At 37.7% G+C, this 72,089-nt stretch overlaps 4 protein-coding genes and 1 pseudogene across 4 annotated transcripts; 3 read left to right on the forward strand and 2 right to left on the reverse strand.

The window, feature by feature from the left end:
* Window positions 1-7,023: 7,023 nt before the first annotated feature.
* LOC147489730 (uncharacterized) lies at window positions 7,024-9,911 on the reverse strand. Its single transcript, XM_086574716.1, has 5 exons — window positions 9,404-9,911; window positions 9,034-9,123; window positions 8,440-8,531; window positions 7,797-8,285; window positions 7,024-7,719 (listed from the first exon to the last, which is right to left on the reverse strand). Exons 1-5 carry the CDS (start codon window positions 9,909-9,911, stop codon window positions 7,024-7,026), a joined length of 1,875 nt encoding a protein of 624 aa, XP_086430842.1.
* A 15,774-nt stretch (window positions 9,912-25,685) lies between these two features.
* ACX4 (acyl-CoA oxidase 4) lies at window positions 25,686-29,821 on the forward strand. Its single transcript, XM_086569732.1, is given in 14 exon segments — window positions 25,686-25,834; window positions 25,910-26,014; window positions 26,087-26,193; window positions 26,440-26,517; window positions 26,598-26,721; window positions 26,834-26,907; window positions 27,009-27,068; window positions 27,168-27,277; window positions 28,077-28,204; window positions 28,207-28,235; window positions 28,581-28,657; window positions 28,733-28,904; window positions 28,978-29,070; window positions 29,352-29,821. Coding segments are annotated over 14 exon segments (1,317 nt in total). The 5' UTR covers window positions 25,686-25,806; the 3' UTR covers window positions 29,484-29,821.
* A 1,208-nt stretch (window positions 29,822-31,029) lies between these two features.
* LOC147489732 (protein ZW2-like) lies at window positions 31,030-31,554 on the reverse strand. The gene has a single exon (XM_086574717.1). The coding sequence runs from the start codon at window positions 31,552-31,554 to the stop codon at window positions 31,030-31,032; it is 525 nt and encodes a 174-aa protein (XP_086430843.1).
* A 13,587-nt stretch (window positions 31,555-45,141) lies between these two features.
* LOC147489733 (uncharacterized) lies at window positions 45,142-49,712 on the forward strand (annotated as a pseudogene).
* Window positions 49,713-55,682: 5,970 nt separating this feature from the next.
* On the forward strand, window positions 55,683-56,312 carry LOC147489734 (uncharacterized). Its single transcript, XM_086574718.1, has one exon. It carries the CDS (start codon window positions 55,683-55,685, stop codon window positions 56,310-56,312), a length of 630 nt encoding a protein of 209 aa, XP_086430844.1.
* Window positions 56,313-72,089: the final 15,777 nt, after the last annotated feature.

Genomic DNA, 72,089 nt, shown 5'->3' on the forward strand with positions numbered 1-72,089 from the left:
TTCCTCTCCCTACTCTACCTCCTTCTGGTGATCCTCTTTCAGTTGGTCCTTGATGATGCTGCTGCTGCACTAGAGCTTCTTGATGCTATTGCTGCTGCATTGGGGCTTCTTGATGCTGTTGCTGCTGCATTGGGGCTTCTTGATGCTGCTGCTGCACTGGGGCTTCAATTGGTCCTTGATGCTGCTACTGTTGCAGTGGGGCTTCTTGATGCTGTTGTTGCTGCTGCACTGGGGCCTCAGTTGGTTCTTCTTGTCCAGGGACACATTTTCTTTTCTTTTTGCCATATATCCCCTTCTGTCTTTGATCACATGTTATAAAGTTGTGACCTGGTTCTCCATACTTTGTGCACTTCCTTCTTGTTTTAGGTGGTTCATCATCCCCGCTAATTCTTTGTTTTCTTGGCCTTCCTACCTTATTAGCCACCTCAGGAGGTAGTACCAACTCTTGTGGGTCATCCTGTGAATAAAGATAAGGGTAGATAATTACTATCCTATACAATCAAGATAGATAATATCACATACATTACTTACTATTTCTTCCCAATCCTCAATGTTCTCCAGTGGAAAAAGATAGTTTGCATAAGTTCTCCTAAATGCCTCAACATTAAAATATGGACTGCAATACCTGTCATAAAATATAGAGTTAAAACATATACAACAGAAATTAATGTACACATAAGTAAATATTTGAAAATGATACAATTTACCTTGATCACTTTTCCACTATCTTCTTTCTTATGACAGCAACTGCATGTGCACAAGGAATTCCTAACATTTTCCACTTTATGCATGAGCATTCAAACTTCCCAAGATCAACATTATACCTCTTCCCACACTTGTTGTTGATTGCTAAATATTCAGTATCTTAAACACCTTTAATCTCATACCAATGGTGCCTTAACTCCCTCTTTTTAATCATGAAATACACATTTGGGACTACATCTCCTTCAACTAGCTCCATGGATAACTCTCTTCTCTAATAAACCAAATTCAACAAGTCTAGGTTGTACCTGTCTATAAAGTGAACCAATAGTTTATCTCTGATTTTGAGTATCCAGTTATTGAAGGACTCACTAAAATTATTGGTCAGTTCATCACACTTTGAGATCCAATCAAAGTGTGCCCTAGCCCAACTACTCCTTGGCTCTCTATCCAACTAATCCAAAGCTTTTGGGTCATTTTTGTTAATGATACCCAATATCCTTGTAAGTTCTTGCTTCTTGTATGCCCCTACAGCTCCCCAGACTAGATTTTCCCACAATTTACCACTATAAATCTTTTTAAAGTTCTTGTACATATGTCTGAAGCAATATCTGCATAAAAAAATATGCATAAGTATCTTAAATAAGTGTGTATAATTCAGCATGTGTAGAAGCATAACAAAATGTATAGGGTGTACCTGTGATTGGAATTTGGAAAATAATGAACTACATCATGTATCAACCCCTTCTGTCTATCACTCATGAAGCTAACCTTATCCTTATGCTTGTCTAGATGAGGCTTCAAGTGGCATAACAATTGCATCCATATATCCTTGTTCTCCCCTTAACAAACATATACATCAAGATGGAATATTCCATTCATGGCATCAAGTCCTATAGTTGTTAAGCAACATCCACCATACTTATCTTTGAGAAAACAACCATCAAGCCCAACTATGGGTCTACATCCATTCAACCACCCATCTATTGATGACTTGAATACAACAGCAACACCAATGAAAGACTTAGTTCCATCACTCACAAAATGCTTGGCAATGCTACCTGGGTTTCTCTTAAGTATCTGCCTACACAGCTCAGGGACTAGTCTATAACCTTCTTCATAATTTCCATGTATTGCTTCAAGCATCAGCCATCTACTCTTCCAAGCATTCCAGTATGATATGCTCACTCCATATTTATTAAACACCTCTTTTACTATATCAATTGGTTTGAAATCTGGATGATCTCTCATCTAATCTATAAATACTTTAGCAACCCAAGGTGCTTTAGCCTGTGTGTTCTTGTTCTTCTCATCAGCTTCACATCTATGTACATCATGACATTTTCTAAGAATGGAGTTGTGCATGTCTTTTTTGGTTATACTAGCAGATACAGTCCACTTATATGATGACTATTTACATACTAGAAACACCCTGAACTTGTCATTTCTAACTTGTCTGAAACTAAACCTATGTTTAATTGCCATTGTCACAAAAAACTCCCTGCAAGCCTCAACAGTAGGCCAGCTCATCTTGGGCTTCAACTCACATAACCCAAACTTCTCAACTACTGGGTCTGCCACCTTTGCCACCTCCTCTTCCTCATAGATGTTTCTTGATAGCCCCATAACATTGGCCAACACAAAACCGTGTAACTCTTCTTATAAATTATGTACTTCTTCATCCACCACCATTAGATCTATGTCATCATCTGAGTAATCACTATCTGTTGGATTGTATTCATCATCATCAAATTCACTTTCAACACTGTCATAGCCTGCATCCATCCAACTACCAAAAATTGGGCCAAAGGTTTTATCATACTTATGCTTATCCCCTTCATCATCACTTCCAGCATTCAACTCATCATTCAAACCACCATTCAACTCACCATTCAAACCACCATTCAACTCACCATTCAACTTAGCATTATCAGATTCATAAACCATATTCTCAGCATTCTCAGCATCATTTAATCCCTCACTAACATGTTCTAGTTCATCAAGATATTCATGAATATTCTGAGTACAGAAATCCTGATCCATGGGTGGTAACTGAGACTCCACCATATTCTTAGATCCCTCAACATCTTCTGCCACTTCATCATCAGAAATTTCCAACACCAATAGCTCTCCATTAGGACCTAAAACTGGTTTAGTAACCAGTATGTGGAGCCTTGCAGACCTTCTTAAAGGTGACTTTTGGGAGTATTTGGGCCTTTTACTTTTGGGATAGTATTTGGGCCTTTTGTCCAATACTAGTAGGGTTAACTGATGTTTGAGAAGGTTGGGGAGTTTCTGTGAATCTTGGGGATCTCCTAACACTCTGGCTAATTTGTACACTTTTGTTCTTTGGAGTTGTGGGTACTGGTGAAGGAATATTTTGGGGGGACTTGATTGGAGGAGGAATCTTCTGTGGGGGGACTTGACTGCTGGAGATATTTTTTTGGAGGACTTAACTGGAGGATGAATCTTCTAGGGGGACTTGACTACTAGAGACATTGGTTTGGAGGACTTAACTGGTGGACCATTATTTTTGGAGGACTTAAATGGTAGAGCAATTTTTGTTGGGGACTTAACTGGAGCAGCAGTGGAGGGAATTACAGGAGCTCTAGTGGGTTTTTTACTTGTTGGAATTGGGAAAACAAATATGTGGTATTTTTTGTCTTTCTCAGGTTTAAGCTAATCCCACAGATACATAAGGTCCTTATCCTATGTTATCCTACATATATATCCTTGAATGATACTTGCAATCTGGAAGCCAACTCCTTCACCAACTAATTTTTGGACATCCCTTTTCGAATCTATCAAACAGAACTCATCCCCATCAACTTTCACATACTTCGCATACCACCTTTGTAATCATTACTATTAATCTTTCCAAGGATAGTTGTCTCCCAATTTCCACCATAATGTATCACAAAAGGCTTCTTACCTAACAAAGGACGGGCCATAATACTGGACATAACAACATCATACAATTAGAAAAGGGATAGGGACATCAAATATCAAAACAAAGGACCCCAAAACAAACACTTCATGTACTATTCGACATGCATTCAATATCAAACACTTTAATAAAATATCATAACAAATTAAAAATTGGTTTTTAATCCTAGTGCACAATAAAATATTAGTTTTTAGACTCACAAAAATTTAAAAGATTAGTTTTTAGTCCATCTACATGCAAGAAACATGCAACAGAATCAATCACAATTCGTGTTGAACCCTAAAATTATGTGGTGTGAGTGCGAATGAAAAGAACTAACTAAACAAATTCATATAAAAACCATCACCAAACATATTCATGTATGCAAACTCATATTCAACTCATATAAAAATGGGTAAAAATCAAAGCTTTATACTTACAATGCACAACAAAAGGGTTCACGGTCTGCAACAATTAAGAAAGGGGAGAAATCTCGAGAGCAAACTCGTCTATCAGTAGAAATAGCTAGTGTAGATCACATCAACACCACCTGAACTAACCAAAAAAACTTCCCTCATGTTTTGGAATGAATGTTTTGGTTTTGACAAAAACCCACGATGAGATGTTAGTTTTGAGAGTAAAAAGTTTCAGTTTTGACAAAAATTAGGAGAGCTTAGCTTGAGAGAGAAAGAGAGTTAGGTTTCATACAACGCGATCAGGTGGAGTGAGAGAGAAAAATGGTGGGAATTTTCCCTCCTTGTTCACCAACTCCTCGAGATGTGCACAACAACAAATTGACGGTCCGATTTTTTAGTTCTCTATTACCACACCCTATATCACATCGCATAAACGAATAATCGTCATCATAAAAACACGTGACATGCACATGGAGGGGTATTCTGGCCATTTTGAAATAACAAGCAGCTTGACCAAGGTCAACTATATTGACTCACAGTCAAGGAAAAAAGTAGGACCAAAGCCTAATAAATTTGAAAAGTAGGACTAAAGCCTAATTTCGCTATTAATAGTAGGACCAAAGTCTAAATAACCCTAATTTAAATTATTTAAGAATATGAGAATTCATTTATGTACATGGACATAAGGGGCCAAAAAGTATGCTTAATTTCTAGGCGGTAAATGGGCTCTAGTACACCTGCATTCACAAACATAAACTTCATCTCCAAATCGATACCAGTGTATGTGCTTCACCTGAAACAAATTTTAACAGAATGTAATTGTGTAAACCTTTTGCTTCAAATAAGGATGCAAGGAAAGGATTGAAGGCATGTTTTGAAGGGTCTTAGATATACAAGCCAACAAGGTCCTATGCTTCATAAGTACATGAGTTTTTGCACCACTATTATTATAGATATGTCTAATATTGTTTAATACTATTTATTCTCAAAAACCTAAGAGGGAAAGTCAGGAAATTGACTGAGGTAGGGGACAACAACTCAATAGAAGCGCACCTCAGATACAAAGATTGTACCGCATATCATAAGTGGTTGCCACAAAGTTGTGGGCCAAACTTGTTGTATAGTACCTCTTGAAATTGAATTTCACTTGAATGACGTATCTCATTCGAATATAATCTACATTGTATACTTTGTACTCTTTGTATTGCAAACTACCCTGCAAGACATTTTCAATATAGGATGTGTATAAGAATGAGTCATATGTACCACACTACCATGTTATATATGCATAACAAAATAGTATAGTACTTTGGGACCTCGTTACTCCTTGGGCTTTCCAAGGGGAATCTGGTGCTGTTGCACAAACTCCTTTTGTGCTGCAAGAGATATCAAATGAGAAACCAACTTATCTTCATTCTCAAATAACATTAAACTATTCAGACCAAATTTCACATATATTAATCATTTCAGGATAGTAGACTGCTATAATCTATTTATGCACTTCGACACTCAATCATCTAACAAAAAATCAAAATTTTGAACAGAAAAAAAAAAAAAAGGATCATGATTCCAAGAGATTTTTATACAACAATTGTTAACCTACTAAGTAGCAGGACACCTAAAATGGTGCAAGTCCTGAGAAACCTCCAATAAATCTGTATATGTTGATGACAATTTATATATTTTGTTCCACATAGAAAGTCATTTTCTATATTTATATCAAGTATTAGCCATACTATAGGTAGTTTTTGATAATCATATAGAAATTTTGAATATATTTACGATGGGAAGAAGACAATAACCTCTCAGAGACATGCATCATTGTGTTTTAGAGTTAAATGAGGAGAACACGTTAGTGTAGACCACATTCCTTGTGAAAGTTCCAAAGTAACCTGGTTGGTTTCCCTTCTTGACTAATACTTTGGTTGTATGTCTAGATACGCCTCTTGAGAGTGCCACATAGAGTTGGCCATGACTGAATACATGATCTGGTAAGTAAACACCAACGTGAGGCAGTGTTTGCCCCTGAGCTTTATGTATGGTCAAAGCGAAACACAAACAAATGGGAAACTGCTTTCTTATCATATTGAATGGAAGCTTCAAATCCTCATTAGGTTTCAGGGGTATATGGTGCAAGAAAGCAGGTGCACCTTTAAAACCACCCGTAGCAATCTCTGCATGAATCAAGTTTGGTAGAAAAGACCGGCATATTAACCTTGTTCCGTTGCATAGTCCGTTTTTGGGATCAATGTTTCTAAGAAGCATTATTGGTGATCCTATCTTCAAAGTCAATATGTGAGGAGGCATGCCACTTGGATTAATAGAATTAAGGAACTCCTGTTGGTATAGATGGTGTTCAGCATTCTCGACATGATCAAATGAGTAGTACGTGACTTCATCTCCTTGAAAATATTGAATGACATGTTCATTTATACGATCAGCAACATCATTGGTCGGAGTAATGAGAGCCCGCTGGACTACATAATTTATATTGCCTGCATTCTGTTGTAAGTCTGGGAACACACTGTCTATTAGCTGAGTTAGAGAGTGATCGTCCACCCATGGTATGATCATGTCATCAGGTATCTTTACCATGTCTCCATTGATACATGTCTCAGCCCCGTCCCCTATACGAAGTAAAAAATTGGAAAATGAAGCATCTTCCAATGCACGCATATTCACTCTAAGACGGATGACTTTTACATGGTTCCATAAAATTGATTTTGTTACACATGCATCTATAGTCTGTGCTATTGTACCCTTATTTACAATAGGTACTGTCTGGCGAAAGTCACCACCCATTACCAAAACTTTACCATTGAAAGGTAGCTCAACATCCATGATATCTCTCAAGGTTCTATCCAAAGCCTCAAATGCGTGTCGATGGGTCATTGTAGTTTCATCCCAGATGATAATTGAGGATTATCGCAACAATTTAGCTAAGGGAGAATGCTTACTTATATTACAAGTGGGTCCTGATCATAGTTTTATAGGTATTTTAAACCTTGAGTGTGCTGTACGACCTCCTGGAAACATCGTGGCAGCAATACCAGGGCTGGATGTAGCAATTGCTATGCAACCCCTATTCCTTAAATAGGCTAAGATTGACCGGTACAAAAATGTTTTCCTAGTGCCTCCTGGTCCATCAATAAAATAAACAGAGCTTTTGTTACGTTCAACTGATTGCATAATAATATTAAAAGCAAAGCGTTGATCAACATTCAAGCTTTGAATGGATGCCAAGTCTTCAGGTGGTATAGGTACTCGGCGTTCCTTCATAATTATGCTGAAGTATGAAGAGCATTGACTGCATGTTTCTGATATGCACGACAAATCAAAATCAGAAATAGATTTGTTGTATTGGGATAACAATGAATTCAACTCTGTGAGCAAACGATTTGTCTTGTGAGTGGAGCAAGTTGTAGAAGAGAAATCATCGGTCATATATTCGTGGAACTCGTCCCATAAAGCACGGACACCCATTGGCTGGCAATGTACTAAAATGGTAACAAAGCATCGTCTCAGTGCTGAAGGCATACGAATAGTAGCTGCCTCCAACAATGACTCCCTTATTGTATTATCACTTTCAAGTATACCCAATCTCTTAGCAGCTTCTTTAAACGTTGAGCACTCGTAACAGTGAACGGTCTTTAAGTCATTGAAAGAGGTTGGCCCCTAACATGGTCAAGGAGCAATTTTAAGTAAAATCATTCTCCTTCGGAAGATGACACAGTATGTAACCTACCAATCACCTTGTTAAGTCCTCGTCTTTTCTCCCAGCATCTTTGAGAATTATTCCATGTATAGTGCTCTGGAAATTCACGATACAAATACTGCCTTGCATCGATGTCCAATGCATTCTTCCTGAAAAACTTAGTTAACATCGTGCGTGAGGTCTTTTCATGTGATAGTAGCTCAAGTAGATCTTGACCCTCAGAGTAAAGGACTTGGTGCATGTTTTCAAGATGAACTTGAAGGGCATAAACTGATGGATAAATTTTATTGCGTGGAAACTTGAATATTCTCCAAAGCGCTTCATGAGGTGTAACCCAATATGCATATATAAATTGCTTTATCTCATCTCGATCATCATGTGATGTGGAATTTACCTCCATAGATATCCGGTCGGATCCTTTGTACACATACTTGTACATATACTTCACGCACTTGATTGTTGAGCATATTTCAACATTGATGTGACAATCATATTTCCTCAGGAGCCAAGGATTATAGGGGATAACCTAACGATTGTCAATAGATAATCCCTTGGAAATAGTCAGCACCCGACCATTACGCTTTCTTCTATATGTAGGGTAAGAGTCGTTTCCTTGTATCGTGACTTCAGCAAAATCCTTTTGGATTTTTTTTCTTGCAAAAACCGTCTTTCATGCAAACATCATCTGTTTTAAGGTAGCCACAGGGTCCATGAATCATATGTCGCTTGACTAAATCATATAAGGCAGGCTCTGAATCCGGATCTGGAATTTCTGCTCAAACAACACCGTCATAGTCATCAGGACTGCCAAACTTATCATCATTATCAAGGATCAAGAGTATATGCACATGTGGGAGACCTCTTTTTTGGAACTCAATGACGTGAACATGTGCTACTACTTTACCCAAGATGTTTTTTGTGAAGAGATCATTCTTGAGTTATTCAAATTTTGCATGAAACGCACGGACTACAACTTCTGGACGATCTTGCGATGTCTGGCCCTGATATAAGTTTTCTCTAATTTCATCCCAGTTGGGGTTGCAAGTCATTGTAATAAAGATATCAGGGTTTCCAAAAAATTTAACCAAGACCATTGCATCATAGTACCTTTTGTGCATATCGCGAGGACTTCCTATATAACTTGACGACAATATTATTCTACGACCAACATTGCCTATAGGTCACGGAAAAGATAAATTACAGATATAGTAAGATGTAAAAAAAGAAAAAGAAAATGAAATAAATAAATTATACCAGTCGGGTTTGTTGCAAACCTGTATCAGTGACCCCAACAGCAAGAGAATCATGTAAACCTTGGTATAGTTCAGCCCTAATCTTATCTTGGTTGTTGCGTATAAAACGAACTGTTGAGTTGCTATTTTAACATAATTGTCAACTGTGTACTACTTCAAAAGTCTACCGCCACGGAGCAACAATGACAGATGGTTATCTCGAATCTGTACGTGTCAAAGATGAATTTAATATATGTAAGCATGAACTTAATATATATAAACATAGTGTATAACATTATTAAAAAAATTATATAAAAGTCGGCATATACATGTAGCATGTAAGAATAAAAAGCTCGGCAGGTGATTCTACATGCACTATCAGAAAATACGTGCAAATCCCAGCCAAAGTTACCATATGGATGCAGTAAAGGATATTGTAATGGGTCATAATAGCCTACAGTAGTGTTCGGGATGTTGAATATATCACCAGATCTTGCTTCAACAATAATGTCTCTTTCATTCATGTCAATTGGCTCTTCACCTCCGACTAAGATAGTCGTAACCTCTGAGAATTCTGGTAGTGAATATTGATGGAGATTGGGTGGTTGTTCTTTGATGTGAAGACGAATATTGTTAAGAATGTCATGGTGAGAGACCTCACGAAAAATATGTACAAATCTGTTGTTTGAGTCTAAGACCTTTTTCAGGATAGCAAAAACTTGCCTATCAAGTATCTTGCTCTCAGCTAGACGGTACTCCAATTCATGGTCAGTGTCATAAATATACATTTGCAAATAACGTGGCCGGTTACCAGGTCGTGGTAGGAGACCACCAATCTGATGATATATGGCACCTCGGGCACGATATGTGTACACACCATTTCGACCATTTGCCAAATCATCATCAATATGAACTCCCATAGAAGTAAAAGAGAAAACATGGTTATATGAACGAATATTCTCTCTAAAATGAATACACTCAGCTGATTGTGAGGTGTATAGATATGCTAATTTGGGTGGAGGTTCTAGCAAAGGGAGTCTGACCTGCCCGTTAAGACAACAAAGACTACTTGTCTCAGAAGGAAATAATTTCGCTCCACAGTGAGGACATGTTTTGAAATTTCAGAGTCATAAGGGTTCAATATAAGGGTTGTCTTCAAAGCCTCGTGCACTATTGTGGTACAAACGTAATGGCGTCCTTCTCGGTCTAACACCATTGGATGAAAATTTATTATCACCTTGTATAGCTGCCAGTTATCTCACAAAAGATCAAATAAATTTAAGTAAGAAGCCGGTATATTGAGTAGAGAAAATTCCAAGAGAATTGAACATGTCGTTGTAGTTGTACCTGTAGCATGAATTCCATCCATAAACGCATGCCCAAAATGAAAAAGGTCATTATCAACACAAACATCGTTTATTTCAATATTCGGATTTCTCACACCTCCACCAGCTTTAAAAAAACACAGTAATATCAATAATGATTTAATAACAACTGCTACCCAAGTATATATGCAACCCCATTTGACAATAATGATATAATAAATTAATAAACAAACAAACAAAATAAATTATACTTGTAAAACATTACATACCAATATTTACCCAAAATGTGTGACCATTGACATCGAGTGTGATTGGCAAATAATTACCAATGAATCTACTAAATTCTAACTCAATATGTTGCTTTAGTAGAGAGAACAAATACTTTGCATCTATGTCATACCCAACAACAGTGACACCTGAAGTAAAAAATTTAACATACATAAGTGACAAAAGCTAACAATACAGAACTAAATATATCAAAGTCTAAATAGATATTTACATGAATGATAAATGTAACAATGTATAATCAAATATATATATATACAATAGAAATCAAGTAATTAATTACCTGAAGGTTGTGAACTTTGAGTGTCAGCTTGGATAGATTCTTCTTGGGGCTGAATTTGGCTCGATTCTTCAACATTAAATATAGGAAAATCTTAAATATAGTAAAATCTAAATAGACAATTATATGAATGCAAACGGTATTTATAAATAATCAAAACCTAAGTAATAAATTACATGAATGCTGCGAAACCTGACTATCTTGGGAATGTAATTGGCTCGGTCCTTTGATGTTGGTAGGTCCTTCCTGTGGGGTACCATGATCGTGTTGAACTCGGTCATCAGTCGAAGCATTCTTTCGACGTCTATAGTATTCATGATACCATTCTCGTTCAACGGATCGTTGTTCATCAGTCATTCAGCATCTTCTCTCTCGCTGACGCAGACGTTCGCGTTCTCTATGCACGGAAAGTTGTTCTTCAGTCATGTTTTGTCGACGGGTTTTTTGTCTCAGTCGTTGTTGCTCTCGACAATCATTAATCGTGTTAAGTACCAATGAATTTTCTTGGGTAGAGTTCTTCATATATTCAGAGCGCAATTGAATTAAACTATGTCCAGAATAACACGCACAACTCGATCATTAAATAATATAAGAATTTAAAAAATATTGTTAGCAAAAGGAAGAGGTACCTCTCTGGCAAAATGGCAAAGTAGAAAATATCAAAAGAGATATCGTCGTGCAATGAGTTTTTAGTGATGTATGTACATCAGTACATAAATGATCCGCCAAACACACACGCCCAAGAGTAAGTTTATTATTAAGCAACAATGAAAGCTACGTATATATATATCTATATAGTTGTAGCTGGATTCCACTCAACAAACAAATCCCACATAACCAGTTACTTCTTAGCCCATCTTCCAATAATTCAAAATTTATTCAAGTCCAGTTCTCACCGAAATTGCATACACTGAGAGAGGGAGACCAAAGAAGAAGAACTTCGCCACATCAGCACATCAGGGAGAAAATAATTGAGAAATTTATCATTAGGCGAAGAGCTTGAGAAGAGAGAATGGGGAGATGAAGAGAGAGTCCGAGAGCAGAGAGAAAATTCGAGAGTTTTGGAGAAAATACTCTTAGGTAGGCAAAAGACTAAAATGCCCCTGTGACGTACGTGAAAAATACTGTCGACCCCCAGATTTTTTTAATATAGTAAGATACCTTTCTAGAGGAATACTAGAAAGCCCATCAGCCACGTGATGGGATCAAGCTACTAAAAGATAAAAAATGTTAACGTATCACTTTTTCAGCCAATCTCTTTACCATAATCGAAAATTCTCCTCTCCACCAAATTTTAGCCTTTTTTTTCACATTCTTTGTTTAATTGTGTTAAAAGGGAAATTGCAAAGGACCAATATATCTGTTCTTCTTACTATGGAATCTTCAAAATCAGAGATTTGATAGCCATAGATCAGCACAAAGAAAAGATTGTGAGTGGATAACACAAATTAAGAGATTATTGGGGGTTTTAAAATAATTTGTTGAAACCAAATTAGAGATGAAGAGGAAATAGATATGGAATTCATGCAACATTTTCACACACGCTTACATGGAACTATGGAAAACTTTTTAGATTTTTTTTTTTTTTTTTTTTACTAACTGGGCGTCTGGGCCAGCTTTCGAACACCTCGACTAATCCCGGGCCCCGGTTGAAAATTCTATCGAGTACTACCCTTTGCCTTGAGAAGAATCGAATTAGTGACTATTGGGGAGCAAACCCAAGACCAGACCAGTTGTGCTACCCCTTCCAAGATTAAAGACTTTTTAGAATTGCTTAAGCATTGGTTTTTGAATATCAAACATGAAGTAAAATTATCAACTAACATCCCAAGTAAAAATGATTTGCAATTGAAAATTAATTTTTAATAGAAAGAAGAATACTGTATCTGCTAAAATTATCACCTCTGAACTCCTATCTCTGTTCCTCTCACTTCTCTCTTTTCTTTCCTTTCTCCCTCTCTTTCTCTCTCTTCTCTCTCTTCCCTATATACTTCTCAACTTCCATCCCTTCTCTAACCGCTCCCATCTTCTCTAACCACTTTCCCATCACCCATGATCTCCATTCGTGTCCCACGTCTATGAATTAACCACCTGTCTCCCAAGTTATAGTGTCCTGGCTATTATGCTCCAACTCTTTCTTTCCCTATTCAGCATCTCGATTGGGCATAGACACTCCGCTGATCCCCATGTCTTTTTGGACTCCGCGGTCATTCTATGTTTTGCAGACTGTATCCTGTGCTCATTCTCCTTCTTCTATTGTGCCGCCCCGGCCCATAACACCTGTCGTCTTAGTGGTCATGAATTAGACTGATACAAATGCCCCCTCTCGGTCCACAGACCCTTAGTTCGGGGTCTGAGATATCCTCCTCCGCTAACCGCGGTGCACGGGTTCGGGTATTACGCCCCGGCCCATAGTGAGGTGGAAGCCACATTGGTCAACGTTGGGCCCCTTTCCTTATGGACACGTGTCCTTCTGGCTCTGTTTGAGTATTCTACGCTCCTCGCGTGTCTTGCACGCTTCCAACCATCATGATGGCTTGCAGAACCCGATGCCTCGTTTTTTACCCCTCCATGTGTCACACATTAGCAGCCCCCCCCCCCCCTTCTGATTCTTCGGTTTTTGAACTCTGGGAATTACTTTACTACCCCTGGCGCTTTGAAACCCATTCAAAACCCTTCCCTTTCTCTCCCACCCCATTTTGTTTCCTCATTCACTCTTCTCTTTTCAACTTCCCTCTTCCTTCGTTCTCCTTTGGGTTGGGTTTCTCTACTTCTCTCCTTCCTCACGGTGATTCTCCACTGCTTTCAAACCAGGTTCGGTTCTCGCTATTTCCCTTGCCCGCTGCTACCTCGTGAACAAGGGTTGTTTCCTCTTCCTTATCCTTTTCGAATCTTTGTTGTACACTTTAGCTTTGTTATTCGCTAGTGTCATGGGGTTCTCCCAATTGTGCATTTTAGATCTTTCATCTTTTAAACTCTGCAATTAGTGTTGTTTGCACTATGTCGGCTTCTGAGTCGGCAAGCTCATCCGCCGCCAGATCCCCCAAATCTAGGTCTCCCTCCTCTAAGTCCAGTAGCCCCATTGCTGAGCGATCTGAGTCCACGACCTCTGAATCGGACAGCCATATCGCTATCCCCTCCACCTCTGGCAAACCGTTCAAACTCCCTCCGCCCCCTTCCCATTACCGCCAACCCCACCTAGCTGCGATTAAGGCGGCTTACGATATCCCTGACGATGTGACTTTAGAGCACGTGCCCGGGGTTACTCACTTCCCTCACCTGGTCAAACCTCGGCCGGGAACTCTTGTCGCTACGGTAGGCCAGATGGTGGCTGGTCTGCATTTTCCTTTGTCCTTATTAGACGTAGAAGTTTGCAACCATTTCAACATATCGCCATGTCAGGGTATTGGCAATTTTGGCATGTTATGTATGCCGCTAACTTCTATAACAAAACCAACTCCCCCAAAATCCAACTCCGCGATATGATTGCCCACTACTATATAAAAAAGAGTACCAAATTCGGGAGTATAGGCTACCAATCATTCTGTAGCCGTCCGCAAAAGAAGACCTTTGTTCTCAACATCACTTCTTCCGACAAAGTGTGGCACCACTATCCACTGTATGTGTCTGGGAGCTTCCTGTCCGCTGATATACATACCAAAGTTTCTCTAAGACATTTACATTTTCTCCCGAGCGGTAAGTGTAGTCAGACCGCCTAAGTTTCTTCTACACATTCTCATCGATAACCCCACGTTACTTTCTTGGGCACAGGTTGGAGACCAGACTCACACTCCCAGCTATACTCCAGCGTCACCTCAGCCATCTTCCAGCAACTCCGCGACCTAGGGAACGAGTAGTGTGATGTTCTAGGCATAGACTCGGAGAAAGGCACCCCTCTTCCTCTGGATCCGTCTCTCAAAGATTTTGGTGAGTACCAAGGCCCCTTCTACCGTCTGCCTCCTCCCAAGGAAAGGTTGCCCAAAGCTCCCCAAAACCAGGAGGAGGGGCTATACCAAGAAGATTTCTCACTCCAAAGCTGCTGCCAAAAGGGCTGCAGCCGCCAAACCACCTCCCCCCACCGCTGAGATTTCTCTGAGCCGCACCCACGGTGCCCAAGCCCCTTACTCTTCCCTCGCCGATTGGGAGGACAATTTTGAAGCTACAGGTTCTCCACTACAACCCCCAGATATGGATGCCACCAAGTTAAAACTGTGGGACAATGATGAAGAAGAGGGAAACACTGATGCTGCGGCCAAGAGCCCACCCGCTAAGAAGTGCAAAACCATGGGAACTTCCGCTGCCCCTTCTGCCCTAGCCCCAATATTATCGCGGCCCGTGGCTTCTATACATCGCCCAGGCAAAGAACTCGTCCCTGTTGGACCTGAAGTCTGGTGTCCTGAATTCAGGGCTAGGGATCATGTGGTCACCACCCGAGACTCAGCTCTGGACAACGTTGTGGTGGCTGCCACCCTATTCTTCAATCCCCATCTTCCCTGTGACCAAGCCTACGGCGACTCTGGGACCTTTGCTGCCCACTGCGCTACCATCTATACTGGCTGGGAGAAGGTATGCCTCTGTCCCCTATTGCCTTGGTATTTTTTATGGATAACATCCTTAATCGTCTCATTTATGTTCAGCTAAGCTTGGATGTAGGCTATGTCATCTGTGGTCTGACCAACACCTTGGACACACTAGAGGTGGTAAAGCAGGAGATCAATGGGCCAGAAGGCTGGAAAGCACGATACGCGCGACTGAAGAAAGACCGCGATGATGCACGTATCGCGAATCTCAAATCCCAAACTGCACCAAGCCGCGGAAGAGACTTTCCAACAACAGCTGACTGAGCTACGGGCCAAGATGGAGAGCGAGAAAGTAGCCCACGAGGAGGCAGCCCAATCCCAGCTTGAGTAATCGCTGAAAGTGGCATCTGATCGTTTCCGCGCATTGGCTGAAAAGAAGATAAACAGAGAACTACAACGTCATCTTGAAGATCTCGCCGCTGCTGGGAGGCTTCTCCCCTTGCCCTCCTTTGCCACCATTCCTGTTGTTGGTCCTTCAGCTGCCTCCTCGCCGCCACCTAAAGGTGATCCCCATGCTGTCTCAGAGGCCGATGACGCGGTAGTGGTCCTATCTGAGGACTCTCCTCAAAAGGAAATGGCTGAAGCTCCTAGCTCGCAGGATGCGGCTGATGAGCAGTAGTTTGCAGAATGCTTTCTGTGTATTTTGGTGGGCCATATTTTGCTCTTAAACACTTTGTATGCATACTATATGTCCCGTATTTCTGGGTGTTCCTAGCGGGCTATCACTTGTGTTTTGGAATTTTGATCAACCGGTTTGCGGTATTTTGTTATCTCCCTGGCCAGGGGTTTTATTATATTGCATAACCGTTCTCCCCCCTCCACTGCAATTGCCCTATCTTAAACTCTTGATTATGAAGATGCTTAGGGGGCAGCTTAGTTTTCCCCCAAGTTGGATTCTGACATCGTTGTCCATGAAGGGCTCACCCCTATCTCGATGTGCTCTTGATTAAGGGCAACTCAGTTTGCCCCCAAGTAAGATTTGGACCTCGTTGTCCACGAAGGGCTTACCCCCCCCCCCCCCCCACCCACTATCTCTGATGTGCTCTCGATTGAGGGCAACTCAGTTTGCCCTCAAGTTAGATTTGGACCTCGTTGTCCGCTGGCGGCTCACCCGCCTTAGGCGATCCAGCCTTGAAACTATCTGGGGGCAGCTGAGTTTGCCCCAAGTTTGATTTGGACCTCCTCGTCCTTGGTCATTTTCCCTGCACACTTGCAATTAACAAAGCAATTCAACAGGTGGATAAAGTGGTACTCTATTCATTGATAAATTATGTAACACAAACATCATCATAAAATGTCACTACATCACAAAAGCCGCTGCCTCTGTCCTTGATTCTAGTATTGTACATGTTATCACTCATAGAAACTTTTCAACATCCTGATGTTCCAAGGCCTCGCAATGTCTTTTCCCTGTGGTGTCTGCAGCCGATACGTTCCTGCACTCCCCTTTTCTACCACGGTATAGGGCCCTTCCCAGTTAGGCCCTAACTTTCCGTCCACCTCTTTTCTAGTTGTTGGTGTCACTCGCCTCAGAACGCGATCTCCCACCTAAAACTGTCGCGGATTCACTCTCCTGTCGTACTGTCTTTGCAATCTCTTGTGATATTCCTCTAGTCTGATGCGAGCTGTGTCTCTCCTCTCCTCCGTGAGATTCAAATCTGCGGCCAAGATAATCTCATTAACCCCCCTCTTCCACTGCTCTGGTCGGCGTTGTGGCCGTCACCATCTCTAATGGAATCACCGCTTCTACCCCATACGCCATGGCAAACGGTGACTCATGAGTGGAGGTTCACGGAGTGGTTCGATATGCCCACAACACATGATTTAACTCGTCCGCCCAATCCCCCTTCTTATCCTCCAGTTTTTTCTTCAGATTATCCATAATTGTCTTGTTGGAAGATTCTGCATATTCCCTTCTGGGTTATAAAGAGCCGCGAATCCTTGTTTCACTTTGAACGCCTGGAGGAAATCTCGCACCTTCCCACCTATAAACTGAGTCCCATTATCGGCAATTATGGTGTGTGGCAACCCGAACCGGCATATTATATTCTCCCACAGGAATTTCTTCACTTGTTCCTCCTTGATCTGTTGGAGCGCCACACCTTTTACCCACTTGGTAAAATAATCAGTCGCTGCTAGCATATACCTTCGTTTGTCGCTGGCCATCGGTAGCGGTCCTACAATATCCAGTGCCCACATCGTGAACGGACAAGGACTACACACCTTATACAAGGGCTCAGCTGGCGCATGTATCAGTGGCACGAATCTTTGGCATTTCTCACACCTTTTGGCATACTCGGTTGCTTCTCTCTTCATGTGTGGCCAGAAATACCCTTGGGACAACACCCGATGCGCAGTCGTTCTTCCAGCAGAATGGCTCCCACAGTCCCCCTCATGAGCCTCTCCCAAGATCTCTTGCTCCTGCCGCAGCCCTAGACATCTCAACAAAGGTCCGCTGACGTTCCGTCGGTACAAGTCTCCATCCATTAAAGTGTATCTTTGGGATACCTGTTCCATTCTCCTTTTTTCTCGTTTATCTTCGATCTCTATCCCCAACAAGAAATTTCTTATGGGCTCTATCCACCCTAGTTCTTCTTCTGTGGTTACCCTCACCTCTGCATTTTCATAGGTACTTGGCTTGTTCAACACCCTGACCTCAATGGATCTACCCTCGAATCTAGGAAGTACCACGGCTACATACGCCAATGCATCAGCATGTCTATTTTGCCGCGTCCTAAATGAGCGAATTGGATGTTGCCAAACTTACTCACTTTCCTATATAATACCTCTAGATACTTCGCCATCATGGGGCATCGGGCAGCGAATTCTCCATTCATCTAACAAATCACCAAGTTGGAATCGAAATACACTGTCAGCTCTCTTACCCTAAGGTCCGCAGCTAATTCTAGCCCAGCTATCACCGCTTCATACTCTGATTCATTGTTAGAAGCCGCAAAACCCAACTTCATCGACAATTCAAGGTGATTATTCTCTGGGGTAACTAATACCACTCCAATACCGTTCCCCGTGTCAGTCGCGGACCCATCTGCGAAAACCCTCCATCCATTCCTCATGTCCCAAGGGTCTAACAAATCTCGGCTGACCTCTCCCTCCCGTTCCATGATCATCTCTTCCCCCTAAGTTGGGTCTTCGGCAAGGAACTTTGCCATAGCTTGTGCTTTTTTCGATGTCCAGATTTGATACTCAATGTCATATGCACTCAACATCACGGCCCATTTCAGCATTCTCCCTGATTTGTCAGCCTTCAACGCTTGTTTGAGAGGCAAGTTGGTTACCACGACCACCGAGTGAGCCTCGAATTAAGGCTTCAATTTCAATGCTGAAAACACTAAGGCCAACGCAAACTTCTCGATCTTGTTGTATCTGGTTTCTGCATCTAATATCGTTTTACTCTGGAAGTACACCGGCCTCTCTGCCTTGTCCACCACCCTTATCAACACAGAACTAATTGCGTATTCTAACACCCCCAAATATAAATACAACTTTTCCCCTTGCCCCGATCGCGACAGAATCGGAGCCTTTCCTAAATACACCTTCAACTCTTAGAAAGCTAGTTCACATGCATCGGTCCACTGAAAGTCAGTTGTCTTCCTTAAGAGTAGGTACAGTGATCTACACTTGTCTAATGACTTGGAAATGAACCAGTTGAGTGTTGCGATTCTTCCCGCTAACTTCTGAACCTCCTTCACGTTTTGTGGTGACTGCATTTCCACCAACGCCCTGATCTGGTCCGGGTTAGCTTCTATGCCGCGGTATGTGATGATATATCCCAAAAACTTTACAGACGTCACCCCAAACATGCACTTCTCAGGGTTTAATCTCAGCTTGTATTTCTGCAGTATCGCGAAGGTCTCACTCAATCCCTCAAGATGCTCCTCTTCACCATGCTCTTCTCTATCATATCATCTATGTATATTTTCATACTCCTCTTGATTTTGCCTTTGCCTTCAAACATCTTCTCCCCTATCCTTTGACAAGTTGCCCCTGCGTTCTTCAGTCTGAAAGGCATTCGGGTATAACAATACACCCCTCCCTCTACTATGAACGCGGTCTTCTCTTGGTCCGGTTCGTACATTACCACCTGATTATACCCCATCGAGGCGTCCATGAAGGAGAAAAACTTAAACTTCGGCTGTTCGGTCCACCAGTTCATCCATCCGCGACATTGGGTAACAATCCTTCGGGCACTGCTGGTTGACATCGGTGAAATCGACACACATCCTCACCTTCCCATTTTTCTTGGGTACCGCGACAATGTTTGAAAGCCATTCAGTAAACTGGCATTCGCGGATTATTCCTGCGGCTTTTAACTTTTGCACCTCCTCTCTTATTCCTTCTGCATACTGCGGCTTACCACTCTCATTTTTTGCCTGATGGGTTTGGCCCCTTCTCGCATGTGCAACCTGTGACAGGCAAACTCTGGATCCAGCCCAATCAAATCCTCAATTGACCATGCAAAAACATCGATGTTCTCTGTTAAAGCCACTAACTCTGCCTTCCAACCCTCTGGCAACTCAGCCCCAACAGACACCAGTTTCTCTTCTTCCCCCTCACCCAGATTCACGGTCTCAGTCTCATCCAGTGTCTTTCCCCCCACCAACCTGTCTTCCTCCAACACCGCAGACTTTAATTGCTACGCCGGTGTCTTGCCCTCCCCTTGCACTCTCTCCTCTGGTGCACGGATCAATTCTCTAACCACCACCTGGTGAATGTTTTGAGCTACGACCTGGTCCCCTCCTATCTCATAGGTTCCCCTATTGGTCGGAAAGCAGACCACCTAATAGTATGTGGATGGAACTGCTTTCATTTCATGGATCCATCTTCTTCCCAAGATCGCATTGTACTATGAGGCGGCGTCCACTACCATGAAACGAGTGAACACAGTCACCGGTCCCGCAGTTATGGGTAACAGTAACTCCCCAATGGGTTCGGTCATGCTGCCATTGAATCCAAACAAATTAGTCCTTGGGGCTTCATCTGCCTCTGTTCAATGCACATTTCCTCCATCACACCCCTAAACAACAAATCCACCGAACTCCCACAGGTTCGGTGATTACGGTAACAAATCCACCGAACCTGTATTGACTTATCTGCCTTCCTTGGCTCCTTAGCATTTCTCTGTAATATATCCTCATAACGGATGTACTTCTCAACTTTCGGATACAACGCATGCAAAGTTGTGACCTCGATTTTGGATACGGATTCGTGGACTCTGGTTCCCGGCTTCAACCCATGTTGGAAAGCAATGATTGCGGTGTGCTTGTCCAAACTTTCCACCCTCAAAGTCTCCTCCTTGAATCTACATAGGAATTTCCTGAGCGTCTCACTGGACTTCTGTTTGACGTTAAACAAATCCGCAATATCCACTACCCTCTTTTTCTGGTGAATAAAATGGTCCACGAATGCCTGCTCCAACTCCTCGAACTTGGTTATACTCCGCGATGCCAACCGATAGTACCAGTCCGACGCTCCACCCTTCAAGCTGGCTGGGAACATCATGCATCGGAGTCTGTCATATTTGCTCTCTTGCCACAGCGGCATCTGCTGCCTGAAATGGTGCAGGTGGTCCGCTAGATCGCCCTTCCCGACGTACCTCTCGAATCTTGGTTGCGCGAACCTCTTGGGCACCTCGGCGTTCCAGACTGCATTGGCCAACAGATTCTAATTGTGCCCAGCCACCACCTTCTTCACAACCCCTTGACTCTCCCTTTCCACCACCCGATTCATTTCTTTGTCCTTTTCAATCATTGCTTGGACCATCTCCATTGTAATGCCTTCCCCCAGATCGCCTCTTGGCCTGTTACGCGCTTCTTTATGCTGGCCTTCCACTTCGCTATTCTCTGGCTCTCTTATCTCTTCCTCTCCCTATGTGGATCCTCTTTCTTTTCTTAGACTGTCATTCTCATTCCTCAACCTCCCTATCTCCTCCTGCAACAGCCTGGTTGCTTCTCCCACCACCTCTTGCACTTCCTCTTCCACCTCTTCCATCTCCACACTCATAGTCTCGTCCCGTACTCCCTCAGCCCTCTCTTTTTTGGGTCTCCCTCTTGTTTTCTTCGCCATTGTTGCCATCCTACTCTCTCTTCTTTATCAATCACTTGATCGTAACACCTTTCTCGTTCTCTCCCCACAGACGGTGCCAAATGTATCTGCTAAAATTATCACCTTTGAACTCCTATCTCTGTTCCTCTCACTTCTCTCTTTTCTTTCCTTTTTTCCTCTCTTTCTCTCTCTTCTCTCTCTTCCCTATATACTTCTCAACTGCCATCCCTTCTCTAACCGCTCCCATCTTCTCTAACCACTTTCCCATCACCCATGATCTCCATTCGTGTCCCACTTCTATGAATTATCCACCTGTTTCCCAAGTTATAGTGTCCTGGCTATTGTGCTCCAACTCTTTCTTTCCCTATTCAGCATCTCGATTGGGCATAGACACTCCGCTTAATCCCCATGTCTTTTCGGACTCCGCGGTCGTTCTATGTTTCACAGACTGTGTATCCTGTGCTCATTCTCCTTCTTCTATTGTGCTCGCCCCGGCCCATAACACCTGTCGTCTTAGTAGTCATGAATTAGGCTGATACAAATATTATATAAGGTGAAGTGATAACAAAGCGGCATGGTTACGCAAAGGAGAATCATAAGGATAAAATAAAATGGTATTTGTTATTGACAGACCCCATATTGTGTTGGGCAGACCCAAAAAAAAACAATTATTACAAGTGTCATTGCTCCCAAAAACTCCAAAAAAAACAATTATTACAAGTGTGTCATATCGTTGGAGATTTAGTCCAAACGACTTGGCCACACCGTTTGGGACTTAGTCCAAATGGTATGGCCATATCGTTGGGTTTGCACAATAAACGACCTAGCCGGATCGTTTAAGCTTGGGGTTTTCGAATTCAATTTTTTGGGACCAATGACACACTTGTAATAATTATTTTTTTTTAGACTTTTTGGGACTAATGACACATTTGTAATATATATTTTTTTTTTGGGTCTGCCCATCACAATATGGGGTCTCAGGGACTCAATAAAATAGGGGAGAGAAGCCAAACCCCCTTCAAAAGTAGTCGTAAGTTTAAAAAAAAAGGTATTTTAGTGGTGGGTTCCGAGCTATCACATAGCTAATGGGCTCGCTAGCATTCCTCATCTTTCTAATATAAACAACCCTATATCTATCTCTCAATTCTCATTTCCTCTAACAGATTATTCATTCCTCTTGTCCCGATATCTCATATTCATATTTATTATCTTTTAATTCCCAATCCCAATTAATTTTATACAAAACCTTGTTCTTACTTTAATAGTTCAATTGGTACAAAAATAAAATCCTAAAAATATATATATGGTATAATTCCGATTAGTAAATTACATGTAACTAAATTGGTAGAGCGGTTGCTTAGAGCATCTTTAGGAGAGCAACCAAAAACACTAAAGCAACTTTAGGAGCAACATCAAAAAAACACCAAGCAACTACGCGGTTTTGCCAAAATCGTGCCATATAGCCCACGCGGTTTTGGCAAAACCACTCCATAGAAGCCCAACTAACAGGCCCAAGACCACGCGGTTTTGTCAAAACCGCGCGGTGTTCTCAAAGCCGCATGCTACTATTATATAATCAGGACCAAAGCCGCGCGGTTCAATCACTTTCAACTCTTTTCTCAATTATAAACCTTCTCCTTAGTTTTTTTTTTATATGGATCCTTTTGAACCTTTCGACGGTGATGATTGGCAGTAATGACATTGGCGATGAGGGAGAAGAATCCGAGGAAGTACAATACGGTGGGGGAGAAGAACCCGAAGATGTCGCGCCGACTGATAGACATATCTATGTACTGGAGTATCAGATGAACGACTTTGATTGGCAATTTGCACCTGGAGAAGCACTTGATATGGAAGTTGTGTCTTCTACACGTGACCCAAAACACGTGTCGAGTGCAGTGACTAATACTCAGGTAATTAATTAGTTTTGATTAAATATTTTGAATATTAATTAGTTGAGTTGGACCAATTAATTATTTATCTTATACACATTATTATTTTTTTAAAATATCAGCATGTTATTGACTACCGAGTTAGATCGGCTTTACTTGGTGTTAGAGAGTGGTGGAAGGTTATTAGGAGTTTGGATGAGTTTGTACATATTAGAGATAGTATTTTGTATACACCTTTGGGAATTTTGATTGATGCGGATTATGAGAAGGCTGATTGGGCAGTGGTCATAGCTTTAGTAGAAAAATTGTGGAGTAGAACTCATACATTTCATTTCCCTTGTGCGGAGTTAGGGTTCACACCACTAGACTTCACTATGATTTCTGGGTTGAGTATCGGTATAGGCCAACCGATACCTTTTCATACAAATTATGAGAAGTAGAAGTAGATATCGGCGTTAGATAAAGCTTCACAGATATTCGGAAGTAGAAGTCCTCAGATTGCAGGATTCACGGAACTTTTAGAGATTTGGTTTTATGAGTAGTTTCGATATCTTTGTCCTAACATAGACATGATTACTGATACTCGCCCTAGATTTGCTAGTTGATCAGGGCCTCACTTGACTCGTAACAAATGGCATATTAGGCATAATATATGTATGGCTCGTGCTCAGATTGATATTAGATTATTGTCATCTATTGAGTGGAGACATTGGCGTTTGTCTCGCGCTTTGACGATCCAACAGACAACATGCTTGTGTGTTGTCACGTCCACAGAAGTTGTTTTGCCGCGACGTGGATCGGGTTTGGTACCGTGGCGGCGATGTTAGAGGCGGATATTGACCGACATTATGGAGTTCCATGTGCCCCATGCCGATGTTAGTGATCGCGAAGTCGTGGGGGTAGAACTCATATTCATGAAGTTCATGCTAGTTGTGGTCCTTGGCCGATGTATCTTCTTTTTGTTGTTAAGCATCACGACGAAGATTATAGATGGTGGAACCGTGTCTCCATAGGTCCGTTGTTGCCTCCTGTTGATCGGGCTAGCAACTTCGAGTTTGTGGGCCTGGAAGGGATGAGACGTGAGCTACGTATTCCTCATCCGCCACAGCCTGTTTACAACCCACAACCTCTGAATGCATATCATCCAGCTCCTGTGTCTGCCAGTAATCCTCAGATGTTTGTCGTGTGTGGACCTGATGGGGAGCCTACTTATATTTCCATTCCTGAGGTGCCTCATGCTCGTTTCTCTGAGTTAGAGCCGCATATTGATCAGTATACCATGGTGAGTTTAATTGTTTTATTTATCTTCTTCATTATATATATATAATATGTATTCACACTGTATTTTCTTGGATTTTTAGGCTGAGGTTCTAGAAAGATATGAGAACCAGGTTCTTATGTTTGATGGGATGAGGACGCCCTCAGATCATCATTATAGCCAAGAAAGAAAGGAGACAAATTCTCGGACATATCAACAATCCCAAAGATGCATGCATTTACTTGTAGACTTCGAAGCGTATGAGGATATGCGCAAGTGTACACGCAAAGAACATCGAGGATATGAGGAACTTCAGATCAAGTAATTAACTTCCGTCGCGCATGAGAAGATCATGATTCTCGATTAAGAACTTAGAGGAGCGACTTTGGAACGCCCAAATAGAGAGGAGGAGAGGGATCGAGTGGTAAGGGCGAAGAAGAGCTAAAATAAATTTGATGTAATATGATTGGTTTTGGATTATTTTGGATATTATATGATTATATCATAATTATAGATTTTGAATCGCATAATCATAATCATAGGTTTTAATTTCTTTAATTTTTTCGATTTTGAATTACAATTCTTAATTTCTTCAATTCATCGTATTGTTAATTTCTTAACTTCTATGCACAACTCATAATTTTTCAAGTTCTATGCACCACGCTTCTAATTTTTTAGGAAAAAAGCGAATCGGTTTTGGCAAAACCGCCTACTAAAGTTCTCCCAAGCCCACGCGGTTTTGCCAAAATTGGGCGGTGTTTCTCAAACCGCGTAAGTGATTTGATACAGTATCAAATCTAGAACCAAATATTGGTCGATTTGGTGTTTGGTTTGGTGTTTTCATCACCATGTAATTCTCCTGAAGTTGAAAAAACACCAAATTCTTGATATCACTGCTAGGTTGATATTACTGCTAAAGATGCTGATAGAGTGCACGGGTTAAATTCCTCGCATCTCCAACAAATTTTTTGTTCTTTTTAATGCACTAACTTTGAATATCTGGATAAGCCATGCTGACGTCCATTTCGGCTCCCCCACCTTGACTTGCGTGCCCACCGTAACACAATTAACACCCAACTCTATTAGATCATACTCGATCATTTTAATTGCTCTCTCTCTCGTTCTAATCACTATGACTCTTCCTTCGTCTCATAACCAAGGTACTAAATAATATATTATGAGATTATTTCAGATCGAAATAGCAGTCTAACTCATTTTAGATACTTTTGGTGCAGATAATGAGTGTAAAGATGTCAAGAGTTCACACGTTGGATTACCTGCTTTGGAAGTTTCTCTTGCATTTCCTCAAGCAACTCCAGCATCAGTCTTCCCACCTTGTGGTTAGTAAAATTGGTTTATTATTAATGTTTTGTTGGACAAATCGTTAATGTTTCCTTCTGTTAACGTGCCAGCTTCAGACTATTATCAATTTGATGATCTATTGACACCGGAGGAACAAAGACTCAGAAAAAATGTCCGAGCCATTATGGAAAAAGAAATTGCTCCAATAATGACTCAGGTACTTATATTCCTATGTTAGCGTTTTGGTGTAAAGCGGTATTAATTAGTAGAGTGACGCAGTATAGTTATAAACGTATTCAATATTTTTATTGGGGAAATGAAAAGGAAATTGTTTTCATTATATATATAGTAAGTGTATTACCAAAATGCTGTTATTTATAACCTTGGTAAGATATTCACTACTAGCCTTTTTAAGGAATTCTAGTCCATGTTCTTTTGCTCGTGTCGTGTCTTCAAATTGCAGTACTGGGAGAAGGCTGAGTTTCCATTTCATGTTATCCCAAAGCTTGCTTCCTTGGGGATTTCTGGTGGCACAATAAAGGTATCTTATTTTTTAAGTTTTCCCTTTTTCTCGAGGTTGAAAAAGTTTAGACCAGATATTTACTTGTATCTAGTGCTCAGGGTAATGGTTGTCCCGGGCTTTCTCTTACTGGAAGTGCTATTGCAACGGCAGAAGTTGCCAGGGTCGATGCTAGCTGTTCTACATTCATTTTGGTGCATTCTTCTTTGGCTATGCTGACTATTGGTAATGTTCCTATGCTGGTGTATCTCAATTGTTGCCTGCTAATTACTTATCATTTTCTAGTACCTGCAATTGAATTTGGCTTTTGGTTAATTGTTTGAATTGTCAAGAATAGAACTTTGTGGATCTGAGGCACAAAAACAGAAATATTTACCATCACTGGCCCAATTCCGCACCATAGCCTGCTGGGTAAGCAGATTTTGGATAATACAGTAGGAAAACTCTTGAAATAAGTTGGATATTGAGTTTTTTTATTTTCCTCCAAGTGACAATTTTGGTCTGCGCTATAGGGTTTGACAGAACCTGATTACGGAAGCGATGCAAGTTCTTTGAAAACCACGGCAACAAAGGTACTACAAGCTCGTTTACATGTATTTCAATAAATCCTACTAATGTCCAATGTTCATAATGTTGTGATTATGTCTTATTTCTGGCATGGAGAGGAGCAGATAGATGGAGGTTGGATACTTGATGGTCAAAAGCGATGGATAGGAAACAGTACTTTTGCTGATGTACTTGTTATTTTTGCTAGGAACACAACTACAAACCAGATTAACGGGTGAGTGATAACACGTTCACGTTCTGTACCTATTAAATAGTATATCCATATGGGTGGAAGGCATGGTGCATCACTAGGAGCTTGATACATTACTCGTACTATAATTGGAACGACTTGCCCCAATCAGAAGTATTAAATTTTAGGAGTGTCCAACTCAAAATAGCTTGGTGATGACTGATGAATGGACAGGCCCACGAACATATATAGTGTTATGCAGGGCTTTCAATGTCCCATGTGGGACTAAACTGAAAATCTCAACATGCACCCTCACGTGTGGCGTTACTTGTGCCTAATACATAGACAAACATACTAGGGTGATGTGGAGTAAACATGCCCTTTTAGCCTAACACAATAGCCTGCTCCGATACCAATACCATAAGGAATTGTAGGAGCATCTAACTCGAAACCAATTGGTGGTGAGTGGAGAAGCCCAGGTCTTATATAGTGTAATGCAAGGCTTTCATTGTTCCATGTGGGACTCAACTAAACTTCTCAACAAAAGGAAATAATCATTTGGTTTCCTAGAAGTCTTAAGATTTTGATTTTGGGGTGAGTAGATCTGTCAGTGTTTGAAATGATAGATCTTCTAAGTGGTTTTGTTAAAGTTCCTTGGACAATTGGTTATAATATATGTTTATACTTGTCCTCATGGTCTAGGATTGTTTTACTCTTCATTATGCAAGTAATGCTTAATTTATGATTTTTTAATCCACATATCATTTGTATTTAGCTATTTGCAATTCCTTGCATTTGGTAGTTACATTTTGTCTACAAATTTTGTTCTCTTATTCTGCATCAGATATATCGTTAACAAGGGTGCTCCTGGATTAAAAGCTACTAAAATAGAAAACAAGATTGGCCTACGAATGGTTCAGAATGGGGATATTCTCTTGAACAAAGTCTTTGTCCCTGATGAGGACAGGTTACCGGCGTCAATTCCTTTCAGGATACAAGCAAGGTATGATGGTATACCAGTTCTTTTGTAAGATTCTATACATGGCGGAATCTTTTTTTCTTTCTCACTAACGGTCTGGTATGGATGTTGAAATCTCTTCAGAAAGTATACTATTAGTTGCTGAGAAGATGACATCTTTTCCAGTTGCTCAGTTTGTGATGGCAAATATTGTTCATATTGGTTAATAAATTGTGATGGCAAAGATTGTTCATAGTTGTAGCTTGTTTTATATGGGTAGTAATTATTGGTGGTTTCGGTTTTATTTTTACTCAACTTCAATCATCAATTCTTGAAGACTTGAATTCATTTAGCAACTCACTCTTCATAACAAATAACGTTTTGCAACAGGTACTTGCAGTTTCACGTGTCATGGTTGCTTGGCAACCAATTGGCATTTCAATGGGGGTCTATGATATGTGTCTCAGGTAGTACGAGTGCAATATCCCTTTTTTGCGTTAATTTGCTTCGTACATATGTTTAACTACTGGGAGGTATCTTAGGTACTTGAAAGAGAGGAAACAATTTGGAGCTCCACTTGCAGCGTTCCAAATCAACCAAGAGAAACTTGTCCGCATGTTGGGAAATGTCCAAGCAATGGTGCTTATTGGTTGGCGGTTATGTAAGCTGTATGAGTCGGGAAAGATGACAGCTGGTCATGCTAGCATGGGGAAGGTATAATTGTTTAAAGCAGTTAAGTTTAGAAATTATGTAAATACTAAAAAATTGGATGCTTATGAATGTCTAGGCATGGATTACCCTGAAGGCACGGGAGACTGTTTCCCTTGGGCGAGAATTACTTGGTGGCAATGGTATCTTGGCGGATTTTCTAGTTGCAAAGGTTTGTGATAATTTCTAGGTTTCAACTTACAATTCATCCATTAGCTTGGTTTGGTATGACTTGTTGTACATTCTTCTCTTTCAAGTATCACTGTGTGTCAATTTCTGATTTGCTTCTTTGTTTGTCCAATCAATCTGGAATTATAGAGAACATGTTTTTTTTTTTGACATTTATCTTTAATGGTATCATCTAACTCCTTGACCCTGATACTCTCATGAGAACTTTAATTGGTATTATACTCTTTTGAAGTTCATATCTAACTAGTCCCTTGTGTGTTTCAGGCCTTCTGTGACTTGGAGCCCATTTATACCTATGAAGGTACATATGATATTAACAGCTTGGTGACAGGAAGGGAGGTCACAAGTGTTGCTGGTTTCAAACCCGCTCCAGTAAGGAAACACAGCCGCATGTAACAATCTATTTCTGTGTGCTAAGTACCTCACCTCTTCTCTGCAAGACTAGATTATCAATAAACCAAAGCATATGAGGTGGTTAATCAGGTGGAAGAACACTATGGTTTCACAGGTGTCTAGTTTTAAACCTGCTGCACCTCCTCCGCAAAATGGAAGTGTCAATAACAACATGTTGGTATAAAACATCTAATAAGGTGAATAGAGGTAAAAAAATATTGTAGTTTGGTAATACTGTTCTTTTGTACTATGTTACATCAAACAATGTGTATTAAACAGAATCAGGGTATAGGCTAATGTATCTGGTTCAAAGGAAGAGCTACTTAAAATATTTCATTCACATTTTTTTTTTTTTGACAAGCCTGTTTTAAATGAGATCAATAACTCTTTGATGCTGGTGGGGTTCGAGTACCAGACCTCTAGTATCATCACCCAAAGGTTTTACCGACTTTGCTAGTCGGCACTTGCATTCACACTTTTTTCACTAGTGGGGATGGCCAGATGCTCATATTACTGTCCAAATTCTAGTGCTTAGATTCTGTTGTTGCTTGATAGCACTGTGCCACAGTGCCTCAGAAACAATGTTTTAACAGGTAAACATGAACAGCAAATTCTTGCTTGGAACCCACCAACAGTTACCTGTTTTTCATCCTATATTTAGTAGTTATTTTTAAGATTCATAAATCTGTACTAGATTCCTAAGTCAGGTGTCCAGACGAAATACAAATCAGACTAAATGCAAATCAGTTCTCGTATGTGGATGTATCTCCGACAACAATGGTGACTATTATCAAGTTTTTACGGTTTGGGCAGAATATTTAAAAACGTCAGGTTGTTAAACTCTCCTAAATTTGCTTTTTACGCGTTGGGTTACACAGTACTGGACAGGTTATGAACACTCTTCCATCTTCATTGTGTTTTGGATGAATTTTGCGGTTAGCCAGACGGTAATCCTTTAGCAGAGGTGTATAATGACTGATACGCCATGTTGCATCTGCATTAAAATCACATTCTGGCGGAGCTAAGGTGTAGCAAACAAACTGTTTTGTAACTATAAAGAACATATAATCTGAGTGTTGCATTAAGTTTGCATCTGTTAGTCATTCTCTCCATACTTTTCACCATATATTGACAAGATGACACTATTAACCTATTTGAACACTGCCACAGGGGAACAGAAACGGTGATTATTGTTCTGTAAGTTCAAAACGTGTAATTGTCACACTATGCAATCCATGAGTAAAGAAAATGTGGGAAATTAACCTATTATAACCATGCAAGGAGTATCATGGGAACAACTACATTCTGGTGCACTAGTTCAAGATTTGGTACTGCTGCTAGATGAATCTTTCTCAAATAGTCACTACCTACATCAGAACACGAAGATTTGAGTTGCAGTAAGCAACTAAAAGATTAATACCCTTAAGTGTTTCTTTCATGGCCTAAACAGCCCAACCCGTTTGTCTCCTTTGTCCACCTTCCTCATAGGGTCCGAACACTTCGTAACTGATTTGATAGGAATTGCTCAATGTAGTGGTTGTGCGCTAGTTCAAGTTCTGCTGCCTCTGTTGCGAGATGCATCTTTTTCAAGACCAATCATCCGGATGCGCAAATGTAGTTGAGCTGCAGTAGCTAAAAACTTAACACATTGAACAGGACGGAGTATTTCCACAATACCCCTGACGATGGTCATTCTTAGAAGATCTGCACTCTGCACTAGAGTCACCATCATCTCTTTCATCTCACTAACCGCCTCGTCCGCTTGTCTCCGCTCTTCGCGTTCTTCCACTTGTCTCCTCCCTAATCCAACCAAATATGAACTCGCAACGCTTTCTTGAACCTGAGCTAACTCATTGGTCAATTTTCTCTCCCTCGTTCCCATCTCCGCTCTAAAAGTATTCATTCTTTGCAATTGCTCTTCTGATAAATCAGCAATATATTTATTCACAAGTTTAAAGGGAATGCCAGGTTTAAACCCAGCTATCCAAAGGTATGTACGCTCATAAGTGCTGAACCAAGAAGGTGAAAACATCGCGAAAACATCTTTTTCTAGTGGCTCTTGATTTCTCTTCATAGTATTGTTCGTAGTGAGAAATCATTCTTGCAATAACACCACTAATATCATCTTCGCTTAATCGGCGATAATGAGTTTGCGTAGAAAGAAGTTCATTCAATGAGTGTTGCCCACGATCAACCCAATCTTCAAAGAATCTCTTGAACGTAGTTGACCTTGGGCTGCCATTGATCATGATCTTGTAGCTCTCCTCCTTCAGTTCTGATGGAAGTGGGGTTGAAGTTAGCAATGTGAGTGAGCGAGTGTGTTGACAGTTGGTATGTATTGCAACGGGATGTGCATTTTATATAACTTTTGCTGCAATTTTCTTATGGTTGAGATTGATTTGTTTGAGTCGGTTGGAGGTTAAGAATGGCAGCAAATAGTGATCAATTACGTTTACAACGTCTGATAAGAACACAGAAAGCAAGAGAGATTTAAGCGGTAGAGTTGTTTGGTAATGCGGAATGCTTTTGAAACGTGTAGAAAATTTTCTGTGCATTTTCAACGTGTTCATTCAATGTGCTTCTTTAGATGAGCCAAAATATAGAACGTTATTCAGGTCATATACAACAATGTTTTGTGCGCCATTTCCCAAGGAAAACTTTGCAAGTCAGGATTGGTTCAACTGAAAAACGGAAAAAAAAAAAAAAAAATGAGCATGTACATTGAAAATTTTGTTAGAATATAATATGTTCAATATGGAAAAGTCCTACGTTTTTATAAGTGTTGACATTCATATGTAGTAGTTTCTATTATCATGTTTGAGGTTAGTATAGTATGTAACTCTAAGAAGAGAACAGAACTCTCACACCTAAGAACTTTCTAACCCTAATCAATTTCTAGTCTTCTTTATTGTTCTTCTTCTTGGTTCTCTAATATATCAATGTCACAACTCTCTTAGCATCATCACTAACATAGAATTTAATATGGTATCGGAGCGTCAGGTTCAAATTAAAGTTTAGTGGTATGCTAGGAGAGGAATCCCTTACCAAGAAAAAAAATCAAGTCTTAAGTTTTTCAGTATATTATTCAAGTTAAGTTTCAAGCTTTCTCACAAGAAGAAATTCTTATATCTCAATTGAAGTTTCAATCTTTCTCTGTTCACGGGTTTACTATTCACTGGTGGTACTATTCACCGTTAATGTTCACTGGCACTATTCACAGTACTGTTCATCAACATGTTTAAGTATTCTAAGTTCAAGAATCTCTCATCTCATTATTCTCTATGGTTCAAAGTAAGTTTTTCAAGATTCCACTGGTGTTTAAAGTTTGTTTGAAGAATGCTAGGAGAGAGATCCGAAGTTTCTTAGTATTGTTTCGCTTCCGCAGTCTACGTCTTCCGCAATCTCTTTGTCTTAGTATTGATAAGAGGGACACAACCTCTCTGTATCCCGGAGTCTCTGAAGTTAGTATTGGACGAGGCATGCACAGTAAATCTTTGTGTTGTGGTTTGCCTTTTCTTGTTATTATTATTTGTTCGATCTAAGCCTTTTGCTAGACGCACACGCCAAATATTGTTTTCAATATAGTTCGTTTTCATCCAGAGAAGAGGGCGTGCATGCACTCAAGTACAGCCTTGCCCAAGGCGCGCACGCACCCATGTCGTAAGAAAAGAGAAAAAAAGTTTTCACGAACCAACAAGATTACTATGGAATTGTTACCATGGGCTCAATATGCTAGCCAAAGAAGCGGCCTTCATACCTTTCCGGCCTCCACTCATCAGTTTTCGAGATTTTTGAAGTATCAAGCCTTTGGAAGGTAGTTTACACTCTCATCCAGGATGGGAGGGGTAGTATTGTTTGTATGCCGTTATGGATGTTTGGGTTTCTAGCTTCCGCGCAGTTGGTATTGATGTCGTCTTTTGTCTCAGTTTTTAGAACATTATCACGTTGTTTGTTTGAAGTATTATAGGGGCACATGACCTCTATCTCAGGAGGAATTATTCTTTCTATTTTCCATTGTTCAAGAAGTTCGAAGTTATAAAAGGCGAAAAGGCTCCACCCTCTACAGTAAGTATTGTTTGATGCATGTTCTGTTAGAATTTTTTTGTGTATTTGAGTATGAAGTATTATTTTTTGAAGTGGGAATTGGTTGGTTGTATAAGTTGGTATTTGATTTTCTATGTTTCAAGTTCAAGTCGAAATAGATAAGTCTTTGTATGTTCCTACTCCGCCTTGGATATTCCAACTTGAGAGGGGGAATAGGGAGATATGAAGACATTCCATGAGTTTGAGTATATGAGGAAGGAGAATATGGAGGCGTATGAACCACCACCGAAGAGTACCTCTGTGTCTCTATATTCTAGCATGCCTTGACGAACTCTTCATGACAAGGCATATCCACTATTCAGTCTTCAGTATTCAGGTAGCAATCAAGCCTAAACTGCAGTCTTCAGTATTCATGTAGTGGTCAAGCCTAAACTGTAAGTATGTTTCAGGTAGCAGTCACGCCTAAACTGCATGTATGTTTCAGGTAGCAGTCAAGCCTAAACTGCAGTCTTCAGTATTCGGGTGGCAGTCAAGCCTAAACTACAAATATGTTTCAGATAGCAGTCACGCCTAGTCGCCTAAATTGCAAGTATGTTTTAGCAGTCACGCCTAAACTGCACCAGTATTCAGTATTCAGGAGTACCCATAAAAGTATTTTGTTGAAAAATAGGGAGATATAAAGGCATTCAGTAGTATATGAGGGAAGGAGAATATGGAGACGTATGAGAAAGAGTACTCATGTCTCCATATTCCAGCCTGCCTTGACGAATTCTTCATGACAAGGCATATCAACTATTCAATCTTCAAGATTCGTTAGCGGGCAAGCCTAAACCTGCGATCTTGATATTCGGTGGCAAGTCAAGCTTAAACCTGCAAATCTCTTGATGTTCGTGCTAGCGAATTTGGCCCTAAACTGCAAGTATGTTTAAGGTAGCAGTTACGCCTAAACTGCAAGTATGTTTCAGGTAACAATCACACCTAAACTGCACCAATATTTAGTATTCAGTATTCAAGAGTACCCATAAAAGTATTTTGTTGGAATTAATGAAGATATTGATATCAAATCGGTGTTATTGTTTTCAATTTATATTATGACAATTATTCTTTCTATTTTCCCCATTGTTCAATAACAACGAATGGAGTGAGTAGTAGCCAAGCTAAACAAGCACCACTAAACCGGTGTTATGATTTCAGGTTTGTGATATGGAGACTGTATGGTAAACATTCGGATTCGGGTTAGGTCATTGCCTATACACCGATTTTCACCTCTAGAACGTCTCAATAGTTATTCGAGTTCTTCAACTAAAGACAGTTCTATGCGAAAGGGGGAGCAGTATTCTTATCTTTTGTCTTTTTATAATCTAAGCTGTAATTTGCATAGTTTGCGTAATTACAACTTGAGGAGGAGTGTTAGAATATGTCAGTATTAGAATATGTCAAATATGGAAAGTCCCACGTTTCTATAAGTGTGGACATTCATATCTAGTAATTTCTATTATCATGTTTGAGGTTCGTATAAATATGTAAACTCTAGGAAGAGAATAGAACTCTCAGACCCAAGAACTCTCTAACCTTAATCAATCTCTAGTTTTATCTATTGTTCTTCTTCTTAGTTTCTCTAATATATCAATGTCACATCACCACTAATATAGAATTTGACAAATTTTATATGATAAGCCTGCAATTTTTCAAAAAAATAAGCTCGTCTCATACTTTTATTATGAATTTATAAATCTACATTTCTACGTTACCAAATAAGAAAAAGGACAACATGGACAACAAAGAATCCACATTTACCCAAAAAAAAAAAAACTAACTAACAAAAGAGGCCACATTGCTATTATTCATGATAGTCCCTAAACTATTACAATCATTCTACATATACCATCTACAATAACAATACATAAGTATCCCTATCATATAACCTATGTTACATATATATCATCCTTCACAATCTTCACTTCAATTTTTACTCATTTTTGTACTTCAGGCTCAAGGACAAGTTTTGAACTACATCAATATTTTTTGTTTTTGGCGCATTTTAAAGTTCAAGAACTAATCAAGCACAGTCCGAATAAAAAAGTCCAGGTAATATAGTTATCTTGGACAAGTGATTCCCAACTTTTGAAGTGTGATGAGAAATTCTACATTAGGCTACTCGTAGACTTTTTATTGACTATGATCTCTATGTAAACCATTTTCACAATACGTTTTTTTTTTGGTGAAGATTTTCACAATACTTTTTGTACAGTCTTAAACTGTGGCTTACAATCATTTTGATCAAGAAATGTATGGATGCATTATTTCGCTAGTCACTGTTAGTCTGTTATTACCACTTACCGAACATCGATCTACGCTGGTTAAGCAGTGACAGTGAATGCATAAATACAGAAAGAAGTTGCCTTTATTATTAAGACTTGCTTAGTATTTGGGATGACACAGGTTATGCCGTCCTACTTATAGAATGAGAATAAAATGTAACTCAGTAGCAATGGCATTGTTTATGCATAATATCGCAGATATGATCCTGATGCTTAACCGAATATTGTTAGCTAATCACCGGGATTAATCTGACTAGTTCAGAATTTCCTCGCTAAAATTTCAAAATCTTTTGTCACAACTTGGTATCGTTTTGTGCTGAGAGAACACAATTGATTCGCTCTGACTTTCTTTTTTCTTCTAATTTTGGGAATCCACTGTTTGAAGGAATTGAAGCTTATCCACGGAATTTCATCACGTCATGGATCTTGACTTGTATGTTCGCTGTATATGAATAGTATATCATGATAACTTAACACTAATCGATAACATTTAGAAATCCTTCATATAATTGAAAATTTGAAATCCTAGTTTTGTACGCGTACTTTAATGAGTTCAATTTAGGAAGTTGTGACGTACTAGAAAATAGAATGTTAAACAAAGTTATCGAAATTTAGCTCGCTTATTTCTCAAAACTAACCACTTGCCCTCCTCTCAGCCTCTCTATACGTAAACCTCACGCACGTATCTTAAGTTGAGCTCGTGTCATAGCAGCTAAGAACCTTGCAGCTTGAATTGGACTTAGAATGCATGCCAACCAACTCTTTGACAGTCGTTGCTCTTAGCGAGCTGAGTCCGCGTTTATGATCAACGCCTTTAATCCTTTTGAAAGAGTTGCAATAACTACATTAGCCTCATTAATAGTACTAACATGTCTCTCTGTTGGCCCAACTATCCGCATCTACCGAAAGCGCTGCAAGCCATTCTTGAGAGAAGTTCTCGAAGGAATGACAGTTAGAGCATTTGCAATGCAGGTGATAGAGGGGGGAAAGTGATAACTATCACCTACTTTCCTCTAAAAGTGCTGTGCAATGCTGGGTGATAAACTCGGTGATAGTTTTCCCGAGTTCAAAACAAAGTGAAACCTTCCACCGAGTTTATCACTGACTTGTTAACTTCGGACGGGATGTTGGATTCCGTCTCGTGTGTTTTTTAAAAAAAATGGATTTTTTTCTGACGGGATGTTAGATTCCGTCGCATGATTTTTCGGTTTTTTTCGATTTTTTTTTTTTTTAATTTCGGCCGGGATGTTTCATTCCGTCCGAGTGTTTTTCAATTTTTATGTCCGCATCGAATCCAACATCCCGTCCCGGAGATATTTTTATCACCTTTGCATTGCACTCTTCACCTTGTTTATCACCGGGTTGGTGATAGAGGGTGAAAAGAGGAGGTGGGCGGTGATAGAGGGGTGAAAACTATCACCGCATTGCAAATGCTCTTAGAAGCACTAATATTGTTGGGGAGTAATATCTTCATTAAAGATTATCACGCACGCGAAAACATAAAAGTCTTCGGGGACATTGACCTTCAAGACCGACTTAAGAAACTCTCTCTCAGAAGACATCCCATTCCTTTTTTTTTCTACAATGATAGGTAAACCTAAGACATCGACCTCCAAGACCGATCGTTGCGAGTTCCATTCATGTAGGTGGTACGAACAAGGATGTCTTAAATGACTGAACACACAACCCGACTGACACGCCAAATAAAGTCATCACCATGGGTAATCATTACCAAAATATTACTTCTGTACTTTCCACCACCGAAATAAAACTACCCCGCGCTCCCTCGATTAGTCGGGTACTACAACCAACCCAACACTCATTCACAATCTCCACCTTACACGTGTGCAAGAAACACACGTGTCTCTTGGATTGACACTTCCACAAGCATATAAATACTACCTACTTAAACTACGTGAGACCTGATTTCTCTCTCCCCTAAAAAGAAAAATCAGGAGAGGATATGTAGACAGCTCGCTCATTAGCAAACTCGGTCTCTCCAGAAAACCTCAACCTATTCCTCTTTTTTCACAATATCTACAAAAAAAACCAAAATGCCCCTTTACAAATATAATAGACTCGTTGTTGTAGTTCTTTATTATTCAGAATGGTTACAGACATTTGGACTGACTGACTGACTGAATGACAGCTATTTGTTGACAGGTGGAATAATACAAATTAAGGACTCTGGTGTCTGGTGGCAGTTGATATTTTTATGGAGGTCGTTAGTCGGGTTTGGAATCGGATATGGGTTAGTTTTAACCCGATGGTTGCTTCGAGTTTTGTCGTTGATGTGAGAGTTGCGTACACAAACAAAAATCAGGTAAGACAAGAATAAGGCTCGTGGGGGGTCGTAGGCTTTCTGATTAGAAAAGGTATAAAGGACGGGAATTCTACATGCTATTTGGTTCTTGCAATTTTACTCGTAAGTTGTAACTCATTAGATATTTCAATGCCTGCGTGTCGGTGTAAAAAGAGTTCCTTGCATGCCGGCCTGTTGCTCGTGTAGTCGTCTTATGCAACGGTAGGGTGCCAACATTACAATGCATAAAGGTTATCGAAAAACACATTAGGAAGAAATTAGGGTTTTTTTTTTACTTAACCCACCCCCACCCCCAAAGTATACTCTCTCCTTTTTTAGAAAACTCCTATTTTGAAAATCATTATTGATTGCCCCACTCGTCAAATTTCTGTGTAATAGATTTGTATTTTGTATATTGGCAATTTTGCTTCTATTTCAAATTTGCAAAAACTCCTATTTTTAACATGTGTAATAGATTTGTATTTTGTATATTGGCAATTTTGTCTCTATTTCAAATGTGTAAAAACCCCCATTTTTAACATAAGTTTTTGCCCTATTTTTTCATCCCAAAAGCATACTAGTTAGTTTTGGCTGATATTCTCACATTTCTTTTATGCAGCCCAATGCAGCCCAATGTAAAATTCCATTCAAGAAAATTGATGGGCCGGTGATCACTTATAATTTGAATTGGAGTGGTAAATGTTTTGATTGAGTAGGATTGTAGGAAGCAAACTTCATAAAATATCGACGATTTTGTCAAATGACTCATCTTCTACACAATGGATATGCATGTGTAGCTCTTATATAAAGCTCTCTAGTTAGTGTGCATGATTGAGAATTTGAGATTATCTATTTTGGTTGCATGACTGAGATGGTTATTGTCTTATTGACTAGTCACAATAAATCCTGACTCTTTATTGACTAGTCACAATAAATAGAGCAGCTCCTAAATGCATATATTCAAGGTCTCAGTTCATCCAACTGTGAAGCATCCTGTGTTTACAAGCACAAGACTTACATCAATACCAAGATAGAATGATAGGCTCAGTCGACTCATGCTTAGCCCATGATTTGGAAAGGCTCCATCCACCACACCACCCACTACAGGGATGCAGAGGATGCAGAACTGGTTAGTTTCTCTCCTTGTAAAGTTTCCTTGATTGCAAAGAGCGCATCATTACTGAGATCTAGACAAGATGGTTTTGTGTAGGACTCAAACTTGCCCTCTAAGTAAGCTTTAACAACTAGAGAGTGCATTCTAATGGAAAAGGAAATAAAGGTGAGCTCACCAAAATATCAACGTGGGCGAGGGAGGGGGGTGGGGACTTTTGGGGGGTCAAGTCGAAACAACCCAAGAAATTAGTGTCCTCAATCATTAAACTAACAATCTGGCAAAAGTTTCCTTATGGTTTTGTATTCGTTTGGAATTGGATTGGAATTAACCTCTGCATAAAATTACGGTAAAGGAAAAAATGTTGTTTTGGCCTCTCAATTTGTCCGAAATTATTCAATTGAACCTCCAACTTTGTTTCAAGCACTTTAAACTCTAAACTTGACATTCACAAGCACCTTCGATAAGTACTCTAAAATCTGACACCTGGAAGTCGAGGCGGCAAGTGAGTAGTTTATGTGGCAACTCATTTATTTACTGTGTTGACTCGGTTTTTGATGTGTCAAGTGGTGACATGTAATTATTTGCCAACAACCCTTAGCCTCTCTGACAATATATGTCAGTGGAGCCAAGGGGCGGGGTATCCTGGCTCACCTCAACTTTCGAAAAAAAAAAAAAAAAAAGTTTTTTGTTTGAGTGTTTGGCAGAAACTAAAATCAATAACCAAAAAGGACTCAACAAAAGATCTACTATCTATATCTTAAAAGCGAGAGACCTTTTAAAGAAGGATTTTCTCTCTCCTATGTGGCACTCTAATATGAGAGTTAGCTTTTTTTTCTATCTTATGTGGCACTCTAATATGAAAGATAATATTTTCTAATAGTCTCCCACGTAGATGGAACTTTTTGGAGAGTTTGAGTGTATTTCTAATTCTTATATTTTGAGAGTTTAAGTGTATTTTCAATTCTTATATATTTGATCAAATAAAAAAAAATTACTAAAAAAAATAGGTGATTTGTAGAAATACGAATCAAACACTTTTAGTGTTCCAATTCTTATATATTTGATCAAATAAAAAAAAATGCTAAAAACTAGGTGATTTGTATAAACTAATTTCCTATTACAAATCATACAATTTTAGTATTTATGATAAAACACCGACTTATTTCGAATATATCCTTAACATGGCTTCAAAACATAGTTAAAAACAATTATACAAAATATATAATAGAAAATGAAAAAAAAAAATAGCAAAAAGCAATAATGATAAATATTTTAAAATATATATAATATTGAATGAAAACTAACGACAAAAACAATTAATGGGGAGCGGAAAACTGGATGCAAATGCATCAACTAACCTCAAATAATATTTAACGGAAATCGAAAATCTGGATGCAAATGCAAGCATTAAACTAATCTTAAAAATAATTAATATAAAATCAAAATATGGATACAACCGCATTAAACTAATCTCAAAGAATAATTAACAAAAATCAAAACTTGGATACAAATACATCAAACTAACATCAAAAATAATTGTCGGAAAATCGAAACTGGATGCAAATGCATTGAGCTAACCCTCAAATATTAAATTAACGGAAATCGAAAACTGGATGCAAATTGTATTGAAACTAACCTCAAAGAAAAATTAATTATAAATTGGGAATATAATGCAAATGCGTGGAACTAATCTTAAAAAATAATTAACGGGAAATCGAAAACCGGATGCAACTGCATTGAACTAATCTCAAAAAATATATTGGATGCAAAACCTCAAGAAATAATTAACGGAAATCGGGCCTGGATGCAAACTCATTGAACTAACCTCAAACAATAATTAACGGGAAATCGGAAACTAAATGCAAATGCAACTTTATCAAATAATAAACACGAGAAATCGAAAACTTGATGCAAATACATTAAACTAATCTCACAGAATAATTAACGGGAAATCAGAAATTGGATGCAAATGCATTGAACCCGACCTCAAAAACAATTAATAGAAAATTGGGAATTTGATGCAAATGTATTGAACTAACCGAAAAGAATAATTAACGATCAATCAAACTGATGCAATCGCATGAAATGAACCGATCTCAAAAAATAAATAATGGGAATTGAAAATTGGATGCAACCGCATTGAACTAACCTCAAAATATAAATAACGAAAAAATCGAAACTAGATGCAAATGCATTAAACTAACCTCAAAACATAGTTGGGTTATATGTTATGGGAATGTCTCGATAAGTATAGTTTTGCATTTAAAATGATGTTTATCTTATCTCTTTCCGTATGATTAGGAACTCCTTGCTATTCAAGTAGCTTCAATATATATGAACTTCGCCTTATTAGGCAATCTCACAAAAATTCAATTAAACTTCTATTATTAAACAAAACAAATGAAGTTGAAGAATTTTATCAAAGGTGAGTTTTTTTTTTAATGGAGAGTGAGGTTTTCACGTTATAAGAAATTTGGTTGAGTGATCAATATAATATTAATATATAATAGTTATGCATATTTGCAAATATTTTTTTAGAATAATTAATATAACAACACCCATTCGTAGATAATCTTTGAAGATTCCACATAGTGAGTCATGCATAATTTAAATAATAATTAACGAGAAATCGGAAACTAGATAATCTTCGATGATCCCACATAGTAAATTAAGCATAATTTACTTTTTATGTCATGTTTTCAAGGACACTACTGAGATGGATCGATAGAAGTTGGTATTACACACCACATTGGATAATTATAAGGAAATTGGAAATTTGATTCAAATACATAACCGAGCTCAAGGAGTAATTAATGGAAATCATAAAGTTTATGCAAATTGCATTAAACTAATGACAGAGAGTAACTAACGGATAATTAGAAATTGAATGCAAATCCTTGAAAAATATTTATCGGAAAATCGGAAACGGTATGCAAATACATCAAACAAACCTCAAATAATAATTAATGAGAAATCGAAACTGAATGCGAATGCATTGAACTTTACTCAAAAATAATTAACATAAAATCAAAAACCGAATGCAACTGCATTGAACTAACCTCATAAAATAATTGGTGGGAAATCGAAAACTAAATGCAAATGCATTGAAATAACCTCAAAGAATAGTTAACGGAAAATAAAAAACTGGATATAATTATATCGAACTAACCTCAAAGCATAAATAATCGAAACTAGATCTTGGATGTATTAAACTAACCTTAAAGAGTTATTAACGGAAAATCGGAAACCTGGATCCAAATGCAATGAACTAATCTCAAAGACTAATTAATGAAACATTAAAAATGGATGAAACCTGCTTGAAACTAACCTAAATGAATAATTAACGGAAATTATAAATTTGATGTAACTGCATTGAACTAACCTCAAAAATAATTAACCGAAATCGAAAACTTGATGCAAATGCATTGAACTAACCTCAAAGAACAATTAACATAAAATCTAAAATTATATACAACTGCATTGAACTAATATAAAAGAATAATTAACGGAAAACTAAAACTGGATGCAACCTGCATTAAACTAAAATCGAGATTAACTAACGGAAATCAAAATTGGATGCAAATGCATTGAAATAACATAAAAAATGGTTAACTAGAAATCGGAAGTCGGATGTAAGCGCATCGCTTGACCTCCTCAAGGCATAAATATCCACTTTTTAGCTTTCTCATATGAATAATTACAAGTAATTATGAACCCAAAATAAAAGTGAGTTTATAAAAACAGACTCTTACATGTATGCAAACTGTATAGAAATTGTAAACTATCGAACTAACCTAGAAAAACAATTAACAGGAAATCAGAAACTGGATGCAAATATATTGAACTAACCTCAAAGAGTAATTAACGGGAGATTGGAACCTGGATGCAAATGCAATGAACTAATCTCAAAGACTAATTAACGAAACATCAAAAACTGGATGCAACTATACGTACTAAATTAACTTTAATGAATAACTAATAGGAAATCATAAAGTGGATGTAATTGCACTGTACTAACCTCAAATAATAATTAACGGGAAATCGAAAACTTGATGCAACTGCATTGTACTAACTTCAAAGAATAATTAATGAGAAATTAGAAACGGGATGCAACATACTATATTAAACTAACCTCAAAGAATAATTAATGGAAAATCATAAACTTGGTGCAAATGCATTGAATTAATAATCCTAAAACATATTTGTATTTTATGTAGGGGGAATAAATGTCTCGACAAATATAGTTTTGCATTTTAAGCAGTGTTTATTATAATTATTTTTATTGTGATTGGGAATATCTTGCTATTCAAGTATCTTCAATATTATCTTCTTAGCGATTGGGCATTCTCACAAAACTTTAATTATTAAACCTAACAATAAAAAAAAAAAAAAAAAAATCGATTAGTTTTATCAAGATTTTGGTGCTTCCTTTTATAGAGAGTGGTGCAAGAAATTTAAATGAGTAATTAATATAATTTTCATATCTCATAACTATGCATAGTTGCTAATATTTTTTAGAATAATTTAATATAACGGCACCCGTTCGTAGGACACGTTCATATGATAAATCTTTTCAAGTGGGAGTAGTGTATTATTTGAGGATATGGAAATAATCAATCTGTTTTAGTGATTTGTACACATTAGTACGTAAGCTGAACGGTGATGATTTACCGCTAAATCACTATAAATCTAATAAAACTATTATACAAGCTAGATCGAGTTTAAAATAATTTTATTTGAAAATTACAGATTAATATTATAAACCACAAAGTGAATGGACTGTCTCAATTTGATCCCTTAGTTTCCAAGTACTTATGCACCATAATCGCTGTTCATTAACGTATTTCGGTTTATTTTCAATAAAAATATATTCTGATTCAAAAATTTGCCGCTAAATTACCATAAATCTAAGAAAACTATTATACAAGCTAGATCGAGTTTAATATAATTCTATTTGAAAATTATGGATTAATATCCTAAACCACAAAGTGAATAGGCTATCTCAATTTGATCCCTTAGTTTCCAAGTACTTATGCATCATAATCACTGCTCATTAACGTTATTTAGGTTTATTTTTAATAAAAATATATTATGATTCAAAAATTTGCCGCTAAATCACCATAAATATAATAAAATTATTATACAAGATAGATCGAGTTTAAGATAATTCTATTTGAAAATTACGGATTAATATCCTAAACCACAAAGTGATGAGGCTATCTCAATTTGATCTCTTAATTAGTTTCCAAGTACTTATGTACCATAATCGTTGGTCATTAATGTATTTCGGTTTATTTTCAATAAAAATATATTCTGATTCGAAAATGTGTGTGAGACATTTTGTAAAGCATTTTCAGCCCACAAAATATTTAATAGATCCCGGGCGTATGTCCGGGTCCAAAATCTAGTAAAAGACTAAAGTCATGATGTACTTCTCACTTTCTTATGAGTCAGGACAAATTTAAGAATACCATCCCTCAACAGTATTTGCCTCGAATTAAAAACCCAAACCCATAACCCACAAAAAGACAAAAAAACAAGCACAACACACACACCGAAACAAAAAACCCCAATACCCCAAGACAAACAGCGAAACAAAAACCCCGAGACTGTACTCGACTTTGACTCTTTGCCTCTTTACTCTAAAGTCTTCTAGGTAAGCCTAATATTATTAAATTTCTTGTCTTATTTTTTATCTTTTCATATTGATTCCTAAACCATGTTTTTTTAAATTTTTTGTATTCTTTTTGTAAATTCATTAAACCACATATTTTTATTTAATTTTATTTTGTGAATATCATAATAACATTGGTGGTTTATTTTAATTAGTGCAATTTCAATTCAGTTGATTAATGGTTTATTTTAATTATTTAAACAGATATGTTAAAGTATTTGATCAAAGGAAAGTCGTTGCCCACTCAACCTACTCAGCCACCTAATAACACAAATAATGTTGCTAGTGTTGAAGTAGGATCCCCCTCAAAGCGAAGTCACCAAGAAACTGAGGATGGTGGTGTTGAACAACCCACGTCAAAGAGGGTTCAACGTGAAGAACTTGACTTGTCTAGTATTCAGGGAGACCCTGCACTGAGGAAAAAGATTTCAGATTATCATCCTAATGATCAAGACTTGGTGAGAAGAGTATATTTGCTTAGGGGTCCTTGCCAGCCTAATCATGCTTTTCCTCCAAGAACAAGAGGCAAGAGAATCCGACGCTTTCAAAAAGAGTGGTATGAGGAGTTTAGTTGGTTGGAATATAGTATTCACGAGGATCCCGCGTTTTGTCTATATTGTTATCTCTTTAAACCTAATAAGGGGGCACAAGGAGGTGGGGATGTTTTTTCTCGCAGGGGGTTTACTAATTGGGAAAGGAAAACCAAATTAAAATAGCACATTGGAGGACCAAATAGTGCTCATAATATTGCTTACAGGGCAACACAGGCTTTGTTAAATCAAGAGCAGCATATTGAGACATTTCTTCACAGACAATCTAACCAAGTTCGAAGGGATTATCGAATACACATAACTGCAATAACTGATTGCATTAGGTTTCTTTTGAGACAAGGTTTAGCTTTCCGTGGCCATGATGAATCAGATGAGTCGATCAATAAAGGTAATTTTCTTGAACTTATACGGTTTTTGATTTTTAGAAGCATTATCAAGAAACTGAGGATGGTGGTGTTGAACAACCTATCGGGGCAAAACGTTAACCCGACACTCCCGATGTGATGGTGCTTCCGAAGGCTCGAAAGATATGGGGGATTGGGATTTTTGAGGAAGTGAGACGCACAGCGTTAACGGTTGCCCTCGTTACCCGGTGAAGAATCCGGGATCAAGTCTCTTAAAACGTGGTTACGGAGGATCACGAGAAGCCTCCATATATATAGCAATCCCCATAATGGCGGTCAAGAAAGGGATTCTCAGAGATGATGAATCCTAGTATGATCCTATCTAAAATAGGATCATTCCCCAAGATTTCATTCTATCCTTGCGCAAGATCTTATCGGATTGCACCAGGATTTTTAGCTTCCGCGGATCGGATTATTGGATCGAAATCATCCGAACGGATTGGATCCATGGATCTGGGCCACTCGGATGGGCCCTGGACCTGTTCTTAACTTTGATGGATTCGAATACCAAACGATCAGAAAGTGTTTACTTGGACAGACCCGATTGGTCCGGGTCTTTGGCCCATATCCGGTCCATGGTTCGAGTACATTTTAGACTGAAAATGTATGGTACACATGCGGCAAATCTACCCAACATGGCTGACTTCATAAAGGTCATCAACTAAGATGCCCCGCTTGTGGTACACGGCCCGGTGTATAGCTCATCAGTAGAAATAACATGGGGTTTGTGATGCGGAGTAACACCAAAATAACATAGTATCTAAAGATCCGAACGCTGCATCCGTGTCGTGTGAAGAACAAAGTCAGTATCAGATGAAAGTATGGAAGCGGTCGGGGAAATAGACGTGGAATCTTTGGAATTGGGACAACATCTCCAATCGAATCGACACTAATCCGTAAGATTCTCTTCATAAATCCTGCGCAAGTGGACATAACACGGATAGAATATGTGCAATATATACCCATCTTTATAAAATATTATACGGTGGTCTACCGTTGCCGCGACGATAACAATGCCACTAAGTCACTTGACGAACAAGTGTAGTTACACTGCCAAGCTTCTCCCACAGACGATCCTTGAGGAGACCAACAGACAACCCAGAAGTGCCTTTGTAGTTGGGTTTAAATCAGAGTGTAGCTTAGACTCCGCCACCAAGGGTATACGCTTGATGTACTCTAAACAATCGCACCCAGACCAAAAGCGAGATAGTATCGTTTTTGGGTTTTCATTGTAGAACCATGATGCCAGGTGTAGGCACACTGCACCACGCAAGCCGAAATTGAAGTGCAGGATTGCCTTCGCCACCTGGGTTTAACAAATGTAAAACTCAATGACTAATTTGAAATTAAAACACAACATAAATGGCAATGAAATTTATTGATAAAAAATGGAAGAAAAGTCCAATGTATGTGAACTTTATTGGTGAAATTAATGATAACGAATGTAAGTGACATATCTGTCTTGTACATAAGACCCCATCGTCTGGCTTGGAATCTTGCACGCAACTTCTTGTCCTAACCGTGCTCTATAGAGTCCTAGTAAGTGATGAGATTCTTCAGGGTTTCGTCGTTGAGCTACTCCATCATGGCTTCGTCACGAGCCAAGATGTCGATATTCATCTCTATAGAGGTATCTGGTTATACCCAGAGGAAGCGTCCATGAGCGACAAGCGCCAAATCGAGGTTACAATCGACTAGATCGAGATCGCGAGATAATGGGTATGGATGCCTTGGGCAAGCTTTGTTTAGGTTGTGGAAGTCAATGCCACCCATGAGCTTCTCAGCAGGACCATCCCCGATGTGTATTCTGGTAGCTCTTTCGCTCCGCACAACGTTGCGGTGAGGGACACAGGAATTAGATCCTTGAGTCCCAAGTGGTTCCCGAGTGTGTGGAACCTCTTCAGACCATCCGTTTCCTCCGCTTTGAGAAAAAGATCTACGACGGCTCGATTGCCCCACCTCTGTAGTGGTGCCTGGAACACTCTCCATGTTACTCATTGAATCGCGACATGCCGATTGGCAACTTCTGCATCAATCATCACAGTTTGTTCAGCCATGATAACAAGGATGATCGAAAAATAAGGTCGAGGATATTACGCTCGGAAGACCACGTGTTCGTGGGTTCGATCCCCACAGACGGCGCCAAAGAATGTCGGGGCAAAGCGTTAACCCGACACTCCGATGTGATGGGTGCTTCCGAAGGCTCGAAGATATGGGGATTGGGATTTTTGAGGAAGTGAGATCGCACTAACGTTACGGTTGCCCTCGTGCCCGGTGAAGAATCCGGGATCAAGTCTCTTAAAACGTAGTTCTGGAGGATGCAGAAGCCTCCATATATATAGCAATCCCCTGCCTTGGCGGCCAAGAAAGGGATTCTCAGAGATGATGAATCCTAGTATGATCCTATCTAAAATAGGATCATTCCCCAAGATTTCATTCTATCCTTGTGCAAGATCTTATCGGATTGCATTAGGATTTTTAGCTTCCGCGGATCGGATTATTGGATCAGAATCATCCGAATGGATTGGATCCATGGATCTGGGCCACTCGGATGGGCCCTGGACCTGTTCTTAACTTTGATGGATTCGAATACCAAACGATCAGAAAGTGTTTACTTGGACAGCCAGTGGACTGGTCCGCTACTGGGCCCATATCCGGTCCATGGTTCGAGTACATTTTAGACTGAAAATGTATGGTACACACACAACCCACGTCAAAGAGGGTTCAACGTGAAGAACTTGACTTGTCTAGTCTTCAGGGAGACCCCCGCGACTAAAAAAAGATTTGATTTATCATCCTAATGATCAAGACTCGGTGAGAAGAGCATATTTGCTTAGGGGTCCTTGCCAGCCTAATCATGCTTTTCCTCCAAGAACAAGAGGCAAGAGAATCCGACGCTTTCAGAAAGAGTGGTATGAGGAGTTTAGTTGGTTAGAATATAGTATTCACGAGGATGTTGCGTTTTGTCTATATTGTTATCTCTTTAAACCTAATAAGGGGGCACAAGGAGGTGGGGATGTTTTTTCTCACAGGTTACTAATTGGGAAAAGAAAACCAAATTAAAATAGCACATTGGAGGACCAAATAGTGCTCATAATATTGCTTACAGGGCAGCACAGACTTTGTTAAATCAAGAACAACATATCGAGACATTTTTTCACAGACAATCTGACCAAGTTCGAAGGGATTATCGAATACACCTAACTGCAATAACTGATTGCATTAGGTTTCTTTTGAGACAAGGCTTAGCTTTCCGTGGCCATGATGAATCAGATGAGTCGATCAATAAAGGTAATTTTCTTGAACTTATACGGTTTCTGAAAGATCATAACGAAGTCATTAAGAAAATTCTTGATAATGCTTCTAAAAATCGGAAATTGACCTCACTTGATATCCAAAAAGATATTGTGAATTAAATTTAACGTGGAAACTAGCTACAAATGCTATTCTAAAATATTATGGAAATTCATTGTTTGCTATTTTAGTTGATGAAGCACGTGATATATCAATTAATGAGCAAATGGCAGTTGTTTTGCGTTATGTTAACAAGAAAGGTTGCGTGATTGAGAGATTTTTTGGAGTTGTGCATGTTAAGGAAACTAGTGCAGTAACACTTAAAAAGACAATCAATGAGTTGTTCTCCAAGCATGGGTTGAACATATCTAGACTGCGTGGACAAGGGTATGATGGGGCCAGCAATATGCAAGGTGATTTGAATGGCCTAAAAGCACTTGTAATGAAGGAGAATGAGTCTGCATTTTATGTTCATTGTTTTGCTCATCAGCTTTAGTTAGCCCTTGTATCAGTTGCAAAGAACCATGAGTCAATCGCCAACCTTTTTAGTATTCTCTCTAATGTGGTAAATATTGTTGGAGCATCATGTAAGCGACGAGATATGTTGCGCGAAGCAATAAAGGCTAGAGTTGTTGCAGTGTTACAAAGCAGAGAAATTTCAAGTGGCAAAGGGTTGAATCAAGAGACTAGTTTTAAATAATCTGGTGACACTCGATGAGGTTCACACTATTATACATTTCTTGGCATGATAACCACTTATGGTTCAGTAGTTTATGTGCTTGATAATGTAGCGAAAAATGGTTCAAGCTCGGAACAAAGAGGTGAGGCTTACGGATTATTGGATTCATCTGATCTTTTGAATTTATCTTCAATTTGCATTTGATGAAAGCGATACTAGGAATTAGCAATGATTTGTCAAAGCTAGGCTTTGCAGCGTGAAGACCAAAACATTGTCAATGTCATGGCTCTTGTTAAAATAACAAAGGTACGCTTACAAGCGATAAGAGATGATGAATATATGGGATAGTCTCCTGATTGAAGTTTATTCACTATGTGCCAAACATGATGTGGTTGTTCCACATATGGAAGAGAGGTATATGGCTCGAGAGAGGTCTCGACGAAAAGCAGAAGGAAACACCAATTTACATTACTATCGTGTTGGATTATTCTATCACTGTATTGATTTGCAACTTCAAGAGTTAAACGACCGGTTTAATGAAGCAAACACAGAATTACTTCTTTGTATGGCATGTCTTGATCCTAGTGAATCGTTTGTTTCTTTCAATAAGCAAAAGTTTATCCGTTTTGCTTGACTTTATCCCGATGATTTTTTAGAGATAGATTAGATGGAATTAGCGGATCAGCTTGAGAATTATATCATTGATGTGCATTCCGATACTAAGTTTGGTGCAGTAAATGGAATTAGCGGCCTAGCCAAAAAAATGGTTGAGACGAGGAAAGACATTCTGTACCCACTTGTTTATTTGTTGATTAAGTTGGCACTGATTTTACCTATTGCTACTGCCACTGTGGAGAGGGCATTTTCTACTATGAATATCATAAAGAATCGTCTGCGCAATCGGATGGCAGCTAAATGGTTGAATGATTGTTTAATAACATACATTGAAAAAGAAGTTTTTGATAGCATTGATACCGAGTTGATCTTACAACACTTCCAGAAGATGAAGAAAGATGACGAAAAAGAAGGCCGCCGAGGACAACTATGAACAAGTACTTGTTTAGATTTGATTTTTTTTTTTCTAATAATACATTAATATATATATATATATATATATATTATTATGATTATTATTATTATTATTTTGTATGCTTAGTTTTTGTCTAGCTGGCTCACCCTCACTTACTTTCCTGGCTCCGCCATTGTATATGACCCACTTGTTCTACTTCATTTGTAATAGTAGTGATCTGTTCATCAACTACGCAGTCTCTCCATTCTATTTACTATATATATGTTCACCCATGGTTATAATCAGGGACAACTCAAGACAATCGGGGGCCTAAGCAAAGTTCGAATAGGGGGGCGTCTACCGGCCGGTACTATTAGAATGTGAGATGATCAAGATGAAGTTTAATTGATAGCCGAAGTAGCTAGTATGGGGTAAAAATACATAATCCAATCCACCATAGAACCACTTTGGCTATACTGGCCTGTTAAAACCACATTCCACTATCCACAAAAAAAAAAAAAAAAAAAAGGAGTTTGTGGGGAATTTTAAAAGGATCAAATTAGAATTTATAAGATAACAATCACTGTAAAAAATTATCCTAATTCAACATTTTATTTTTTCTTTCTTGAATAGTCTTTTCTTACAAGCTTGAAACTTCTATAAATTTATTTAATAAAGAATTGCAAATAGAGAGAGAGAGAGAAGAAGAAGAAAAATTCTACACCAAATAAAACAATAATACATAAAGAGTGGGGGGAAACCAGAGTAGGCAAAATAATGCTAGAGGTAAGATTGAATGAGTTGATTTTATATTTGATTATGATTATTTGTTATGGGGTGATGAAGAATTTTAATTAGTTATGGAGCCGTGTTGTTTTTTGTTAGAGAAGACAATGAAAACAGTGAGAAGGCAGAGAAACAAAGGGGTTTAATGTGATAGATTTTATAATTTCTAAATTTTCAATATAAAAACGTTTATCTAATGGTTAAAAATAAATGAAAAAATAATAATGGGCTTTTTTCGCTAATAAAACAAGCAAATAGTGGGTTGTGGACCGGATTATATTGGGGGTCCTTAGGCTGCGAGGACCTAAGTGACTGCTTATTTCGTTGTATATGGCTGAGCCAGCCTTGGTTATAATCATTTGTACGTATGTAACACTAGGATTGTTCATGAAAACTGGAAAATCGACCGAACTGGTGGGTTTTTTTTCAGTTTTCAGCAAGATCAGTTTGATTTACGGTTCCTGATTATGAGAACTAATTGAATCGGTACGGTTTGTATTTTTACCCATCGGTTAACCGAAACCGAACCGAAACAGATACTTCTCTATAAATGTAAAAGTATTAAAAGGACTTGTTATAACCAGTTGGATCTTGGTGTGTAATTATGACCATTGGATCTTCAAAGTATAAACAGCAAACCTTAACTCACCCACTCTCTCTCTCTCTCAAACCTATATGTACAAATGGAAGTATAAACAACAAACCTTAACTCACCAACTCTCTCTCTCTCTCAAACCTATATGTACAAATGCAACACTACCTCAAAGCTATATGTACAAATTCAACACTACTACGTACAAAATTTGTTTTTACTAATTTGGTTTTGAAGTTCTTTATTCCCAATTTGATCCAATTTCGTCATCTCTTGTTTGTTGGAATTCGATTTTATGCACAAATCATATGATTAGATCAAGAATTTTTACATTTTTACTTGTAAACATTCGATAAAAAATCAATTTTGGAGAAGTTTAATTGATTTTATGTTTGATTTTATTCCTAAGAACTGAACTTGCCCAAACCGACAAACCAAACTGAACTATACTGTATCGTAAAGCCGATTTGGTTGTGATCTAGTTTCTCTACTGCCACGGTTCGGTTTTAGTTCTAATTTTATTTTATAGAAACAGACTGTTCCGGTTCGATTTGAAATTTTAGTAAGAACCAGACCGAACCAGACTGTGAACCCCCCTATGTAGCACCATTGCCAGAGTACGTACGAGCTAAAATAAGTTGAAATCTAGCAAATATTGGGATGGGATTAGTTATTAGGACAGGATAAATTTCACCGTCCCATTTGGGATAATAAAACAAAATGGAACTTGCTATATAATATGTGAAAAATCAAATTTGAAAAGAAAAATAATTTGGGATGGCGCAAGACATCTCATTCCATAATGAGAATAATTTGTTATGTAATACAGTAATAGTACTGTTTGGGGGACAGAAAAACTGACCGAGTCACAAATGTTTTTGACAATGTCTTTCGAATATAATTGCAACAATCGCTCAAGTTTAGGTGCGATTTGTAGTGAAATTGCTTAAATTGCAATGGGATGATCTAGTGCTCCAATTCTTGCCTAGAATAGCAAACTTTATTAGGTAGAGTTTTCCTATCCGTTTTCTTATCATGTTCATTTCCACTTTTGGTAAAATCCTTCATTGACAACAGTGTAAGTTCATCAGTAGAAGTAAATATGAATAGTTCTCTAGTAAACGATCAAGAGTTTCCCCTCTCGATTACTCTTGAAGTGAGATTGCGAGTGTTCCAATCTCATCCGAAATTCCACCGAGAATCGAAAAGAAGCGGTGAAGTTGAACCAAACCAACGAAATTCATGGAGTTCACTTGTTCAACAAAGGTAAAGCAACCGCCTTTACCCCTCTCTGCAAAGATTACACAACCGAGGTTATTAATGGAGTTACAATTATTCCAAAAGATATCATTTCCGGAGGCATTAGTATGTGGCGGGATTACTTAGTGGGTTTCTTTTTAGAAAATCGAATGTCTTTTCCGTTTGTGAAACAAGTATTAGCTAAGAAATGGAAAACAAAAGGGAATTTGATATGATAGCGGACTTCGAATTATTCTACTTCAAGTTCACAAATGAGGAGGATAAACTTCATGTGATGGAATTAGGTCCCATTTACATGGCAGAAACCGTTTTATAGTCACACCATGGTCACGGGATGTTGAGAAGAGGAGAAAAACAATCAAAGGCATACCAATATGGGTTAATCTTTATGATGTACCCAAAGAACTATGGTCGAAGAGGGTCTAGGTGTTGTGGCGGTCGATTGGGTAGACCATTGCTAATGGGCGAGGCTCTTGCATCAAAAAAGAGAATTAGTTTTGCAAAGAGTCTGTATTGAAGTTGAAATATCCTCAGAGTTGCCTTTGTCCTTTGAGATTGAGATGGAAAAAGGGGATAATAGAACAGTACGGGTGGAGTATTCTTGGGTTCCCAAGAAGTGTGATATTTGTAAGGCTTTTGGCTATCTCACAGACAAGTGTTTCAGAGTTCCAAGTACTACAGAGCCTGCAACACACAATGCCAGGGCTCCAAGAAGGGTATGGGTGCAACGACAACAGGAAGAGACTAGTGAGCAAGAACCAGAATCCATATCAGAAAATCCTGGTAACAGCACAAATGAAGGACTGGTTAACACTGCAATTCTAGAGGTAAACCAGATTACTACAGTGGTGGCTGGGGTAGAGGAGAGCAATGGTATAGAGAAAAATGGTCCTATTGACGGAGATGTATGTAATGAGATAATGATACAGAGCCAAAATCAAGCTCAACCAGATATGGAGCCTGCTGCAGACAATGATGTCAGAACTCTGCAGAACCTATCCGTGGTGCCTTATGTGGGCCGGGTTAGAGCACTTTGTCAATCCGAAGATTCTTTGCTATGGAGGAGTTTGAGGAAGAAATGGTGGATTTTATAAGAAGAACAGAAGGTATTGGGGATGGTGAAATGTCGAGGGATGTTTTGTCGGAGGGAGGAGACCCGTACTTCAGTGATAAAGTCACTGAGCCGCTGGCTATTCTGGATACACCTATACAACATAAGAATGATGCGAACCGAGTTGAGACTGGACATATGACAGAGAAGGAAGGAAGTAAGCTGAAAGAACAGCAGAATCCTAGTAGCAAAAAGAATGGTCATGGCAAGCGGAGTAGGGGTAGGCCCAAGGGTTCCAAAAACAAAAAACACTAAATGATAGCCCCAATAAGTGTGTGGAACGTTCGAGGAACAAATGATGTACATAAAGCAAAGGAGATAAACAAGGTTAGAATAGAAAAGAAGATTTGTATTTTTGGTTTGTTGGAAACAAAGGTCAAGGAACAGAAGTTTGATGCTATTAGAAACATATGTTGTCCTCAATGGAGTAGTGTCGAATTATTCCTCTAGTGATCTTTGGTAGAATATGGGTATCTTTGGGATCCATTCTTAGTGTATGTCCGAAGTTATTTGAGTCAGCTCAATACATTCATTGTAAGGTCGATTCAAGCCTTGCAACGAAGAGTATTTTCTCCGCAAATGGTGTATGCAAGTAATAGATTCAACAGAGAGATTGGGTCTATGGAAAGATATTATGAATGTAAGTGCTTCAAAGTCACGGGGTCCATGGTGTGTGGCGGGGAGACTTCAACAATATTTTATGTGCTAATGAGAGAATAGGAGGAGATTCCATGCACTCGAGAGAAGCTCGGGACTTCATCCTATGCCTTCAAAATCACGGGATCCATGCAGATTAAATTCCATTGGATTTTTCTTTACATGGTGGAATAAATCGGTTGGTATAGGAAGTATTATGTCTAGGATCGGCAGATGTTTGGTGAATAAAGAATGGATTACTTCATTTCCGTTACACATTTGCCGAAACCTACCTCATGGGGTTTCGATCACTCACCAATGCTCTTGAGTTGGAGTGATTATACAAGAAAAGCTCCTCCCTTTCGGTTCAGAACCACGGGTGTATCAACTAGAATTCAAAGACATCTTGGGCGGAAGTGTGGACTATGGCTATATACAATAATCCAATGTATGTGCTGATCCAGAAACTGAAACTGCTAAAACAGAAGCTTAAACCATGGGCCAGAGCAAATTTCTCTCATCTTCATGAAAGGGTAGAAACAGCTAAGCAGGAGCTACAAGATGTGCAGATATTACTACTGAGAGGGACTCAAAAATATTTTTTTCGGGGAGAAAGGGAAAGGGTTTGCTTGAGCAGATACAACTCTCTAGCAAGAGCAGAGGCAGTGGATATGCAGCAGAAAAGTGAAGGAATGTGGATGAAAGATGGGGACAAGTGTACAACGTATTTCTTCAGCTGCATAAAGGAGAAAACAGCAAGAAAAGGAATATGGGCATTATCAAATGACCAAGGAGTCACAGTCAAAGGTCAGAACGAAGTTGCAAAGACAATAGTTGAGTACTATACCCAACTACTGGGTACGAGTGCGCTGCCAGTGAAGGAGGAATCTTTTTTTATGAGTTTGAAGGTAAGAAATATTATTCCTGAACCTTTGGCTAGGCAACTAGAAGACGAAATCACAGATGAAGAATTCAAAAGTGCATTGTTTGAAATGGAGAATAATAAAGTGCCAGGACCTGATGGCTTTAATCCATTCTTCTTCAAGGCTTGCTAGGAGACTATGGGTAAGGATTTCACAAGTGCAGTAAAGAATGTTTTCAGTAGTTATCATCTCCCAAGAGCAGTAAACGCTACCTTTCTCTGCCTTATACCTAAAGCAACTACGCCTACTAAGGTAGAGGATTTCAGACCGATAGCTTTGTGCAACACCATATATAAATGCGTCACTAAGATCATCACCAACAGACTCAAGATATGTATTAATGATTTAGTGCATTTGAACCAATCGGCATTCATCCCTGATAGATACATTCAAGACAATATTCTCTTATCACATGAGCTTTTGAGGGGGTATGAAAGAAAACATGGAACGCCAAGGTGCTCAGTGAAGATTGATATCCGAAAAGCGTATGACATGATCAGCTGGGATACGATAGAGTTTATAATGAGGAGATTTCAGTTCCCTGTGAAGCTAAGGAAGTGGATCAAATTATGTATATGTTCTCCCACCTACTCAGTTCTTGTGAATGGTGCTCCAGAAGGTTTTTTTCAAGGTAAACGAGGATTGAGACAGGGTGACCCTATTTCTCCATATTTGTTTGTACTGGTCATGGAGGTATTGGAAAGCATAGTAAAGGAGAAGATTGATGCAAAACAGATCAAAATTCATTCCAAGTGTAAGAAAACCAACCTGTCACACCTCGCTTTCGCAGATGATGTGCTGTTCTTTTGTAGAGGGGAAGAGGAGTCTATCAGAGGACTTAAGGATTGTTTACATCTATTTGGTCAAGCAACTGGGCTACATATCAACAATCATAAAACTACTCTTATGACAGGATCCATTAGTGATTATGAGGCTCAGAATCTGGCGTCGATTTTGGGAGTAGAGTTGGTTAGACCTCCAGTAAAGTATTTGGGCTTACCTCTCTTTGCCGGCAGACTTGGGATTAAAGAGTGCCAACCATTGGTGGACAGAGCCACAGCTAAACTTAAGGACTGGAAAGCTAGAATGTTGTCACATGCAGGTAGACTTCAGCTTATCTTATCTGTTCTCACCGCAATGCCTATTTATTGGTATAGAACATTTATAATACCAAAAACTGTGATAGAACAGATAGAGAAGGTTTGTGCACGTTTCTTATGGAGTGGTGTAGAACTTAAGAAATGTCATCATCAGGCCAGTATATCTACCATTTGCAAGACAAAGGAGGAAGGGGGTTTGAGTATTATGAATATGTCACTTTGGAATAGAGGGGCATACTGTGGTCTTGTGTATAGAATAGCAGCTAAGGAAGAAAGTGTTTGGGTTGAATGGGTCTGGAATAATTTGTTGCATAATAAGTTTTTCTGGACTATGGAAGTCCCAAATGACTGTGCTTGGTCATGGAGGAGTATCCTGAAGAGCAGGGATGAGGTAAAGAAGTTTGTCATATCAAAGACATAATTGGTGGTGATACTATTCTGCTATGGCACGATATTTGGTGCCAGTCGAGTCCTCTCATTCACAACCCGCATGCAGTTGCTGAGATTCAATTGCCGCTAGATGCAAAGGTTAGCCAGTTGATCAGGGAGAGAAAATGGAGCAACACAGTAGAGGACTTGAACAACACTGCACTCAGAGAAGACATCTTGAATACTCCCATTCACTCTCATCTGATGGTGGATAGAGTTATATGGAAGCCAAATCCTAATGGGAAGTTCTCGGCCAGCAGCGCATATAAAGTTCTGTCTCCAGTGCGTCCTCGAGTAAGATGGCAGAGAATGGTATGGGGTAAGTTAGTAATGCCAAGGCACTCGTTCACATGTTGGCAGCTGTTTTCTAATAGCCTACCGACTCAGGATAGGCTTGTGCAAAAGAAGATCATCAGCCACTCGTCTTGCTGCTTGTGCAACCAAAGTCGAGAATATTCAAACCATTTATTCTTTGAATGCAGCTACTCCAAGGAAATTATGAGAGGTATCAAATCTGTCTTGGGCATTGAGTCTGATACAAGGTCCTCCAATAGGGAGTGGTCATCACTTTTGAGAGTATGTAGAAAGGGGGATAAGACAGGCGATGTTTATTCAGCACTCATATGTGCTTCAGTGGATGTAATATGGAAGGAGAGAAACGCAAGAAGGTTCAAAAATATTGCAAAGCCTGCGGCAGTGGTGTTGAGTAGAATACTCAGAGAAATAAGAGTGTACCTACAAACTCAGATCAGTGAACTTCGAGAAACACCGGAGAACAGAAGTTTGTGTCAGTCGATCGGTATCCAGGTACAGTTCAAAACAAAAGTAAGTAAATGGAACCAAAAAGGAACCCCCGAATTTAACAAAGGTATAAATTGAATGCCGATGGAAGTTAAGCGATCTAGGCACGGACATGGAGGCGTGATCGAGAGATGGGCAGGAACGATGATCGAAGCTTACTTTCGAGTGTCCGGGGGATGAAATCGGTAATATTTCAAGAACTCAAGGCCATTGAGATAGGACTGATCAGATGTCAGGCGCTGAGTATACAAGATATTGAAGTGGAATCAGACTCACTATGGGCAACACAGATACTTACGAACGTGGTGGATAGCCCTTGGTACTGTTTGGACATAGTCTTGCATATCAAAGAATTAGCTAATTCTTTTGCATTTTGTTCTTTTGCTCATGTTTATAGAGAGTGTAACAAACCAGCGGATTGGCTTGCTGGGTTAACCATCTCTAATTGTAATAGTTGTACTTTTCAAGGTCCCCCGTTAAGTCGAGAACTATATAGATTAGTAGAGGATGATGCAATAGGAACATTGTATGAGCGTCTTTGAGATTAATGCAGGTGGGGGTCTGCCTAACCCTAGCTTATTTTATTAAAAAAAAACAATCGCTCAAACTACGTGATGTGGAACAAATTCTCACGTGCAACCATACATTGCAAATTGGTTGTTCCCTAAATACCACTTAACTTCCTACTGTGATAATAAGTCAAGCTCACCGGCCCTAAAACTCAAACTCATCTCATGACACAATCTCAAATTTTTCCTACTTTAATTTTGATCACCTTTTCTCTTTTTTTATGTTTCAAGTAGGGGTGTAAAATGGGTTGGGACGGCCCTCAAATCATAAAGCTATCATGACTTGAGGGTCAGGCCTATGAGGGCCAATGCTAAAATTATGAAGGCCTAACCCTCAGCTCAGCTCCCTCTTTAAAGAATTGAGGGCCGGGTTTGATTATTCTCTTTAACTCTTTATTTACAACATAATCTTGCTAAATTGATACGCGATAAATTAATTATTATGTTTAAATAATAGTTTTTCTCAATCTCTACTTTGGTTAATGTACTTAATTAATAATTTTGCTAAAATTTGTAAGATAATAAAATTCAAAAGTTTCGTTGTTATGTTCTATGCGCTCATGTATTCTATGAATCAATAAGAAGTGTGTATGAGACCAAATATGATGTGGTGGTGTAGGTTGTACTGTAGAATAATTTGTGTTTGATTAGTTGAATTTGATTAAAAAATCTATTACCATATTCCAAGGATCATATCACATCACTCTGATTTATATTTTATTCTAGCTTATATATAAAGAAGTGACCCAGGTTCATATCCCGACAATAGAACAATTTATTCTTTTGAACTAGATTTTTTATGTAACGCTGGAGAAGCCTCTACAAGGCACTAATTAACTTATGTAAAACATAATTTTCATTTTGCTATTTATGCAATTACTTTTTAACAAAATATAAATAAAATTACATAGAGAAGGTGCGAGGGCCTTAGGGGGTCAGGCTGAGGGCGGTCCTCATGCGTCCATATCTAGGCCCTTAGTCTCCTCTCAAAACATGAGGCCTGACCCTCAAATTGCACAAAGGCCTTTTCAGCCCAGGGGGGCGGGGGGCATTTTTTTCTCCCTAGACTTTAGCACCACCAATTATTCCTCTTATATTTGTCCTGGTTGTCTACCATCTCTGTAAAACCCTGTTTTTATTTTACTAATTAATTGTGGTGTTATTATTTATTTAGTTTTATTTATTGATATAATGTTTTGGAAATTTCGAAAATATAGAAATTAGAAATTTTGGTTTAGCAAAACTAGGAGAGAAACGTGGGATATCAATGATAACTCACGTAGCTAACTCTTTTTTTCCCCCCTCTCCCACGTTTTCAAAAAAAGAAAAAAATAAAGAGAACCATAAAAACCCTAGCCTCCAAAATAAAAAGAAGATGAAGAAGATGAAGAAGAAGAAGGAGGAGGAGCATCGACGCAATATCGATTTTCTTTTCTAGATACTACTAACATTTTGCAAGCTAAGGTGAGTTAGATTTTATGTTTACAGTAGAAACATGATATGTTGTGCTTTTGTGCTATTCATATGATGATAATTAGAGGCTAGATGTTAAAGAGATTTGAATTACGATGATTCATGCGTAGGTTTATATACTAAGTTATTAGATTAAGTTAACATATTTTCTTTTGATGATTTAGTGATGGTAGATGTTTTAAATCATGTGTAACTGTTTTGATATGAAAAACTATGACTAGGAAGTCATTATCAGTTGTGGAGAATCATTAGAGAAGAAGGTGAACAGCAAAAGGGAAAACAGAAAATTGCACTGCGCAGTCAAAAGTTTTGTATTAGATGGAGGTAGATTCATTATGGGATGGCTCTAAACTTTAATCGAAAGTTTTATAAGGCGATGTAGTCTGACATATTCGAATTATAGACAGATCCAACGGTTGGATTTTGTCAAGGCATACATAAGCGTGACCGGTCGAAGTATAAACTACGTCAGAAAACTGCACTACGCAGTCATATGTTTAGGCGTAGATGAAGGATGAGCCTTTCATGGATTTTTCTCAAATTCAATCTGTAGATATATAACTTCTAGTAAAATAACATATTAGAATTTAAGACAGATCAACTGGTCGGATATTTGTCAAAACATTCATTAGCTAGACTGGTTGTAGTTGAAACTACAATAGAACATTACGGTGTGCAGTCGTACTATTTTTCTTAGATGGAGTTTTATCCATTACCGGATTGACTTGAAATTTAATCTGTAAGGTTATCATACATAGTGGTGTGACATATTTGAATGGTAAACAGATCCAACGGTTGCTTACTTGTTGATGCAGTATAGCAAGACAAACTTATTGATATTTGCTAAGTTGTAATGGAAACTGTTAGGTGTTTAACTTAAGGGTTTTATATAGTATTTGTAGCCTAATTTTTTACTGTGGTTTTATTTGGAACCGACATGGTTCATAAGATCATTTTTGGAGAATCAAAAGTAGAGAAATATCTATTTTGAGTTTTTGGATTTAAAGGTTCATAGTGTATGATATCTCTGGGTATGAAACTTTACGTATATGATTGTGGGAGTATTTGAAACTGATTGTATGTGATTCTATATAGTATAAATTGTTGTTTTCTTTAAAGGTACATACAAGGATATTGATATTTATTGGTTAAGAGCTACATAAGGCTTGGTTCTAATCTTGAAAACTTGGATACATATGCAGTCTTATGTAAAGGTGTAGCCACCATATTATATATTATATATTAGTTTTAGTGATAACTATATGTGTACAATATTAGTATTAAATTGTGTACGTGATAGTGGTTGTTTAAAAAAATATTCATTGAATGTACCATGAACGACCTGTTGGTGTTATGATCGATATTCTTTGAATGTGGCAGAAATGACCCAAAGTATTTATTGAATGTGCCATGAATTACCTGTTGGTGTTATGATGAGTATTCCTTGAATGTGTCGGAAACGACCCAAGATATTCATGAAAGGTGCCATAAATGACCTGTTAGTGTAAGGATAAGTGGTATTCCCTAATATGTAAGACGAACCATGTGGTATCAATTAGGATTCAATGTATTAAATGAGGTTTTGATTATGAATGAAAATTTGACTGGTTGAGATAAATCTTTTTATTGTGATGTCTAACTCTGTTTTTGCAGGAGGGTAGGATCCGTTAATCTTGTATGCAGGGATGTAAATATCCTACCCTAAGGCGACGTATTGGCATGTAAAGGTAAAGTGTATCAAACTCATATTTAAATAAGTTATCATATGTGCATTTAATAAGTGGAAGGTAAGTGGTATTTATATTGTGAGTTAATTTGGAAAATGGGAATGATTAGTAACTGTTATATGAGTTTCTTGGAAATGTATATTGGGATTGAAATTTTACTTGGGAAGAAACTACATGCCGTTTTGAGAAAATGGAACTAACTTGTCTTTCAAGTTGAAATGATTGTAATATTTTTATATGTGAATGAAGAGTTGTTCCTTTTGGTTTCATTTGTTTTCGGTTTTTTTTTATATTGTGTTTGATAACCTACAGAGTATTAGGTTTTCGTTTCATCCTGGGTTTCCAGATTATTGAATATCATTGTTTTTTTTTTTGTCTGAAAATTTGGGGTGTGACAATCTCTCCTTCTAATTCTGAAGTCCCTTTGATTTCATTGCATTTGCTTATCCAACTATAAAGATCCAAACAACACTGCCATTTTCTCTTTTATGCATCCCTTTTACTACATTTTTTCTAATATCTAAAGCTTATAATAACTATAAGAGAAATTTCCAAGTTGGATTATGTTTATTATTGAGGGATCATTCAACAAGATTCTCATGTGGGTTATGGAAATTATTTGAGCTCTTAAGCACTCGTTCTATGTAAGAAGAAAGAGAATTGCACAAAGAAGAGAAAAGTGTGCATTTTGGTTGTCACGTCAGTTTGTTTCAGCCAAAATGGTCTTGACCCTTAACCGAATTTTGCCTGTTAGGCTAAGTCCAATGGTTTGGTGCGCCATTGCACCAAAGAGTTAGCGGGTTAGCATTTCCACATGCAATGGTTTTTTCTCCACGATTGCCAAGCACCTATGCATGCATTTTTTTTTTTTTTTTTTTTTCTCCGGCCAAACACACAAATGTGGGTGTAGTTTAGATTTCTTTTACTAGCCACTCATATTGGCATATAGACTTTATGCTTATCTCGTTAAAACTAACATTATAGATAGGTAAACTTATATTTGCTAGAGTTGGCGGTTAGTGTTTTGACGCACTATTGGATCGAAATTTCTATGATATTTGGTGTTTTGCCACACTATAGGATTTAGCCTGAAATATCGAGAACTTGCTTTCGAAATTTCCTCGCTACTGATTTCTTTGTCGTTTTGTGTTCTACACTTCTACTTGCTTTGAATCTCCTCTTTACTACTTTTGTGTCTTTTGTATTGAGAGAGTACAACGTGTTTGCCTTTTTAATTTTGGCCTTTTTTAGACTTCACCTTAAAAAAAATAAATAGATACCTCAATACCTCACCTTGACTTTCTTTTTTTTAGTAATTTTGGGGTTGATGATCCACAAATGATCCATTATTTAAATCTCAGTATTTAAAGCTTAGTGGGTGTTTGGGCCTTATTTTTTCAAAATCATTTTTTCTTAAAAAACATTTTTATGAAAAAATATTTATTCTAAAAACAGTTTTTGAATAAACATGTTTGGTTGTGATTTTTTTTAAAAACTATTTTATCAAACCAGATTTCACACTATATTTCTCGACATATTTCAGCATATTGTAACATAAAGTACTAAAGTCTAAAACATCTAGATAGTTCATTTGCTTTGAGCACCTAAAGTGTTTCCCTCAAAGAAAAACAGTTTTTTAACTTGAAAAACAAGTTTTACCTAATTATCATAAAACGAGTTTTTGGGACTAAAAAGTATTTTTTAGATGAAAAACTATTTTTTAAAAAAATAGAGACCAAACACATTTATTTTAAAAAAAATTCACTAATAAATGCTTTTTGGTAATAAATAAACAGGATCCAAATACCCCCTTATCCACATAATTTTCTCATTCACGCATCTTGAGTCTTGTACGTGGTTCGATAAAATAGCTGTTTTGTAGCATGAACTTCTTTGTTATAGAATGTAGCTATGTGGCTAATTTGATACCGTCACGTCAGCACCACATCATCTTCTGTTAGTACAAATAGGCAATTATGTCAGCTTTCGTTAGTATATATAGGTACCTATTTGTACACAAACAAATATTGTAATAGAACTACACCAGTGGCCCAAACTGAAATGTTCAATAAAGTTTATGGCCTAAAATGATATAAACGTGAAAGTTTATGGTACAAAACGACAATTATCTAATAACTTACTCTGATGAAATTAATTAAGTAAAACATTTAGAAAATTAAATCCTTCATATTTTAAAATTTTGAAATTCGATCCTAGTTTTGTACGAGTACGTACTTCAATAAGTTCAATTCATATAAGTACTAGCTAGAGAATAAGGATGTTAAAGAGAAATTTATTAGCTTATTTCTCAAAACTTACCATGTGCCCTCCTCTCAGCCTCTCTTTGTAAACCCCATGCACGCATCTTAGGTTGACCTTGTGTCATAGCCATAGTTAACAATTCGTAATGCGGCAAAAATTCAATACATAAAATATTCGAATAAAATTTGAACTTCGATAAGAATTTGTTTTTTCAATTCGGATTCAAAAAACGAAAATGGCAAAATTTCAGTTCCATAAGTAATTTGAATATAATACAAAGCTAAAAAAAAAAAAAAAAAAAAAAACGATAAAATTTGACAACATACCCAACAAACTTATAGTGAAAATATGAATAATTAATAAATAATTTGTGAATTAATTATTTCTTGCCAAATTAACAAATTATTCCGTATCATTGAAAAATACAACATTTTTAAACATTTTCCAAATTAAACAAATAATTCTCAGAATTACTAACTATGGTCATAGCAGCTAACATAGGCGGCTATGAGAGTAACCGAGAGAAGCGGACAACTAGGGCTCTAAAGTTTTTGCTCATAACTAGGGCCCCGAATTTAGTGACAACTAGATTTTGGACCCGGGCATATGCCCGGGATCTATTAAATATTTTGTGTGCTGAAAAGGCTTTACAAAATGTCTCATACAAATTTTTGAATCAGAATATATTTTTATTGAAAATAAACCCCAAATAATTAATGAGCAGCGATTATGGTGCATAAGTACTTGGGAACTAAAGGATCAAATTGATATAGCATCTTCACTTTGTGGTTTAAAATATTAATTCATAATTTTCAAATAGAATTATCTTAAACTTGATCTAGCTTGTATAATAGTTTTCTTAGATTTATGGTGATTTAGCGGCAAATTTTCGAATCAGAATATATTTTTATTGAAAATAAACCGAAATACGTTAATGAACAGCAATTATGGTGCATAAGTATTTGAAAACTAAGGGATTAAATTGAGATGACATCTTCACTTTGTGATTTAGGATATTAATCCGTAATTTTCAAATATAATTATCTTAAACTCTATCTAGCTTGTATAATAGTTTTCTTAGATTTATGGTGATTTAGCGGCAAATTTTTGAATCGGAATATATTTTTATTGAAAATAAATTGAAATACGTTAATGAGCAGCGATTATAGTGCATAAGTACTTGAAAACTAAGGGATCAAATTGAGATAGCTTCTTCACTCTGTGGTTTAGGATATTAATCCGTAATTTTCAAATGGAATTATCTTAAACTCAATCTAGTTTGTATAATAGTTTTATTAGATTTATGGTGATTTAGCGGTAAATCATCACCGTTCGGCTTACGTACTAATTTGTACAAATCACTAAAACAGATTGATTGTTTCCATATTCTCAAAGAATACATTACTCCCACTTGAAAAGATTTATCACATGAACGTGTCCTACGAACGGGTGCCGTTATATTAAATTATTCTAAAAACTATTAGCAACTATGCATAGCTATGAGATATGAAAATTATATTAATTACTCATTTAAATTTCTTGCACCACTCTCTATAAAAAGGAAGCATCAAACCTTGATAAAACTCATCGACTTCTTTTTATTGTTAGGTTTAACAATAGAAGTTTGATTGAAGTTTTGTAAGAATGTCCAATGTGGCGAAGATAATATTGAAACTACTTGAATAGCAAGACATTCTCAATCACAATAGATGAATTATGACTAACACTACTTAAAATGCAAAACTATATTTGTCGAGACATTTATTCTCTCTACATATAATACAAATATGTTTTAGGACTATTAGTTCAATACATTTACATCAAGTTTCTGATTTTCTATTAATTATTTTTTGAGGTTAGTTTAATGTAATACGTTGCATCCAGTTTCCAATTTCTCATTAATTATTTTTTGAGGTTAGTTCAATGCAGTTGCATCAAGTTTCCAATTTCCCGTTAATTATTATTTGAGGTTAGTTCAGTACAATTGCATCCACTTTATGATTTTCCGTTAGTTATTCATTAAGGTTAATTCAATACAGTTGCATCCGACCAGTTTTCGATGTTTCGTTAATTAGTATTTGAGATTAGTTCATTGCATTTGCATCCAGGTTCCAATCTCCCGTTAATTACTCTTTGAGGTTAGTTCAATACATCTGCATCCAGTTTCTGATTTCCCGTTAATTGTTTTTCTAGGTTAGTTCAATAGTTTATAATTTATATACAGTTTGCATACATGTAAGAGTTTATTTTTATAAACTCACTTTCGTTTTGGGTTCCTAATTACTCGTAATTACTCATGTGAGAAGACTAAAAAAGCAGACATTTATGCTTTGAGGTCAGTGCGATGCAGTTGCATCCAACTTCTAATTTCCAGTTAACTATTTTTTGAGGTTATTTCAATGCATTTGCATCCAATTTCTGATTTCCCGTTAATTAATCTCTGATTTTAGTTTAATGCAGTTGCATATAGTTTTTGGTTTTCCGTTAATTATTCTTTGAGGTTAGTTCAATGCAGTTGCATCTAATTTATGATTTTATGTTAATTGTTCTTTGAGGTTAGTTCAATGCATTTGCATCAAGTTTTTTTATTTTCCGTTAATTATTTTTTTAGGTTAGTTCAATACAATTACATCAAATTTATAATTTCCCGTTAATTATTCATTTAGGTTAGTTCAGTGCAGTTTCATCAATTTTTCAATATTTCGTTAATTAGTCTTTGAGATTAGTTCATTGCATTTGGATCCAGTTTTCGATTTCCCGTGAATAACTCGTTAAGGTTAGTTCAATATATATACATCTAGTTTATGATTATTTATACTTTGAGGTAAGTTCAATGCAATTATATCCAGTTTCTGATTTCCCGTTAATTATTCTTTGAGATTATTTCAATGCATTTGCATTTAGTTTCGATTTCCCACCAATTATTCTATGAGATTAGTTTAATGCAGTTGCATTCGATTTTTGATTTTCTGTTAATTATTTTTTGAGTTTAGTTCAATGCATTTGCATCCAGTTTCCGGTTTCCCATTAATTATTATCTGAGGTTTGTTTGATGTATTTGCATACCGTTAGATATTTTTCAAAGATTTGCATCCAATTTCTAATTTCTCATTAGTTATTATCTGGCGTTAGTTTAATGCAATCGCATCCAGTTTCCAATTTCTAGTTAATTACTTTTTGAGTTTAGTTTATTGCATTTGCATAAAGTTTCCGATTTCCCGTTAATTACTCTTTGAGCTCAGTTATGTATTTGAATCCAGTTTCCGATTTTCTTTTAATTATCCAATGTGGTGTGTAATACCAACTTCTACTGATCTATCTGTAGTGCCCTTGCAAATATGACATAAAAAATAAATTATGTTTGATTTACTATGTGGGATCATCGAAGATTAATTATCTAGTTCCCGATTTCTCATTAATTATTCTTTAAATTATACATGACTCACTATGTGGAATCTTCATAGATTATCTACGAACGGGTGTTGTTATATTAATTATTCTGAAAAATATTTGCAAATATGCATAACTATTATATATTAATATTATATTGATCACTCAACCAAATTTCTTATAACGTGAAAACCTCGCTTTCCATTAAATAAAAAGAACTCACCTTTGATAAAAAAATCCTTCAACTTCATTTTGTTGTTTAATAAAATAAGTTTGATTGAAGTTTTGTGAGATTGCCTAATAAGGTGAAGTTCATATATATTGAAGCTACTTGAATAGCAAGGAGTTCCCAATCATACGGAAAGAGATAAGATAAACACTATTTAAATGCAAAACTATACTTATCGAAACATTCCCACAACATATAACTCAACTATGTTTTGAGATTAGTTCAATGCATTTGCATTCAGTTTATGATTTTCCGTTATTTATATTTTGAGGTTAGTTCAATACAGTTGCATCAGATTTCCAATTCCCGTTATTTATTTTTTGAGATCAGTTCAATGCAGTTGCATCTAGTTTCTCATTTCTCGTTAATTATTCTTTTCGGTTAGTTCAATACATTTGCATCCAATTTCCAATTTTCTGTTAATTGTTCTTTGAAGTCAGTTCAATGCATTTGCATCCAGTTTCTGATTTTCCTTTAATTATTATGTGAGATTAGTTTAATGCATTTGCATTCAGTTTCCGATTTCTCGTTTATTATTTGATAAAGTTGCATTTGCATCTAGTTTCAGATTTCCGTTAATTATTGTTTGAGGTTAGTTCAATGAATTTGCATCCAGTTTCCGATTTCCCGTTAATTATTTCTTGTGGTTAGTCCAATGCATTTGCATCCAGTTTATTTTTTGAGATTAGTTCAGTGCAGTTGCATCCGATTTCCAATTTTCCATTAATTATTTTTTAAGATTAGTTCCACGCATTTGCATCATGTTTCCAATTTATAATTAATTTTCTTTGAGGTTAGTTCAATGCAGTTGCATCCAGTTTCCGATTTCCGGTTAATTTAATCTTTGAGGGTTAGCTCAATGCATTTGCATCCAGTTTCCGATTTTCCGACAATTATTTTTTTATGTTAGTTTGATGTATTTGCATTCAAGTTTTGATTTTCCGTTAATTATTCTTTGAGATTAGTTTAATGCAGTTGTATCCATATTCAAATTTTCCATTAATTACTTTTTAAGATTAGTTTAATGTTTGCATTTGCATCCAGTTTTCGATTTTCCGTTAAATATTATTTAAGGTTAGTTCGATGCATTTGCATCCAGTTTTCGATTCCCCACTAATAGTTTTTTTACGTTAGTTTCATTCAGTATTATATATTTTTTAAAATATTTGTCATTATTGTTTTGCCGTTATTTTATTTTATTTTTATTTTATATTATATATTTTGTGATGTTATTTTTTGTATAATTGTTTTTAACTATGTTTTGAGGCCGTATTAATGATATATTCGAAATAAGTCGGTGCTTTATCATAGATACTAAAATTGTATGATTTGTAATAGGAAATTAGTTTCTACAAATCACCTATTTTTTAGCAATTTTTTTTATTTGATCAAATATTTAATAATTGAAACCCTAAAAGTGTTTGATTCGTAATAGGAAATTACCTTTTACAAATCACCTATTTTTTAGCAATTTTTTTTATTTGATCAAATATATAAGAATTGGAAATACACTCAAACTCTCCAAATATAAGAATTAGAAATACACTCAAACTCTCCAAAGTGGTTCTCTCCAAAGAGATTCCATGCACGTGGGATTGTAGGCTAATAGAAAATACTATCTTTCATATTATAGTGGCACATATGTGAGATAAAAAACTAACTCTCATATTAGAGTGCCACATAGGAGAGAGAAAATCCTCCATGAGAGGTCTCTGCTTTAGTATATAGATAGTAGATTATTACAACACATTTTATGTTTTCTCACTGCGCACTAAGAAAACCACGAGTTTGCTCACAAGACAGAAAACGTACTGGACAAAGACTCTTTCTTTTTATCCCACCTATCAATTCAGCTCATTTTAATCAACTCTCTATACAGGTTTTTTTCTATATAAGTTTTTTTGTTAGATCTCAAAGGTAGGCGGCCTCACATTAAGTGCTTGGCTAGGGCCCTTAAGAACTAAGGGCCGCCCCTGGTAGCTAAAAACCTTGCAGCTTGAATGGACTTAGAATGTCAACCAACCCTTTGACAGTCGTTGCTCTTAGCGAATCCGCGGTTATGATCAACGCCTTTAATCCTTTTGAAAGAGTTTCAATAACTGCATTAGCCTCATTAGCAGTACTAACATGTCTCTCTGTTGGCCCAACTATCCGCATCCACGAAGGTCCAGCTGTACTCTCTTGAATCCTACCCAACTTGGCACTTTCCGTAGCCTCGTCAGTTTCTAGTGTTTGTATTTTCGCAACTTGTTCATTATTTAGTTCACAGGCGAAAGATCCATTTACGACTCTAAATGCTAAAGCGGGCTTAAAACCCGCGATCCAGAGGAATGATCACTCGAATGGGGTAAACCAAGGTGGTGAGAATACAAGAAAGACATTTTCGTTTGCTGTTCTTGATTTGGCCGGCTTCATAGTAACGATGATAGTGGGAAATAACATTTCCCACTAAACTCACCAATTCATCATCATGATGGTTTTGTGAGGAGAGCAAGAGAAGTTGGTTTAGGTAGTGTTGTTGTGTTACAAGCCGTTCATGAAAGAAATTTTCGAAGGAATAGTCGTTTTGGTCGCTATTTAGAATGGTTTCAGACATTTGGACTGAAAGCTTTGTTGATCGACGACAGGTGGAAGGTAGAAATTATGGACTGTACGTTGGAGTTGATATTTATAGAGATTGATCGTGAGTACGTCAGTACGTGCTGGATCGGATATGGGTTAGCTAGCTTTGACACGGAGTTTGCTTCGAGTTTTGTCGTTGATATGAGAGTTGAGAACACAAACAAAAGTGAGCGAGGCAAGACAAGAATAAGGCTCGTGGGGGGTAGGATCAAGTACAAAGATTGGTGATTCTACATTCTATTTTGGTTCTTGCAAAATTTTACTTGCAACTCATCTTTGTTAGCTTAGTGTCATTAGATGTGTGCGTGTCGGCGTAACAAGAGTTCCTTGCATGCCTGTTGCTCCGATCCTCTTATACAATGGTGCCATCATTACAGAGTAGTGTTACACTCAAAACAACTAAGATTCTTAATGTGCAAGATATCGAAAAACGTTAAGCTGCAAACAAGACGTCAATGATGAAGAAATAATGTTCTTATTAAACTAACAATCTGGCAATAACTAGCGGTCCACTTACCTTGTAGCCATTGACCCATTGTAGGGGTGTATGGTGTAGTTCTAGGGCTGTGAATTTATCGGTTTGGGTAGGATTATGAAAAATCCGAATCTCAACCGATAAGAAAATTGGAAACCGAAATCGAACCGAACCGATAAGATATATTGTGAACTGAAACTTAACCGATATATCTACTATCTATATACTAAAGCAGAGACCTCTAATTGAGGATTTTCTCTTTCCTATGTGGCACTCTAATATGAGAGAGTTAGTTTTTTCTCTCTCCTATGTGGCACTTTAATATAAAAGATAGTCTTTTCTAATAGCCTACAATCTCACATGCATAGAACCTCTTAGGAGAGTTTGAGTGTATTTCTAATTATTATATTTGGAGAGTTTGAGTGTATTTTCAATTCTTACATATTTGATCAAATAAAAAAAATTGCTAAAAAATAAGTGATTTGTAAAAGGTAATTTCCTATTATGAATCAAACACTTTTAGTGTTCCAATTCTTATATATTTGATCAAATAAAAAAAAATAGATAATTTGTAGAATTCCTTATTACAAATCATACAATTTTAGTGTCTATGATAAAGCACCGACTTATTTCGAATATATTCTTAACACGGCCTCAAAACATAGTTAAAAAAACAATTATACAAAAATAACATCACAAAATATATAATCGAAAATGAAAAAAAAAAATAACGGCAAAAGCAATAATGACAAATATTTTTAAAATTGCTAAAAAATAGGTGATTTGTAAAAAGTAATTTTCTATTACGAATCAAACACTTTTAGTGTTCAAA

Source organism: Coptis chinensis, chromosome 7, assembly GCF_015680905.1.
Source record: "Coptis chinensis isolate HL-2020 chromosome 7, ASM1568090v1, whole genome shotgun sequence".
Taxonomy (NCBI): Eukaryota; Viridiplantae; Streptophyta; class Magnoliopsida; order Ranunculales; family Ranunculaceae; genus Coptis; species Coptis chinensis.

Excerpts from the sequence above, each read along its gene's own strand:
- LOC147489730 (XM_086574716.1), bottom strand. The coding sequence starts at position 9,911 with ATGGGAGTTCATATTGATGATGATTTGGCAAATGGTCGAAATGGTGTG. Across the intron at positions 8,532-9,033 it reads TGTTGGGGTCACTGATACAG|AAATTCCAGATCCGGATTCA; the intron begins GTTTGCAACAAA and ends TTGTTTGAGCAG. Across the intron at positions 8,286-8,439 it reads GCTACCTTAAAACAGATGAT|GTTATCCCCTATAATCCTTG; the intron begins GTTTGCATGAAA and ends GACAATCGTTAG.
- LOC147489734 (XM_086574718.1), top strand. The coding sequence starts at position 55,683 with ATGGCTATATACAATAATCCAATGTATGTGCTGATCCAGAAACTGAAA.
- LOC147489732 (XM_086574717.1), bottom strand. The coding sequence starts at position 31,554 with ATGAAGAGAAATCAAGAGCCACTAGAAAAAGATGTTTTCGCGATGTTT.